The 72089-nt window shown below is 46.7% G+C and overlaps 3 non-coding genes across 3 annotated transcripts; all 3 read right to left on the reverse strand.

The window, feature by feature from the left end:
• Window positions 1-22773: 22773 nt before the first annotated feature.
• Window positions 22774-22888, reverse strand: LOC144504928 (U5 spliceosomal RNA). Its single transcript, XR_013499718.1, has one exon. It is a non-coding gene; the product is annotated as a U5 spliceosomal RNA (small nuclear RNA).
• A 25306-nt stretch (window positions 22889-48194) lies between these two features.
• On the reverse strand, window positions 48195-48309 carry LOC144504929 (U5 spliceosomal RNA). Its single transcript, XR_013499719.1, has one exon. It is a non-coding gene; the product is annotated as a U5 spliceosomal RNA (small nuclear RNA).
• Window positions 48310-63560: 15251 nt separating this feature from the next.
• Window positions 63561-63675, reverse strand: LOC144504930 (U5 spliceosomal RNA). Its single transcript, XR_013499720.1, has one exon. It is a non-coding gene; the product is annotated as a U5 spliceosomal RNA (small nuclear RNA).
• Window positions 63676-72089: the final 8414 nt, after the last annotated feature.

The following is a 72089-nucleotide window of genomic DNA, read 5'->3' on the forward strand; positions in this document are numbered from 1 at the left end:
ACCCTGCTCACTGCCCGACTCACTGCCTGGAGTCAGTGAGGTTATAGGATGGCAACTGGGAGGGAGGCAGTGAGTGTTCTGGAGCAGGGCAGCCAATGGGGCAATGAGCAGGGCCATGAGCAAATTGCAATCATGATCCCAGGATTTTTTACTGGTGTTTTGGGCTTCAATGTTCTGTGACAACCGAAATCCTTATACAGGGTGAAACCACCTCCGTAATGATACTGCACTTGTTTAAATATCTTTAGATTGCTCAGTATTATGGATGACACTATTCTTTAAAGCAGGCAGTGATGTTACAGGCACTGTGACTGCATGTTCAGTGAATGCGCCCCCTGCTGATGCGGTGGCAGCAAAGACAGCCAAAACTAAATGTATTAATCAGAATTACTTACCTGGCAGGGGTGAAACCGAGAAGGTGGTTTGTCCAAGACTTTGGTCATGGTTCTCTCTGCATTTGTGTGAGTGTTAATTGGGGGCTTTCAGCTGAGGTTTTTAGGCCTCTTGCCTTTTGGGTTTGGAAGATCTTCAGTGGTTGTTTGTTCAGTGTGAAGGGGCCTCAATGCCTAACATCTGGAACTTAAATAAGTGATGGCTGCAACCAATCGAGCCCCAAACTAGGGTGTACGTAACACTGTTAGGGTGGCAGTGAAAGTCAGTGAAGGATGTACACCCATTGACCGTGCCTTCTTCATTAAGAGAATCCTTCTTGATTCCTGTGGATTTGAAGCTGCTGATATCTACTATCTGCAGGACTTCCCCAGCACTTGATACCTTGGTGTGATTTGCAAGAACGCTGCTGCCTGCATCAAGTTCCTGAAACGTTTGAGGAGAAGCAGGACCTGTCACATCTGAGAATCCTCAAAACAGAGCCCCTCTTTACCCTGCTGTCTCAATGGTACCATGTGGTGACTGTGCACCTCTACAATCTCCATGTTCTGGTTGTAGATCTGCTGACCTTCCTTGTCAGGTACGTGAACAAGTTTGGCAATGGCCCTGAGGTCATGGATGCTTTCAGAATCTGGACCATCAAACATTAGGTCAAGGTGACACTCAAGACCAATGGTAAGGGAGTAATCCTCCACCATCCCTCCAGGTTTGTGATCAGGGGAAATCCTGGCTATATCATTTCTGCCGGCCAGCACAAAGTTGTCACTCCTGTGGAAAATCCAGCTGTGTGGCGGCCAACTGCAGTGCACTCACTGAATTGCAAGCAGGAAGGGCATCAGACTAAATGCTGCAACCTGTAAGGCTGAGCACACCAGCTCTACAAGACCTGCCCAAACAAGGCCTTACTTACGCACAGCGGCAGAAGCCAAGGATGGGCAGCCTGAATACTGCCAAGGAGACGTGCAAACCTCCAGCCAGCAAAGCCTCCATCCAACAGAATGGGACAAAGGAGGACAAAGTGGAAGACAAGGGGAAAGGAAAGAGTGAAGCAGCAGAGGACCAACAACATCATCACTCCCTGCACCTCCCACCTGTCAGTGGACCAGGCCAATGGAGATTGAATTCATCAGAGGTCCATTCGGCGGGGGTTTGACAGCTGGTAAGGAGGAGCAGGTAAGAAGGCAGAAAAGGACAAAGCCAGCTCCTAAGTGAGCAGCAAGAGACCATTCTCTTGCCACCAGGGGTAGCTACATCTTGGACGAGGATGAAAATGTATGGAAGAAGCAGCAAAGCTCTAGAGATTTGGAGGAGGAGACTCCCGGCTCCAGAGCATCGGAAACAACAAGGTGACCAGCGCACCCGACTCCAATCTCAAAGTCAGGAGACCAGCACATTCCAGCTCTGGGAAATCAGGAGCAGCAATGCCCCTGGTAGGGGATGAATGAGAGAGACTGTTCCAACAGAGGAAGTGACAACACCTGGATGGAACAATCTCAATGGGGGGGATTCAGAAGACCAGAATTTCTCAGAAGACTAAGGAAATTTGGCATGTCTGCCACGACTCTTGTCAACTTTTATAGATGCACCATAGAAAGCATTCTTTGTATGACAGCTTGGTATGGCTCCTAGAGTCATAGAGGTTTACAGCATGGAAACAGGCCCTTCGGCCCAACTTGTCCGTACCGCCCTTTTAAAAAAAAATCCCTAAGCTAATCCCAATTGCCCACATTTGGCCCATATCCCTCTATACCCATCGTACCCATGTAACTGTCTAAATGCTTCTTAAAAGATAAAATTGTACCCACCTCTACTACTACCTCTGGCAGCTTGTTCCAGACACTCACCACCCTCTGTGTGAAAAAATTGCCCCTCTGGACACTTTTCTATCTCTCCCCTCTCACCTTAAACCTATGCCCTCTAGTTTTAGACTCCCCTACCTTTGGGAAAAGATATTGACTATCTACCTTGTCTATGCCCCTCATTATTTTATAGACCTCTATAAGGTCACCCCTCAGCCTCCTACGCTCCAGAGAGAAAAGTCCCAGTCTATTCAGCCTCTCCTTATAACTCAAACCATCAAGTCCCAGTAGCATCCTAGTAAATTTTTTCTGCACTCTTTCTAGTTTAATAATATCCTTTCTATAATAGGGTGACCAGAATTGCATACAGTATTCCAAGTGTGGCCTCACCAATGTCCTGTTCTGCCCAAGACCGCAAGAAACTACAAAAGGTCGTGAATGTAGCCCAATCCATCACGCAAACCAGTCTCCCATCCATTGCTCTGCCTCGGAAAAGCAGGCAGTATAATTAAAGACCCCACACACCCTGGACATTCTCCCTGACACCTTCTTCTGTTGGGAAAAAGGTACAAAATTCTGAGGTCACATACCAACCGACACAAGAACAGCTTCTTCCCTGCTGCTGTCAGACTTTTGAATGGACCTACCTCACATTAAGTTGATCTTTCTCTGCACCCTAGCTATGACTGTAACACTACATTCGGCAATCTCTCATTTACTCCTCTATGAACGGTATGCTTTGTCTGTATAGTGCGCAAGAAACAATTCTTTTCATTGTATAGTAATACATGTCACAATAATAAATCAAATCAAATCAAATCAAAATGAGGACAGTTTCCTCAGCCCATCCAAAGTGAAACAATTTGCAGCAGGAGCTGACCAAAGGACTGGAACTGCCAAAGACTTCAGCTTTGGTAAGCGACAAAACATGTTAAAATGGGGATAAAGATCACTTCCATTAATATTAACATGCAAGGTGTGAAATCCACTATACGATGTGTTGTCATCTTGGATTGCCTTGCCAAGGTCAAAGACAGCCTGTTGTTTCTGCATGAATGTGTTATGCAGCTCCTCAGCTCCTCCAGGCAATGGTCACATTGGTGGTCCCAGGGGGCATTGATCTGGTCAGGGGGAAGTTATTCACACTCCTCCAGCCGGTGTATTCTGCTGCATGGGGCATTAACCATCTCTGAAGTTAATGAGGTGGGTGGATAGGCATCCCCTCATTGCAGACATACTGTACAAGAATGTCCCTGTCCAATAAATTAACATATATGCCCCATCCCAGAATGGCGAGCTGATGGCGACTGCTTCAACAGCTTCCATTGCTGCTGGCCACTTCCAGGCTGGTCATTCTGGGCAGCGACTTCAACTGCATCATTCACGTGACTGGATAATCCAGCAGCACCAAGAGCAGACTGGACGCCATATGGAAACGGTAAAAGATGCCAAGCTGCATGACATCTTCAGCAACCCTACAGATGGAGCACAGCATAGACTTACCTTGTCGTAGCCAGAGGGGTCTGCCCACTTCAGGATAGACTTCCTGTTTATGTCCTGAGCTTTCACAGTCAGAACCGCCAACGTCAAGCTGATGTTCTTCTCTGACCACTGCCTCCTACTGGCCAACTGTCACATACAGGAGGACCAGAGGCTTGGCAGGGGAACATGGAAGTGGAATGTGAAACTGTTGACCCTAGAATACATTGAGGAACCCCAAAGGGAAGAATACAAAGGTTTGAGACTGGTGAACACCCTCTTTGAGTCCCCATCATTCTGGTGGGAAGCGATCAAGAAGAAGAACATCAAGAAGGTTTTTTATCATCAAAGTTGTTCAGAAGGAGAGAGAGAGACACAGGGAAATGTCCTGACTCTGGAAAAGCATTCAGAACCTGCTCTGCCTGCAGTCCCGGGGGGTCGAAGTCAAGGAGGATCTCCAAGAGCTGAAGGGTCACCAAGTCTCGCATTTTGCCTTGGAGGCCTTCAAGGTAATCTTCCAGTCCAGTATCCGCTATGTGGAGCAGGATGAGGTGTGCTGCTGAGGATGAGATGTGTTCCAAAAGATACACAGAGAGAGAGACCTCTGTGATCAGCAGACTGATGGAAGAAGACTGTTCAGTAAAGTCATTTCAGTCCGACATTTGAGAATCAGCAAATCCTTTTATGCCGGACCATATGATGTGATGACTACAGACAGCACAGCTTCCCAGTCCTTCCTGTTGTCCATCATGAGGTCTTAGAGGACAGTAGGCAGGAGAGTATGGGCAAACCGCTAACTCTGAATGAGTTGACTAAGGCCCAAGTCCTGCAAGAAGTGTAAAAGTCCCAGAGCTGATGGCATACTAGCTGAGTTGTATTTGGCTCTGTGTGGCTGGATCGGCCCAGACCTACTGAAAATGCATGAGAGTATGCTTCTGGCCAGGAGCATGTCAGAATTCATGAGAAAAGGCATCATTACTCTCATCTACAAACAGAAGGTGGAAAGGGATCAAATTAGAAATTGATGACACATTTCACCTTTGACTGTGGACTAGAAAATTTTCACTAAGGTTATTGCCAATTGGGTCAGGTTTGCTCTGGAGATGATGATCCACCCTGACCAGACCTGTGCTGTACCCGGCAGGAAGATCTCTGATAACCCCACGCTACTCAGGGATTCAATTGCCTACAGGACAGGCAAGTGGACACCTGCCTCATCAGCCTGGACCAGGAGAAGGTGTTTGACAGAATATTGCACACCTTCATGATGGATGCCATATCCAAAATGGGGTTTGGGGAGGGAATCTGCAATTGGATCAAACTATTCTACACAAACATCAGTAGCAGTTTCAATCAATGGGTGGGAATCAGAAAGCTTTCCAATTACATCTGGAGTTAGGCAGGGCTGCTCTCTCTCCCCTGTCAAGTTCATGTGTTGTATAGAACTCTGTGCTGAATCCATCAGGAAGGATTCGGCCAAAAGAAGTGTGACATAGAAACATAGAATACAGGAGCAGGAGAACACCATTCTGCCTTTCGAGCCTGCATCGCCATTCATTATGATCATGGCTGATCATCCAATTCAATAGCCTGATCCTGCCATTTCGAAACAGACCCATTCATTCTTACTCTTTGTTTCCTATATGCCAAACCCGTTTTCTATGCTTCTCAATACACTACCTCCAATCCCGTGCGCTTTAATATTATGCACTCATCTCTTTGTCAAAATCCTTCTTGAGGTTAAAATAAACCACATCCACTGGCTCCTCCTCACCAACTTTACTGGTTACATCCTTGAAGAATTCCAGTAGGTTTGTCAAGCATGATCTCCCTTTTATAAATCTATGCTGACTTTGTCTGATTCTGTCACTGTTTCCAAGTGTTTTGCTATACAACCATTGATAATGGATTCTAGAATTTTTCCCACCACCGACGTCAGGTTTACTGCTCTCTAACTTTGTTTTCTCTCTACCTCCCTGTTAAAATAGTTGGGTAACATTAGTCACCCTCCAATCTGTAGGAACTGTTCCAGTGTCTATAGAATTTTGGAAGATGACAGAAATGCATCCACTATTTCTAGGGCCAATTCCTCAGGTACTCTGGGATGTAGATTATCAGGCCCTGGGGACTTATCGGCCTTCAACCCCATCAGTTTCTCCAACATTATTTCTCTACTAATACTGATCTCCTTCAGTTCCTTCCTCTCACCAAATCCTGTGTTCCCCAACATTTCTAGAATCTTATTGTCCTCCTTTGTGAAGACAGAACCGAAGTATGTATTCAGTTGGTCAGCCATTTCTTTGTTCCCCATTATAAATTCCCCTGTTTCTGACTGTAAGGGACCTACAATTATCTGCACCAATCTTTTTCTCCTCACCTACCTACAGAATCCTATACATCTCAAAAAATCATCTCTCATTATTCTAAACTCCAATGAGAAAAGGCCCACCCTATTCAACCCCTCTTCATAAGAAAAACCCTCCATACCCGGGATCAATCTACTGAACCTTAACAGACTGCTTCCAATGCCAGTACATCTTTCCTCAGATAAAGAGACACAAACTATTCACAGTATTCCAGGTGTGGTCTAACTGGTGGCTTGTACAGTTTTAGCAAGACATCCCTATTTTATACTCCATTCCCTTTGAAATAAAGACCAACATTATTCTTGATATTAAGAGTATAAATTCCATATCGGGCCTACAGCCTGAGGACAAAACATTTCAAATTGAAAATTACAGAAATGCAGCATGTTCCACTCTGAAATGCCTCAATATTATTTCAATACTCTCGATATTCATAATTTATATTCCACGTCAGGCGCACAGTTGGAGGGATTCTACACCATTTACATCTCTTTATTACACTATGGTTGAAAGGCCTTAGATGGCAACCTTTCCCATTGCTCCTCTGTAGCGTTTTCCTCAAGCTTTAGCACATCCTTCAGCCCATAGTCCTGGACCTTGGAATGTGCCAGTCTGCAACACTTTTAGAAATAAATGAATGGATTACTTTTATTTAAAGCTTTTTGTCAAGGTTCATCGCAAGCAGGTCTGTGGTGCACAACCCTGTGCTGTATGGGCTATCTCCAGAATGCAATGCAAAGGGCATCTAGCTGTTGTGCCCACAGAGCTGCTAGGGATGATCATCAAGAAAAAGTTTTAAAAATAAGTAATCCATTCATTTCTTTCCAAAAGTAATTTCAGTCCCACTATCATCAGCCAGACCCTTGAAAGTAACAGTAACAGAAACCACTTAAAGTTGTGTGAATAGACATTGGGAAATTGACTGTAGAGAGCCCAAGCTGTCAATCAAACAATGTTTCCCCTAGTGTGCAGCTCCACACCTTGTTTGCAAAGGCCGATTCCAGAAGGAGGTGGACAACATTCTCTTCCCCACCATAGACACCTCGAGGGCAATGTGTGAAGGGGGGTGAGATACCAGGCTACACACCTGGATCTAATGGGGAGTTTCTTTCTCATCAACAGCCAAGGTATGTCTTGGTGCTTGTTTGAATGTTCTGGGGAAGAGGTATCCCGCTAAATAGCTTTGACAGGGAACCATCCGACAGGATTGACCATCACTTTTCCCATAGCGTCTCTAGTATGATAGAATCGTAGAATCCCTACAGTGCTGAAAGAGGCCATTCAGCCCATTGAGTTTGCAGCAACTGTTCGAAAGGGCATCCCACCTATACCCTCTGCAATTCCCTGTAACTCCACGTAATTATCATGGCTAATACACGCAGGCCAATGCCTGACAGACCTGTGATAAAAGATGTATTTTGTGATAAATGTTTCCATGAAGGAGTAGGACATGCCTATCAATGTAATAGAACCAGCCAAGTATTTAGGTATGCACTTGTGAGGCCAAGGCTTACAAGGCTATGGACCATGTGCCAAAAATGGGATTAGGATAGTTGGGTGGTTTGCCTTTGACCATACAGACTCGATGGGCCGAAGGGCCTTTTTCTGTGTTGTAGACCGCTTTGACTCTATGAGGTCCGAAGTGCCAGATGTGGCTTGTGACAGGAACAAGCATGCAATCTTTGAGGCAATCTGTAAATCAGAGGTCAGGAATTCCAGAATCAGGAATTGTCTGCCATTTTTAAAGAGTAATCTCAGTTCAGTGAAAATACAGCCTGTCACTTTTACTTTTACTTTTCACTCCACAGCTGCTGTCAGACCTAATCAGTATTTGACCATATTCCTTTTTATTTCGGATTACCAAGCTGTACCTTGCTTTCCTCTTCCTCCAGAAGTTACTGTCGCTCACTACACGGGACTTTAAAGAATTCGTTTCTTTAGCATTTCACGGACATTTGCATTTTAAAAAACCACTTGGCAAGAACAGAGAGTTTGAGAGGAGCAATGATAGCCTAAAGAATCCTGAAGAAGCAATGATAACCTCCTGAGCAGCAGAGGGTGCACAATCTGCAGCTTCTCTGAGATGAGGTCACATAGGCCCCGCCCCCTTATGTACATAACTTCAATAGTGCGCGAAAGGTTTTCGTCTTTCTGGAGAAATTAACGTTGTTTGGTTAACGTTCCGTTTATTAAAATCCATGGCAATTAAATTGATCTTTATCTGGCATTTGTCGAGTGTCACTGTGTTTACTCAGTGTGATGTTAAAGAGCTACCTGTGCCGTGGGGTAGAGGGTAGGTTGGTTATTTCGTCAGTACACTCTGATTTCTCTTGATCCTATAAATATTTTAGTGTCACAAGTAGGCTTGCAATGAAGTTACTGTAGAGAGAAATAATAGAGTTTTACACAATTTTTTGATGCCCTGCTTTCAGTAGGGCTCATTCTTAAACTAATAATAGATTTTCGTCTCAAATCTCTGCGTGTCTCAGGTGTCCTTTTTTCTGTAGTTTGCTCGCACGACCTTTTCTGCGCATGTGAGCTTGTCCCGGGTATTCACGTTTCCTTCCAGTCCAAAAATGTGCACGTTAGGTGCATTGGACATGGTTTATTAGTTCCCTTAGTATCAAGGGGATTAGCAGCGATATGAGGGGTTGCAGGAATATGGCCTAGGTGGGATTGTTGTCGGTACGGACAGACTCGGGCAGAATGGCCTCCTTCTGCACTATACGGATTCTGTGATTCTACTGCACCCTTGTGGATGTTGCTGTCCTTTATGCAATGCCTTTTGACTAATATCAAGCCCAAGATGGGGTGCAATGCCTTATCAGCTTGGATCTTGTTTGTCTCCTTTGTGGAGACCATGAATTGAATTCACACAAAATACTGCGGGATGCTGGAATCTGAAACAAAAACAGAAAATCTCAGCAGGTCTGACAGCATCTGTGGAGAGAGCCAACGTTTCGTGTCTAGATGGCCCATCGTCTGAGCAAAGAGAATCAACAGAGATTTATATTATGGGGGGGGGGACAAAGTGAAGGTAAATGAGGATATAGAAGGTGTTAAAAGTAAGTGATCAGAATGCATGAATGGCAGAACAGAGGTACGGATAGTTAAGGGACTGCCTGGGGATTGTGCAGTTCCCCTGAAAGTGGGAGGAGGGGGTGGGGGAAGGAGAGGTGGAGAAAGAAGGATGATAAAATGAATGAGATGAGACGAAATGATATAAATTAACTGGAAATGGGGTAAAGATGGAGGAGAGAGTTCATGCTCTGAAGCTGTTCAACTCAATGTTCAGTCCAGAAGGCTGTAAAGTGCCCAATCGAAAGATGAGGTGCTGTTCCTCCAGTTTGCGTTAGGGTTTGCTAGAACATTGCAAAAGGCCAAGGGTGGACAGAAGAGCAGGGTGGTGTGTTGAAGTGGCAAGCGATAGGAAGGTCTGGGTCCTGCGTGCGGATGGACCAAAGGTGTTCAGCAAAGCGTTTGGTCTCTCCGATGTACAGTAGACCACATTGGGAGCAGCGAATGCAATAGACCGGATTGAAGGAGGTGCAAGTGAAGCACTGCTTCACCTGAAAGGGGTGTTTAGGACCTGAGATGGTAAGAAGGGAGGAGGTAAAGGGGCAGGTGTTGCACCCTCTACAATTGCATAGGAAGGTGCCGTGGGCAGGGGGTCAGGTGTTGGTGTGATGGAGGAGTGGAGTAAGGTGTCCCAGAGAGAATGGCCCCTGCAGAATGCTGACAGTGGAGGGTGAGGGGAAGATGTGCTGAGTCCTTCATTGTTCCTGAGAATTTGGCCTGTCTGGTTCTGTTTTTTCCCATTATGCTTTTAGGGCAGGCCACCCTTGGCCAAAGCTTATAAGACATTCAAAACTATATTTTAAAATTACAATATTTGTTAAAAATTCACTACTATTGATTATATTGTGTAAGCAATACCTTCATATATGTATCAGGCACATCATGATACATTTAGTATATATAAGGCACCTTATGGTCTCTATTTTAGACTAATCTACTTTGTTTTAAAAGCCCCTTAATAAATAAGGGTTTCAGCAACCTCTGCTACAGGACTGGACAAGAAGAGAGAGAATGGAGTCAAGATAGGAGGAAATGAGTTCAGTGGGGCAGGAACAGGCTGACACGATGGGCCTACCAGAGCAGTCCTATTTGTTGATTTGGGGAAGGAAGTAGAAGCGGGATGTCCGGGGTTGGGAGATTATGAGGTTGGAGCTGTGGAGGGAAGATCTCCAGAGGTGATGAGGTCATTGACAGTCCTGGAAACAGTGGCTTCATGTTCAGTGGTCAGGCCGTGATCCAGGGGGAGGTAGGAGGAAGTAGTTGGCGCTCAGTCTCTGCGAGGTAGAAATCCTTATGCCAGACAACAATGGCACCGTCCTTGTCAGCGAGTTTGATGACAAGATCAGGGTTGGTCCTAAGAGAGCGAATTGCAGCAAGTTTGGAAGGAAACAAGTTAGAGTGGTTGAGAGGAGTAGAGAAATTGAGACGGTCAATGTCATGCCAAAGTTCTTGATGAAAAAATCCAAAGCAGGTAAGAGGCCAGAGGGAGAGTCCAGGTGGAGGGGGAATGCTGGAGGTGGGTGAAAGGAACTGCTGAACAGAGGAATGACTCCTGCCCAAAGGAATGAGCACGGAGACTAAGGCGGCGGAAGAAGAATTCAGCATCATGTCGAGCCCAAAATTTGTTTAGGTGAAGACGTAAGAGTGTGAAGCAGAGTCCTTTGCTGAGTATAGCACGCTCAGCCTCAGAGAGGAGAAGGTCAGAGGGTAAGGTGAATAATCGGCAAGGGCTGGGGTTGGAGGGATGAGATCCGAGGATGGAAGGAGGTGGAGGGTCCTGGATGGGTGTTGGTGTCGATGAGTTGTTGAAGCTTGTGTTCCTTAACACCTAAAAGGAAGAGAAAAAATTTCTTGTTAATCTGTCGGATGAGATGAAGAATGAAGTGAAACTGGGGACAAGGAGAGAAAGAGTGAGTCGGTGCTGCTGGAGAGAGATTTCAAGGGTGTGCATATGGCGGCGCAAGGCACTGAGCGTGGATCTCAGGATGCGGAGAGAACAGTAGTTGTATGTCCTGGAGATACCTGTAATCTTGGTGGATTCGAAAGATGAGGGGTGGAACTTCATTTGGAATCCACGTCGGGTGAGTCGGAGATGAAGACAGTCACTGAGGAAGGAAATATGGCTGTGAAAACGAGTTTTGATTAACACCTTGAATTGGATTAATTTGGTTTTTGGAACAAGCAAGGAATAGATTTGAGGCTGCCAGGTCCACTCTGAGCTTTGGCTTTGTAACTTTAAGGATGGAATAAAAAAGGTTTCGTCCTTTAAAGATTTCCATGGAAGGGAACACTCTCCGGTTTTAATTATTTTTTGTTGCCCTGCTTTTAGTAGGGCTCCTTCTTAAATAAATAGCAGGTTTTAATAACCTTGTGGACGTTCCATGCAAAGTCTTTTGGCTAAAATCAAGTCCAAGATGCAGCGCAATACCTTATCTTAGCTTGGATCTCGTTTGTCATTCTTGTGGGGGCCGTGAATTGGATCCAAGTTTTTCAATTTGGTTTCTGGATCAAGCTATGAATGAACTAGATTTGCTTGGTCCACTCTGGAGTAAAATCTTTTTTCACCTTCTACTAAAGATTTCCGTGGGGAGGTACAATTGGAGTTTCAATCAATTTTTTGCTGCCCTTTCAGTAGGGCTCCTTCTTAAATTTCTGGTGGACTTTGCTCTCTATGTAACACAGTGATCCAAGGTTGAAATGTTTTGTCGTATTTTGCTTAAAGTAATAATTTGTGTAAAAATGGAATTGGGACAAATGGTTCCCTTTCTCTATTGTGAGATTTCTACCAATTATTTAAAACTGGCATACTGTGCATGTAACTTGTTTTTCGATGATCTCTACAAACGCCAAGTCTCACTCTTGTTCCTTCACTGTCACTGGGTCAAAATCCTGGAACTCTTTCCCTAACAGCACTGTGGATGTTCCAACACCACAGGGACTGCAGCAGTTCAAGAAGGCGGCTCACCCCCAACTTCTCAAAGGCAATTAGGAATGGGCAATAAAAATGCTGGTCTAACCAATGACCCCCATATCCTGTAAATTAAAAATAAGCTCTGCACTGATGTTCTGTCTGTGATTTTGCAGCAAATAGCCTGGACTGCATTGGGCAGGTCTTGGCCTTCAGTCAGAGAACTGGCGGGGACTCCCATCAGTTCCATGGGAAAGCCCAATGAAAATCAAGCTTCCTTTAGGTATTTTTTTTATTCATTCGTGGGACATGGGCGCCGCTGGCTGAACAGCATTTATTACCCATCCCAAGTTGCCCTTGAGAAGGTGGTGGTGAGCTGCCTTCTTGAATTGCTGCAGTCCATGTTCTGTGGGTTGACCCACAATGCCATTAGGGAGGGAATTCCAGGATTTTGACCCAGCGACTGCAAAGGAACATTTCCAAGTCAGGATGGTGAGTGGCTTGGAGGGGAACTTGCAGGTGGTGGTTTCCCCATTTATCCTCCTAGATGGAGTGGTCGTGGGTTTGGAAGGTGCTGTCGAAGCATCTTTGGTGAATTGCTGCAATTGCTGCAAAATATACACTGCTGCTACTGAGCGTTGGTGCTGGATGGATTGAATGTTTGTAGATGTGGTGCCAATGGGTTGCTTTGTCCTGGATGGTGTCAAGCTTCTTGAGTGTTGTTGGAGCTGCACAAGAAGAAAAATTTACATTTTTTTAAGCATATCTTCACACACGTACTTTTTTCCCTTTGGGGAATAGTGGGGAAGTGATGGAAGGATTCCCGAGCCAATTATCAACCTGTTGAATTGCATTATGAACATTCCTTCCATGACCACCAAGACCTAGCATAAAAGCGAAATACTGGAGATACTGGAATCTGAAACAAAAACAGAAAATGATGAAAAATCTCAGCTGTTCTGACAGCATCTGTGGAGAGAGAATAGAGCCAACGTTTCAAGTCAGGATGACCCTTCGTCAGAGCCCAAGCATTGGACCTGATCCTGGAGCTTCTGGTTTAGAGGTAGGTACGCTACCACTGCACCACAAGACCTTAAGTGACATACAGAGACAAACATCAACCGCTGTGGCTTGGTGTCATGCTTTAAATGCTCCTGTGAAATATCTTGGGAAGTTTACTTACAATAAAGGTTCTATACAAATATAAGTTGTTGTTAGAGGCCATTAAGCCAGTGAAAGACATCATTTGTGTATTTTTGTGGGTTTGATTTACTTTCTGGGGGGTTTCAGCAAAGGCCTAATTGTTTTGCCTAACAAAGGGAACATAAATAGGTGAAAACTGCAACCAGTAGAGCACCAAATCAGGGGGCATGTAACATACTTAGGGTCTGGCTATGTTTCTGCGGAATGCTCTAAGCTGTTGGGTCATATGCTCAAAGTCTTATGCCGTCTGTGACTGCATGTTACAGTCTGACAGATTACATACTGGAGCATGGAGCCACCGCTTGAAATGATGAATGAAGAATGACCACAATTTCAGACCATCCCGCCATTTTCTCCAGAGTCTGGAACCAAAGTAAAACCCAGCCAGAAGTAATACTTAAAGCAGATCTTCTTAAGCAGTCAAAACCCCAGCAAACTATGCACCCTTACATCGAAAAGAATTAATGCTCATGAAAAAAATTCTGAATGCAACCAGTACTAAACAATAAACTGAACGTATATTTAAGATGCGTATAATGTGGGTACTATACTATTCTTTTTTCACAAATATATTTATTCATTACAATTGTGAAGCCGCATGACAGTCCAATTCAGATATGACAGTATGTAAAGTGCATTACAGGTGAATTTGGTTAGATACTGTACATGGTGTCCCAGGTATCTGACTCCATTTACAATGCAGATTTTATATACAGTAGCAATCTATTAAACATACCTAGCAGGGGTGAGACAAGGTCCTCCTTGGACATGAGTAAGCTTGTGTATTTTTGTGGGTTTCATTTACTTTTTGGGGGATTTCAGCAAAGGCCTAATCGTTTTGCCTAACAAAGGGAACATAAATAGGTGAAAACTGCAACCAGCAGAGCAGCAAATCAGGGGGCATGTAACACACTTAGGATCTGACCATGTTTCTGTGGTATGCTCTAAGCAGTTGGATCATGCCATACCATCTATCCCTTGTGGAAAAGTTTAAGGAAAAAGGCACCTTTGACCACAAGTCCATTAAGGCAGTGATCCGTACATAACCTCCTCGAGGCCCTCTGCTAAAAGGAGATGGATCCTGCCGATGGTTCCCTGTAAGAAGTTTAACAACACCAGGTTAAAGTCCAACAGGTTTATTTGGTAGCAAAAGCCACACAAGCTTTCGAGGCTCTGAGCCCCTTCTTCAGGTGAGTGGGAATTCTGTTCACAAACAGAACTTATAAGACACAGACTCAATTTACATGAATAATGGTTGGAATGCGAATACTTACAACTAATCCAGTCTTTAAGAAACAAAACAATGGGAGTGGAGAGAGCATCAAGACAGGCTAAAAAGATGTGTATTGTCTCCAGACAAGACAGCCAGTGAAACTCTGCAGGTCCACGCAACTGTGGGAGTTACAAATAGTGTGACATAAATTCTGATTCTAGGATCGCATGATAAAGACTCAGGAGGAAAAAAGCAGAAATATTTATGTGAAATAGTGTGACATAAACCCAATATCCCGGTTGAGGCCGTCCTTGTGTGTGCGGAACCTGGCTATCAGTTTCTGCTCCGCGACTCTGCGCTGAGCAGACTGTCAAAGTCATTTGACAAAATACCTTATCACTCAAATCTTTCAAAAAGTACCAAGACCCAGCTTGGCTGGTGGTGGTCCTTCCTGCACACCCCAAGTCTCACCTCATCCTCATGTTGCCCTCAAGGTGACTGTGGTGGGGAAGAGACCATTGCCCACCTCCTTGTGGAATGTGCCTTTACAAAGAAGGTCTGAAGAGAGATGAGGTGGCATTTGTCATGGTTCATCCTGAGCAGCTCGGTGACACAGGACTCTGTGCTCTATGGGCTGTTCCCAGGAACACACACAGGAACAAACATCATCTGCTGCTGAAGAATCATCAACTCTTTGGTCTGCCCGAAACTTGTTTGTCTTCCAGTGCAAGGAGTTGTCCCCAAACAAGTGTTGCAGACTGGCCCATTCCAGGGTCCAGAACTGTGTGCTGAGGCATGCACTAAAGCTTGGGACAGCTGCCGCAGACACAATGGGGAAATATTGCTGCCTAAGACATTTCAGCCATAGTGCACCAAGGAGCGGGAAAGTATATAGAGCCCCCTCAGGCTGTTTGAATCACAACCAGGAGCAGCAACATCTGAGACGGAGATCGGGTTCAACTCTGACACCAGCCCAGTGCAATGGCTACAAAATGCCCCAAATGTCACTCAGTTGACGTTACGGGCCCAACGCAGACTGCCAGCCCTGCAACCCTGAAACAGATTATCACACAACAGGTATACAGAGGCATATGCAGCAACTTGAACCTGTTACAGAAAATACTCTGGACATTTGAGACTGATGAATTTACTTCCTTTAAAATAGGTTTGAAAATTGCATCAATCAATGTGAGAAGCATTAAAGATACTTTGCAATGTGTAGCCAACCTAACCTACTTGGCCAACGTCAAAACTGTTCCTGCAGGAGTGTGGGATACCCATACCTCAGCAGTTACAAACACTGGTCGAGTTTGTGGTCCCATGGCCCGTATATCTGGTCAGGAGGAAACGATTGTTATTCTTCCGGCCTGAGATTCTGCTGCGGGGCGGCAACGTCACCATCTCTGAAGTTAAGGAGGTGGTGGTATTGTGCATCATTGAAGCAGACGTCATATACAAAAATGCTCCCCTCAGATTGATTAAAATGTATGTCCCAGTCATAAAGAGTGAGTGGCTGGCAGTCCTTCAGTAGCTCACACTGCTGCTGGCCACTTCCAAGCCGGTTATTCCAGGTGATTACTTCAGCTGCATCATCGATGCGGCTGGACAATCCGACATGGCCGGCAGAAAACTAAACGTCACATCCAGACTCGTGATGGAAACGGTAAAGGATGCCAAGCTGCATGACTTATTCAGCAATCCTGCAGACAGAGCGCAGCATAGATATGCATGGCTGCAGCCAGGCGGGCCCATCTGCTCCAGGGTGGACTTCCTATTTTGTGTCCCATGTGCTCATGGTCAGGTCCACCAACGTCAAGCCACTGTTACATAGATGATTTGGAGTTGGGGACCAAGTGCCGTGTGTCAAAGTTTGCAGATGACACTAAGATGAGTGGTAGAGCAAAGTGTGCAGAGGACACTGACATCTGCAAAGGGATATAGATAGTTTAAGTGAATGGGCAAGGGTGTGGCAGGAACTTCTTCACCCAAAGGTTTGTGAATCTGTGGAATTCCCTGCCCAGTGAAGCAGTTGAGGCTACCTCATTGGATGTTTTTAAGGCAAGGATAGATAAATTTTTGAACAGTAAAGGAATTAAGGGTTATGGTGAGCAGGTGGGTAAGTGGAGCTGAGTTCATGAAAAGATCAGCCATGATCTTATTGAACGGTGGAGCAGGCTCGAGGGGCCAATTGGCCTACCCCTTCTCCTAGTACTTATGTACTTATGTTCTTATTCTCTGACCACTGCCTCCTACTGGCCAACTGTCACCTACAGAAAAACCAGAAGGTGGGCAAGGCGACATAAGAACATAAGAAGATAAGAACTAGGAACAGGAGTAGGCCATCTGGCCCCTCGAGCCTGCTCCGCCATTCAACAAGATCATGGCTGATCTTTTTGTGGACTCAGCTCCACTTACCCGCCCGCTCACCATGAGCCTTAATTCCTTTACTGTTCAAAAATGTGTCTATCCTTGCCTTAAAAACATTCAATGAGGTAGCCTCAACTACTTCACTGGGCAGGGAATTCCACAGATTCACAATACTTTGTGTGAAGAAGTTCCTCCTCAACTCAGTCCTAAATCTATTCCCCCTTATTTTGAGTCCATGCCCCCTAGTTCTAGTTTCACCTGCCAGTGGAAACAACTTCCCTGCTTCTATCTTACCTATTCCCTTCATAATCTTATATATTTCTGTAAGATCTCCCCTCATTCTTCTGAATTCCAATGAATATAGTCCCAATGTACTCAGTCTCTCCTCATAAGCCGACTCTCTCAACTTTAGAATCAACCTAGTGAATCTCCTCTGCACCCCCTCCAGTGCCAGTCTATCCTTTCTCAAGTAAGGAGAATAAAACTGTGCACAGTACTCCAGGCGTGGCCTCACCAGCACCTTATACAGCTGCAACATAACCTCACTGTTTTTAAACTCCATCCCTCTAGCAAAGAAGGACAAAATTCCATTTGCCTTCTTAATTACCTGCTGCACCTGCAAACCAACTCCTTGAGATTCATGCACAAGGACGCCCAGGTCCCTCTGCACAGTAGCATGCCGCAATTTTCTACCACTTAAATAATAGTCCATTTTGCTGTTATTCCTACCAAAATGGATGACCTCACATTTACCAACATTGTACTCCATCTACCAGACCCTTGCCCACTCAGACTATCTATATCCCTTTGCAGACTTTCAGCATCCTCTGCACACTTTGTTCTGCCACTCATCTTAGTGTCATCTGCGAATTTTGACACACTACACTTGGCTCCCAACTCCAAATCATCTATGTAAATCGTAAACGATTGCGGTCCCAACACTGATCCCTGACGCACACCACGAGTCATGGATCGCAAACCAGAAAAACACCCATTTACCCCCACTCATTGCTTTCTGTTAGTTAACCAATCCTCTATACATGCTAATACATTACCTGTAACACCGTGCACCTTTATCTTATGTAGCAGTCTTTGGTGCGGCACCTTGTCAAATGCCTTCTGGAAATCCAGATACACCATATCCAAAGGTTCCCCATTGTCCACTTTTGTCTACCTCCTTTTTTAAACAGTGGCGTCACATTTGCTGTTTTCCAATCTGCGGGAACCACCCCAGAGTCCAGCGAATTTTGGTAAATTACCACTAGTGCATTTGCTATTTCCCCCGCCATCTCTTTTAGCACCCAGGGATACATTCCATCAAGACCAGGAGACTTGTCTACCTTTAGCTCCATTAACTTGCCCAACACTACCTCTTTCATGATAATGATAGTTTCTAGGTCTTCACCTGCCATAGCCTTCCTGTCATCAATTTTTGGCATGTTATTTGTGTCTTCCACTGTGAAGACCAACACAAAATACCTGTTCAATGACTCAGCATTGAAGCATGGAAGCTGGATGTAAAACTGTTGACCCTAGAGAACTTTGAGGAATCCAAAAGAGATTACAAAAGTTGCAGAACCAGGAAATCCCTGTTTGAGACTCCATCGCTCTTGTAGGAAGCAATAAGGGGAAACATCAAGAGGTTTTTCATCCTCAAGGGTGTTCAGAAGGTGAGAGAGAGACGGAGGGAAATATCCCGACTCTAGAAAAGCATGCAGAATCTGCTCCTGCTGCAGTCCATGAGAGTCGATGCCAAGGAGGATCTCCAGGAGCTAAAGAGCCAGAAAGCCTTGCCCTTTGTCTCGGAGACCTTCAAGATCATCTTCCAATCGAGAGCCCGTTCCATGATGAATTGTGTTCACGTATCTTCTTCCAAAAGGTTCACAGAGAGACCTCTGTGATCAGCAGCCTGTAAAGTCATCACAATCTGACATTCTGAGGATCTACAAATCCTTCTATGCTGGACTGTATGATATGAAGCTCACAGAAAGTACAGCTTCCCAGTTCTTCCTGTCGTCTATCATGGAGGCTTTAGACAATATCGAGTGGGAGAGCCTGGACAAACTACTAATATTGGATGAGCTGACTAAGGCCCTTGAGTCCTTCAAGAAGAGTAAAAGTCCCGGAGTTGATGGTGTACTAGCTGAGTTGTATTTGGCTCTGTGGGGCTGGATCGGCCCAGACCTGCTGGAAGTGTACGAGAGTATGTTTCTGGCCGGGAGCATGTCAGAATCTTTTGATTTGATTTGATTTATTATTGTCACATGTATTAACAAGTATTGTTTCTTGCGTGCTATATAGACAAAGCATACCGTTCATAGAGAAGGAAATGAGAGAGTGCAGAATGTAGTGTTACAGTCATAGCTAGGGTGTAGAGAAAGATCAACTTAATACAAGGTAAACCCATTCAAACGAGGAAAGGCAACATTCCCCTCATCTACAAGCAGAAGGGGGGAAGGGAAGAAATTAGAAATTGGCAACACATTTCACTGTTGAATGTGGACTACAAAATTCTAGCCAAGGTCACCGCCAACAAGTATGCTCTGGAGTCGGTGATCCACCCTGACCAGAACTGTGCAGTACTCGACAGGAAGATCACTGATAGCTTCATACTACTCAGGATACAATTGCCTATGTGCGGGACAGCAGGGTGAGCACTTACCCCATCAGCTGAATCAGGAGAAGGAGCCCGAGGCAACACAGTGGCACAGAAGTTAGCACTGCTGCCTCACAGCGCCAGAGACCCAGGTTCAATTCCCGGCTTGGGTCATTGTCTGTGTGGAGTTTGCACATTCTCCCCGTGTCTGCGTGGGTTTCCTTCGGGTGCTCCGGTTTCCTCCCACAGTCCAATGATTGTGTGGGTCAGGTGGATTGGTCATGCTAAATTGCCCCTTAGTGGCAGGGGGATTAGCAGGGTAAATGCATGTGGTTATGGGGATAGGGCCTGGGTGGGATTGTGGTCAGTGCAGACTCGATGGGCCGAATGTCTCCTTCTGCACTGTAGGATTCTATGATTCTATGAAAGTATATTGCACACCTACAAGATGGATGTGCTCTGCAAAATGGGGTTTGGGACGGGAATCCAAAGATGTGCGGGTTAGGTTGATTGACTATGCTAAAAAAATTGCCCTTAGTGTCTTGAGATGTGTAGGTTAGAGAGATTAGTGAGTAAATATGTAGGGATGTGGGGGTAGGGCCTGGGTGGGATTGTGGTCGGTGCAGACTCGATGGGCCGAATGGCCTCTTTCTGTACTGTCGGGTTTCTATGATTTCTAATCCACAATTGGATCCAGCGCTCTACACAAATATCAATAGTGCAGTTTCAGGTGCCGCTAATTGCCCTTCAGAAGTTAGGGGTGAAACACCTTTTTGAACCATTGCAGTCCCTATGATGTTGGAACATCCACAGTGCTGTTAGTGCCCAGTGAAGGAACAAGAGTGAGACTTGGTGTTGGAGAGATCATGAAGAAACTGTATGCCAGTTTTAAAATAATTGATAGAAATCTTAAGGCAGAGAGAGGGAACCATTTGGCCCATCATACCAGTTGTAATCAATACAAGTATCTGACCAATTCCAGCTTTTCACAAGTTATTACATTAGGCAAAATGCGACAAAACATTTCAACCTAGGATCATTGCATTATATAAAAGAAAGCAACATCCACAAGATCATGGGTGGCAAGGCGGCATGTTTTCCCTGTGTCTGCATGGGTTTCCTCCAGGTGCTATGGTTTCCTCCCACAGTCCAAAGATGTGCGGATTAGGCTGATTGGCGATGCTAAATTGTTCCTAAATGTCAAGGGGCTAGCAGGGTAGATACATGGGGTTACGGGGCTTGGGTGGGATTACTGTCAGGGCATGCTCGATGGGCCAAATGGCCTCCTCCTGTACTCTACAGATTCTATGATTCTAAGATATCAGCAAAATCTGTTTTGTATTCAAGGAGTCCTAGTAAAAGTAGTGTAACAAAAAATTGATTAAAACTGCCCTTAAAATTATAAAGTTATGCTTGAAATAGGCCAGAAAACCCAAATCCATTCCTTCCTTGCCCCAGGGCTTGATTTTAGCCAAAATACATTACATAAATGACAGCAGTGTAGCACAATCTATTATTGATTCAAGAAGTAGTACTACTAAAAGCAGGGCAACGAAAAATTAATTAAAACTCTGATTGTTCTTCTCCACAGGGTAACCCAATGCAGTCCAGGCTATTTGCTGCAACATCACAGATCAGTACAGAGCATGTTTTTAATTTACAGGATATGGGTGTCACTGGCTAAACCAGCATTTTTATTGCCCATCCCTAATTGCCCTTGTGAAGTTGGGTGTGAACCACCTTCTTGAACCGCTGCAGTCCCTGTGGTGTTGGAACATCGTGTGGGGATGCCGGTGTTGGACTGGGGTAAGCACAGTAAGAAGTCTCACAACACCAGGTTAGAGTCCAACAGGTTTATTTGGTACGCGAGCCACAGGCTTTCGGAGCGCTGCTCCTAAGGAAGCTAAGGAGCAGCGCTCCAGCATGGTCGGTGCAGGCTTGGAGGGCCGAAGGGCCTGTTCCTGTGCTGTAATTTTCTTTGTTCTTTTTCTTTGCAAGCTTGTGGCTCGTGCTACCAAATAAACCAGTTGGACTTTAACCTGGTGTTGTGAGACTTCTTACTGTGTGGGAACATCCACAGCGCTGTTAGGGAGGGAGTTCCAGGATTTTGACGCAGCGACAGTGAAGGAACAAGAGTGAAACTTGGTGTTTGCAGAGATCATGAAGAAAAATACTTGCAGAGTATGCCAGTTTTAAAATAATTAATAGAAATCTTAAGGCAGAGAGAGGGGCTGAGCTGCCTTCTTGAACTGCTGCAGTCCCTGTGGTGTTGGAACAGTAAGAGTTTTAACAACACCAGGTTAAAGTCCAACAGGTTTACTTGGTAGCAAATACCATTAGTTTTCGGAGCGCTGCTCCTTCGTCATTGTTGGAACACCCACAGTGCTGTTAGGGACGGTGCTCCAGGATTTTGACCCAGCGACAGTGAGGCTTGTTTATTGCAGAGATCATGAGGTTAAAAACAATACTTGCAGAGTATGCCAGTTTAAAAATAATTGAATCAATAAAATCTTACAGCAGAGAAAGAGAACCATTTGGCCCAACGTATCAGTTGTAATAAATACAAATATCTTGACCAATTCCAGCTTTTCACAAGTTATTTATTACATTGGGCAAAATGCGACAAAGCGCTGCGGCATATAAACGAGAACAACGTCCACAAAACATCAGCAAAATCTATTAGGATTCAAGAAGTCCTACTACATAAAAATGGGGCAGCAAAATATTGATTAAAAGCCTTAAAGTTACAAAGCTTTGCTAGGAAGGTATCAGGAAAACCCAAAAACATCCAATTCACGGTACAACGAAAAACGAACGCGAATCAAGCTGATAAGACATAGAAAAGACATGGGCACCCACAAGCTAACATCTGTTATTAATTCAAGAAGGAGCCCTACTAAACGCAGGATGACAAAAAATTAAGACTCTGAGCGTTTCTCTCCACGGAAATCTTTAGTAAAAGGTTTTTATTCCAATTCAATCAAATCAAGCCCAATTCAGAGTCTCAACAAGTTGAGACATTCCTGATCCAAGCTGACAAGACAGGGCTCTCACCTCCTGTCTTGGGCTTGATCTACATGATTCAAGTTGATTGGAGTAAGCATAGCTCCTCCTCCAAGGCTTGATCTTATTTGCATCTTAGCCAAAATGCTGCTTTTAAAAATTACTTCAAATGAAGCTGAAATGTAACCTAATGACTTCAACCAAGCACAGCATGTCGATGCCACACTTGATCTTAACCAAAAGGCCGAATGTAGGCAAAGGTACTTGATATAAAAATGCAAATTGCTTTGTCCAATCAACGAGTCAAGCTGATAAGACGTAGGAAAGACATGGGCACCCACAAGCTAAAATCTGTTATTAATTCAAGAAGGAGCCCTGCTAAACGCAGGGCAACAAAAAATTAATTAAAACTCTGAGTGTTCCTCTCCACGGAAATCTTTAGTAAAAGGCGAAAGATTTATACGATCTGAAGAGAAACCAGAGTATACTAAGGAATGTAGCAATCTGACCCTCTGCCCACTGCACACGTAGCTCTTTAATATCGCACTGAGTGAACACACTAACAATTAACATCGACACTGGAAAAAGACCAGTTCAAACATATATTTCCTAGAAACAATGATCTAAAACCATTAATATCCTATAAAAAGAGGAATAACTATTGAGCTGTGGCACTATGTTTCAGTTATGCAGATGAGTGAGTGGCGCCTGGCTGACAGCTTCTCACGGAAGGACGAGTTGCGGCTGTGGCCGCTGTGTTACTCGGGTCGTTACCAAATCACTGTTTAAATTGCAAACTCCCGTGAAAAGTGAGGGAGAGAAAAAACCTGATGTTTGGCGTAGTGAGAGACAGCAACTTCTGGGTGAAGAGGAGAGTTCGGTTGGGAATGTGAAATTAAATAGAAAGTGATAGGAATTCTGAGTAGGTGTGCATGCGAGAAACAGGATTAAAGTTTCCTGTCTGTACAATACAGAAATCCACAAGTTGCTGTCAGTGATTCTACCCTTCTTCAGAGACTGTGTAAGGAATAATCATTAAGACAACATATATTGGAAGGAATAATTATTAGGACAAGTAGGAGATAATAATTAACATAGAAGAGATAATCACTACTTAAGAAGTTCTCATATATCATCACATATCTTATTAAGCATACACCTGTACCCTTTTAAGTGCACAATACCTTACCAGGTCAGTACACATGGATACTCTCATAAATGAACATAAAGGCTGAAAGAAGTCAAGCAAACACACAGAAGCTGAAAGTAATTTCTTAAATAAACGTGAGAAAGTCAGACAACGGGAAAAAAGACTTGGCATAGCAGGATGCCCTACAATGGTTGAACAAACAACAACCTTGGCTGATTAGACAATAAACTTCAGATAAGAAGGCAAGATGTAACCATGATGATATCATAGCACATTCATTAGTGACCAATCAGAAAGAAGGCAGATAACGTAGGTCTAGTAAACCATAGTGGCTAACGAAAAGTGGCCTTGGGGTCTGCAACAAAAAAACCTTGACTGTAAGATAAGAATGATGAAATATGAAGCTAAATGTGTATAAAAAAGACTGTCAGAGCACTGGTTTTTTGGATTCATCTGGAAATCCCGGCTTTATTGAAATGTATTAGCTAATAAAGCCTTGCTGCCTGGAAGATCAAGACTCAGACTCTCTATTCTGATTGATGAACTCTTCTTGCCGTCCACGGGGAACCACGGCAAGTGGTGCATTGTTGATGTAGAGAAAAGTTCACCAGAACTTTCACTTTTATGGTGCCAGTCTGGTAAATTGCCGTGAAAATGTTGCAGAGTTGTAAAGTTCCAATGACCTTTCGTCACAAGATACACCTGCAATCTCTCTGTTTTCTTCCCTCTTTTAAAATGGTTCAATTTAGTTCATACTATCTATCCTCATTCTTCCTACCAAATGCATCATTTCTCAATGTACTCAAAATGCTTTGATAAATCTCGGAATGTCCCTCAGAAATTTGTACTGGAGCCTCATAATTTCACAACATTTATAGTTGACTGCCGTTTCAGGTTGTCAGCAAACTTGGAAATACAAGCTTAAATTATGCCGATCGGAACACACGAGCAGGGGTAGGCCAGTCAGCCCCTTGACTCCCACTTTGCCCTTGGCACATGTGATGCCACTGACATCATCATTGGCGTGATGTTGGTGGATCAGATTGTGAATGCTCAGGACATAAATCTATCCTGGAGCAGCAGAACAGCCTGACTGTGACCAGTTAAATCACCCGGTGAGAGCACACCTCCCACTTGCTCACCCAGCTCACTGCCCGACTCACTGCCTGGGGTCAGTGAGGTTATAGGTTGGCAACTGGGAGGGAGGCAGTGAGTGTTCTGGAGCAGGGCAGCCAATGGGGCAACGAGCAGGGCCATGAGCAAATTGCAATCATGATCCCAGGATTTTTAACAGGTGTTTTGGAATTCAATATTCTGTGACAATGAAATCCTTAATCAGGGTGAAACCACGTCTGTAATGATGCTGCATTTGTTTAAATATCTTTAGATTGCTCAGTATTATGGATGACACTATTCTTTGAAGCAGGCAGTGATGTTACAGGCACTGCGACTGCATTTTCAGTGAATGCGCCCCCTGCTGATGCGGTGGCAGCAAAGACAACCAAAACCAAATGTATTAATCAGAGTTACTTACCTGGCAGGGATGAAACCATGATCGAGATCATGGTTCTCTCTGCATTTGTGTGAGTGTTGATTGGGGGATCTCAGCTGAGGTTTCCGGGCCTCTTGCCCTTTGGGTTTGGAAGATCTTCAGTGGTTGTTTGTTCGCCTTGTAGGGGCCTCAATGGCTAACATCTGGAACTTAAATAAGTAATGGCTGCAACCAATCAAGCCCCAAACTAGAGGGCACGTAACACCGTTAGGGTAGCAGTGAAAGTCAGTGAAGGATGTACCGTGCCTTCTTCATTAAGAGAATCCTTCTTGATTCCTGTGGATTTGAAGCTGCTGATATCTACTGTCTACAGGACTTCCCCAGCACTCAATACTTTGATGTGACTTGCAAGAATTCTGCATGAAGTTCCTGAAAGTGTTTGAGGAGAAGCAGGACCTGTCACATCTGAGAATCCTCAAAACAGAGCCCCTCTTTACCCTGCTGCCTCAATTATACCATGTGGTGACTGTGCACCTCTACAATCTCCATGTTTTGGTCATAGGTCTGCTGATCTTCCTTGCCAGGTACATCAACAAGTTTGGCAACTGCTCTGAGGTCATGGACGCTTTCAGAATCTGGGCCATCAATCATTAGTCAAGGTGACACTCAAGACCGATGGTAAGGGGGTAATCCTCCACCCTCTCTCCAGGTTTGTGATCAGGGGAAATCCTGGCTATGGCGGGGTGACATGGTGGCACAAGGGGTGGTATGGTGGCACAATGGTTAGCACTGCTGCCTCACAGCGCCAGGGACCTGGGTTCATGTCTGGCCTCGGATGACTGTCTGTGTGGAATTTGCACATTCTCCCCGTGTCTGCATGGGTTTCCTCTGGGTGCTCCGGCTTCCTCCCACAGTCAAAGATGTGCGGGTTAGGTTGATAGGCCATGATAAATTGTCCCTTGGTATCAGGGGGATTAGGAGGGTAAATATGTGGGGTTATAGTGATAGCACCTGGGTGGGATGGTTGTCAGTGTAGGCTCGATGGGCCAGATGGTCTCCTTCTGCACTGTAGATTCTATGATTCTATGATCATTTATGCAGGCCAGCACAAAGTTGTCACTCCTGTGGAAAATCCGGCCATGTGGCCATGTCGTGCTCTCACCTGTGAGAATTGCAAGCAGTCTAGGTGCTGCAACCTGTCTGACAGAGCAGACTAGCTCTACAAGACCTGCCTCAAATACGGCCTTACTTACGCACAAGCGGCGGAAGCCAAGGATGGCCAATCTGAGTACCGCCAAGGAGACAGCCAGCAAAGCCTCCATCCTACAGAATGGGACAAAGGAGGACAAAGCGGAAGACAAGGGGAAAGGAAAGAGGGAGGCAGCAGAAGGCCAAATAGCATCATCACTACCTACACATCCCACCTGTCAGTGGACCGAGCCAATGGAGGAGAATCCATCAGAGGGCCAGCTGGCAGGGAATTGGCAGCTGGTGAGGTGGAGCAGGAAGGAGACAGAAAAGGACAAAGTCAGCTCCTAAGTGAGCAGCAAGAGACCATGCCCATCTGACTCAGATGACAGGGACGAGGATGAAAATGTACAGAAGAAGCAGCAAAACTCTAGGGAGTTGGAGGGGGAGACTCCTGGCTCCAGAGCATCGGAAACAACAAGTGAGCAGCGCACCCAACTCCAAATCTAAAGTCAGGAGACCAGCATATCCCAGCTCCTGGAGGGGAATGGATGGGAGAGACTGTTCCAATGGAGGAAGTGACAACACCTGGATGGAACAATCTCAATGGGGTGGGGGGGGGTGGGGGGGGGGGTGTAATTCAGGACAGTTTCTTCAGCTCATCCAAAGTGAATCAATTTGCAGCAGAAGCTGACCAAAGGACTGGAACTGCCAGACATCAGGTCTGGTAAGCTGCAAAACGTGTTAAAATGGGGGTAAAGATCATTTCCATTAATATTAACATGCGTGGTGTGAAATCCACTATACAATATGTTGTCACCTTGGATTGCCTTGCCAAGGTCAACGCCAACCCACTGTTTCTGCAAGAATGTGTGATGCAGCGCCTCAGCTCCTCCAGGCAATGGTCACATTGGTTTTTGATTTGATTTGATTTGATTTATTATTGCCACATGTATGAGCATACAGTGAAAAGTATTGTTTCTTGCGTGCTATACAGACAAAGCATACTGTTCATAGAGAAGGAAACGAGAGAGTGCAGAATATAGTGTTACACTCATAGCTAGGGTGCAGAGAAAGATCAACTTAATGCAAGGTAAGTCCATTCAAAAGTCTGATGGCAGCAGGGAAGAAGCTGTTCTTGAGTCGGTTAGCACGTTGCCTCAGACTTTTGTATCTTTTTCCCGACGGAAGAAGGTGGAAGAGAGTATGCCCGGGGTGTGTGGGGTCCTTAATTATGCTGGCTGCTTTGTCGAGGCAGCAGGCGGCACGGTAGCACAGTGGTTAGCACGGCTGCTTCACAGCTCCAGGGACCGGGGTTCAATTCCCGGCTTGGGTCACTGTGTGGAGTTTGCACATTCTCCTTGTGTCTGCGTGGGTTTCCTCCGGGTGCTCCAGTTTCCTCTCACAGTCCAAAGATGTGCGGGTTAGGTTGATTGGCCATGCTAAAATTGCCCCTTAGTGTCCTGAGATGCGTAGGTTAGAGGGATTAGCGGGTAAATATGTAGGGATATGGGGGTAGAGCCTGGGTGAGATTGTGGTCGGTGCAGACTCGATGGGCCAGATGGCCTCTTTCTGCACTGTAGGGTTTCTATGATTCTAAGTGTAGACAGAGTCAATGGATGGGAGGCTGGTGTGCGTGATGGATTGGGCTACATTCACGACCTTTTGTAGTTCCTTGTGGTCTTGGGCAGAGCAGGAGCCATACCAAGCTGTGATACAACCTGAAAGAATGTTTTCTATGGTGCATCTGTAAAAGTTGGTGAGAGTCATAGCTGACATGCCAAATTTTCTTAGTCTTCTGAGAAAGTAAAGGCATTGATGGGCTTTCTTAACCATAGTGTAGGCACTGCCCAGAATGACCAGCACAGGTGTTCAGGATGATCGTGGAGGAGGTGTTGTTGCCTATCCTTACTGATTGTGGTCTGTGAGGTGGTCCCAGGGGGCATTAATTTGGTCAGGAGGAAATGATTCATGCTCCTTAAGCCTGGGTATTCTGCTGCAGGGGGCATTTAACCATCTCTGAAGTTAAGGAGGTGGTGCATAGCCATCTCCTCATTGCAAATGTACAGTACAAGAATGCCCCTGTCCAGTTAATTAGTGTATATGCTCCATCCCAGAATACCGAGCCACTGATAACTGCTTCAACAGCTTCCATTGCTGCAAGCCACTTCCAGGCTGGTCATTCTGGGCAGTGACTTCAACTGCATCATTGATGTGACTGGATAATCCAGCAGCACCAAGAGCAGACTGGACGCCACATCCAGACTCCCTGATGGAAACAGTAAAAGATGCCAAGTTACACGACATTTTCAGCAACCCTGCAGATGGAACACAGCAAAGATTTCCCTGATCGTAGCCAGACAGGTCTGCCCGCTCCAGCGATAGACTTCCTGTTTATGTCCCAAGCTTTCACAGTCAGATCTGCCAACGTCAAGCCGATGTTCTTCTCTGTCCACTTCTTTCTACTGGCCAACTGTCACATAGACCAGCGACTTGGCAGGGGAACATGGAAGTGGAATGTGAAACTGTTGACCCTAGAGAACATTGAGGGACCCAAAAGGGATTTCAAAGGTTTGAGATTGATGAACCCCCTCTTTGAGTCCCCATCGCGCTGGTGGGAAGTGATCAAGGAGAAGAGATTTTCATCCTCAAAGGTGTTCAGAAGGTGAGAGAGAGAAGGGGAAAATGGCAATCTGGTCTGTCTGCAGTCCATGGGGGTCGAAGTCAATGAGGATCTCCAAGAGCTGAAGGGCCAGCAAGCCTTGCATTTTGCCCCAGAGACCTCCATGGTAATCTTCCAGTCCAGAATCCGCTCTGTGGAGCAGAATGAGATGTGATCGCATTTCTTCTTCCAAAAGGTACACAGAGAGGACTCCTCCAAATGTCAGACTGAAATGGCTTTTCTGAACAGTCTTGATGGAAGAAGACTGTTCAGAAAAGTCATTTCAGTCTGACATTTGGAGGATCAGCAAATCCTTTTATGCCGAACTGTATGATGTGAAGAACACAGACAGCACAGCCTCCAAGCCCTTCTTGTTGTCTATCACAGAGGTCTTACAGGACAGCGGGCAGGAGAGCTTGGGGAAAACCACTAACTCTGAATGAGTTGACTAAGGCCCTTGAGTCCTTCAAGAAGCGTAAAACTGCCAGAGCTGGTGGTGTACTAGCTGAATTGTATTTGGCTCTGTGTGGCTGGATTGGCCCAGACCTGCTGGAAGGGTAGGAGAGTATGTTTCTGGCCAAGAGCATGTCAGAATCCATGAGGAAAGGCAACATTACCCATATCTACAAATGGAAGGTGGAAAGGAAAGAAATTAGAAATTGATGACGCATTTCACCTTTGATGTGGACTATAAAATTTTAGCCACGGTCATTGCTAATCGGGTCAGGTCTGCTCTGGATACGATGATCCATCCTGATCAGACCTGCTCTGTACCTAATCAGGGATCCAATTGCCTATGTGCAGGACATGGGTGTGGACACCTGTCTCATCAGCCTGGACCAGGAGAAGATGTTTGATAGAATATTGCACATCTTCATGATGGATGTGCTCTCCAAAATGGGGTTTGGGGAGGGAATATGCAATTGGATCAAACTAAACAACACAAACATCAATAGCACAGTTTCAATCAATGGGTGGGAATCAGAACACTTTCCAATAAAATCTGGAGTTAAGCAGAGCTGCTCTCTCTCCCCTGTCCTGTTCATATGTGGAGATGCCGGCGATGGACAGGGGTAAGCACAGTAAGAAGTCTCACAACACCAGGTTAAAGTCCAACAGGTTTATTTGGCAGCACAAGCTTTCAGAGCGCTGCTCCTTCATCAGGTGAGTGAGGACTTGTGTTCACAAACAGGGCATATACAGACACAAACTCAATTTACAACGTAATGGTTGGAATGCGAGTCTTTACAGGTAATCAAGTCTTAAAGGTACAGAGAATGTGAGTGGAGAGAGGGCCAAGCACAGGTTAAAGAGATGTGTATTGTCTCCAGCCAGGACAGTTAGAGAGATTTTGCAAGCCCAGGCAAGTCGTGGGGGGTTACAGATGGTGTGACATGAACCCAAGATCCCAGCTTAGGCCGTCCTCATGTGTGCGGAACTTGCCTATCAGTTTCTGCTCAGCGATTCTGCGTTGTCGTGTGTCGTGAAGGCCGCCTTGGAGAACGCTTACCTGAAGATCAGAGGCGGAATGCCCGTGACTGCTAAAGTGTTCCCTGACTGGAAGGGAACACTCCTGCCTGGTGATTGTTGAGCAGTGTTCATTCATCCATTGTCATAGCGTCTGCATGGTCTCCCCAATGTACCATGCCTCGGGACATCCTTTCCTGTAGCATATCAGTTAGACAACGTTGGCCGAGCCGTGAGAGTATGTACTATGTACCTGGTGAATGGTGTTCTCACATGAGGTGATGGCATGTGTGTCGATGATCCGGTACGTCTTGCAGAGTTGCTGTGGCAGGGATGTATGATGTTGTGGTCACTGTTCGCCTGAAGGCTGTGTAGTTTGCTGCGGACAATGGTCTGTTTGAGGTTGTGCGGTTGTTTGAAGGCAAGAAGTGGGGCTGTGGGGATAGCCTTGGCGAGATGTTCATCTTCATCGATGACATGTTGAAGGCTCCGGAGAAAATGTTGTAGGTTCTCTGCTCCGGGAAGTACTGGATGACGAAGAGTATTCTGTCCGCTGTGTCCCGTGTTTGTCTTCTGAGGAGGTCAGTGCGGTTTTTTGCTGTGGCACGTCGGAACTGTCGATCGATGAGTCGAGCGCCATATCCTTTTCTTATGAGGGCATCTTTCAGCGTCTATAGGTGACAGTTGAGATCCTCCTCATCTGAACAGATCCTGTGTATATGGAGGGCTTGTCCATAGGGGATGACTTCTTTAATGTATTTAGGGTGGAAGCTGGAGAAGTGGAGCATTGTAAGGTTATCCGTGGGCTTGCGGTACAGTGAAGTGCTGAGGTGACCGTCCTTAATAGAGATGCGTGTGTCCAAGAATGCAACCGACTCCGGAGAGTAGTCCATGGTAAGTCTGATGGTGGGATGGAACTTGTTTGATGTCATCATATAGTTGTTTCAATGATTGTCCGCCATGAGTCCAAAGGAAGAAAATGTCATCGATGTATCCAGTGTATAGCCTCAGTTGAAGGTCCTGTGCGGTGAAGAGATCTTGTTAGAACCTGTGCATAAAGATGTTGGCATATTGAGGTGCAAATTTGGTCCCCCATGGATGTTCCCCATGCGTCTGGATGAAGAACTGGTGGTTGAAGGTGAAGATGTTGTGGTCCAGGATGAAGCGGATAAGTTGTAGAATTGCATCTGGAGATTGGCAGTTGTCGGCGTTGAGTACTCAACGCAACAGACACCTACAGACGCTGAAATACACAACAGACACCTCCAGACGCTGAAAGATGCCCTCATAAGAACAGGATATGGCGCTCGACTCATCGATCGACAGTTCCGATGTGCCAAAGGGAAAAACCGCACCAACCTCCTCAGAAGACAAACACGGGACACGGTGGACAGAGTACCCTTCGTCGTCCAGTACTTCCCCGAAGCGGAGAACACACGACATCTTCTCCAGAGCCTTCAACATGTCATCGATGAAGACAAACATCTCGCCAAGGCCATCCCCACACCCCCACTTCTTGCCTTCAAACAACCGCACAACCTCAAACAGACCATTGTTAACAGCAAACTACCCAGCCTTCAGGAGAACAGTGACCACAACACCACACAACCCTGCCACAGCAACCTCTGCAAGATGCGCCGGATCATCGACACGGATGTCATCATCTCACGTGAGAACACCATCCACCAGGTACACGGTACATACTCTTGCAACTCGGCCAACATTGTCTACCTGATACGCTGCGGAAAGGATGTCCTGAGGCATGGTACATTCGGGAAACCATGCAGACGCTACGACAACGGATGAATGAACACTGCTCAACAATCACCAGGCAGAAGTCTTCCCTTTCAGTCGGGGAACACTTCAGCAGTCACGGGCATTCAGCCTCTGATCTTCGGGTAAGCGTTCTCCAAGGCGGCCTTCACAACACACGACAAAGCAGAATCGCTGAGTAGAAACTGATAGCCAAGTTCCGCACACATGGGATCTTGGGTTCATGTCACACTATCTGTAACCCCCACGACTTGCCTGGGCTTGCAAAATCTCTCTAACTGTCCTGGCTGGAGACAATACACATCTCTTTAACCTGTGTTTAACCCTCTCTCCACTCACATTGTGCTGCTAAATAAACCTGTTGGACTGTAACCTGATGTTGTGAGACTTCGTACAGTTCATATGTTGCATAGAACCCTGTGCTGAATCCTTCAGGAAGGATTCGGCCAGAGGAAGTGTGACAGAGGGGTGGCACGGTGGCACAGTGGTCAGCACTGTTGCCTTACAGCGCCAGGGACCTGGGTTCAATTCTGGCCTTGGGTCACTGTCTGTGTGGAGTTTGCACATTGTCCCTGTGTGTGCTTGGGTTTCCTCTGGGTGCTCCGGTTTCCTCCCACAGTCCAAAGGTTAGGTTGATTGGCCATGCTAAATTGACCCTTGTGTCAGGGAGATTAGCTGGGTAAATGTGTGGGGTGACAGGAATAGAGATCTGGGTGGGATTGTGGTTGGTGCAGACTCGATGGGCTGAATGGCCTCCTTCTGCACTGTAGGGTTCTATAAAGAAAAAGAGAAACATAGAAAATAGGAGCAGGAGGAGGTGATTCGGCCCATCATTCATTATGATCATGGCTGATCATCCAACTCAGTAGCCTGATTCTGCCTTCCCCCCATATCCTTCCTCAGATACAGAGGCCAAAGCTCCACTCAATATTCTAAATCACACTGAAGGATGTCGGCATCCTCCTCACAGCTCACCTTCCCATCCAGCTTTGTGTCATCTGCAACTTTGGAGACATTGTATTTAGTTCCATTTAGTTACATTTAATATATATTGTGAATCGCTGGGTCCCAGCACTAATCCCTGTGATACCCCAGTAGTCACTGCCTGCCATTTCAAAACAGACCCGTTCATTCTTACTCTTTTTTCCTGTATGCGAACCCTTTTTCTATGCATCTCAATACACTACCCCCAATCCCATGTGCTTTAATTTTATGCACTCATCTCTTATGTGGGACTTTGTCAAAAGCCTTTTTAAAGTCCAAATAAACCATACCCACTGGCTCCCCGTCATCAACTTTACTAGTTACATACTTGAAGAATTCCAGTAGGTTTGTCAAACATGATTTCCCTTTCATAAATCCATGCTGACTGTCTGATTCTGCCACTGTCTCCAAGTGTTTTGCTATGAAGTCTTTGATAATGGATTCTAGAATTCTCCCCACTACTGACATCAGGCTTACTGCTCTCTAATTCCCTGTTTTCTCTCTACCTCCCTTTTTAAATAGTCAGAATCTGTAGGAACTGTTCCAGGGTCTATAGAATCTTGGAAGATGTCAACAATGCATCTACTATTTCTCGGGCCAATTCCTTAAGTGCTCTGGAATGTAGATTATCAGGCCGTGGGGACTTATCGGCCTTCAAATCCATCAGTTTCCCCAACACTATTTCTCTGCTAATACTGATCTCCTTCAGATGCTCCTTCTCACCAAATCCTGTGTTCCCTAACATTTCTTGTATCTTATCTGTGTCCTTCTTTGTGAAAACAGAACCAAAGTATGCATTCAGTTTGTCAGCCATTCCTTTGTTCCCCATTATAAATTCCCCTCTTTCTGACTGTAAGGGACCTACAATTGTCTGCACCAATCTTTTTCTCCTCACCTACCTAAAGAATCCTATACGTCTCAAAACGTCATCTCTCATTATTCTAAACTCCAATGAGTAAAGCCCAATCTACTCAACCTCTCCTCATAAGAAAATCCCTCCATTCCCACGATCAACCAACTGAACCTTATCTAGACTGCCTCCAATGCCAGTACATCTTTCCTCAGATAAGATAAACCATTCACAGTATTCCAGGTGTGGTCTAACTAGTGCCTTGCACAGTTTTAGCAAGACATCCCTATTTTGTACTCCATTCCCTTTGAAACAAAGACCAACATTATTCTTGATATTTAGAGTGTGCATTCCACATCAGGCCTAAAGTAGACATTGGGCCGCTCCAAAATGACGCTGGTAATCTAGTGATGGGAGACAAGGAAATAGCTGAGGAACTTAATAAGTACTTTGCGTCAGTCTTCACAGTAGAAGACATGAGTAATATCCCAACAATTCAGGAAAGTCAGGGGGCAGAGTTGAATATGGTTGCCATCACAAAGGAGAAAGTGCTAGAGAAACTAAAAGGTCTGAAAATTGATAAATCTCCGGGCCCAGATGGGCTACATCCTAGAGTTCTAAAGGAGATAGCTGAAGAAATAGTGGAGGCGTTAGTTATGATCTTTCAAAAGTCACTGGAGTCAGGGAAAGTCCCAGAGGATTGGAAAATCGCTGTTGTAACCCCACTGTTCAAGAAGGGAACAAGAAAAAAGATGGAAAATTATAGGCCAATTAGCCTAACCTCAGTTGTTGGCAAAAATCTAGAACCCATCGTTAAGGATGAGATTTCTAAATTCTTGGAAGTGCAGGGTCGGATTAGGACAAGTCAGTATGGATTTAGTAAGGGGAGGTCGTGCCTGACAAACCTGTTAGAGTTCTTTGAAGAGATAACAAATAGGTTAGACCAAGGAGAGCCAATGGATGTTATCTATCTTGACTTCCAAAAGGCCTTTGACAAGGTGCCTCACGGGAGACTGCTGAGTAAAATAAGGGCCCATGGTATTCGAGGCAAGGTACTAACATGGATTGACGATTGGCTGTCAGACAGAAGGCAGAGAGTTGGGATAAAAGGTTCTTTCTCAGAATGGCAACCGGTGACAAGTGGTGTCCCGCAGGGTTCAGTGTTGGGGCCACAGCTGTTCTCTTTATATATTAACGATCTAGATGACGGGACTGGGGGCATTCTGGCCAAGTTTGCCGATGATACAAAGATAGGTGGAGGGGCAGGTAGTATTGAGGAGGTGGGGAGGCTGCAGAAAGATTTAGACAGTTTAGGAGAGTGGTCCAAGAAGTGGCTGATGAAATTCAACGTCGGCAAGTGCGAGGTCGTACACTTTGGAAAAAAGAATAGAGGCATGGACTATTTTCTAAACGGTGACAAAATTCATAATGCTAAAGTGCAAAGGGACTTGGGAGTTCTAGTCCAGGATTCTCTAAAGGTAAACTTGCAGGTTGAGTCCGTAATTAAGAAGGCAAATGTAATGTTGTCATTTATCTCAAGAGGCTTGGAATACAAAAGCAGGGATGTACTTCTGAGGCTTTATAAAGCACTGGTTAGGCCCCATTTGGAGTACTGTGAGCAATTTTGGGCCCCACACCTCAGGAAGGACATACTGGCACTGGAGCGGGTCCAGCGGAGATTCACACGGATGATCCCAGGAATGGTAGGCCTGACATACGATGAACGTCTGAGGATCGTGGGATTGTATTCGTTGGAGTTTAGGAGGTTGAGGGGAGATCTGATAGAAACTTACAAGATAATGAACGGCTTAGATAGGATGGATGTAGGGAAGTTGTTTCCATTAACAGGGGAGACTAGGACGCGGGGGCACAGCCTTAGAATAAAAGGGAGTCACTTTAGAACAGAGATGAGGAGAAATTTCTTCAGCCAGAGAGTGGTGGGTCTGTGGAATTCATTGCCATAGAGGGCTGTGGAGGCCGAGACGTTGAGCGTCTTCAAGACAGAAATTGATAAATTCTTGATTTCTCGAGGAATTAAGGGCTATGGGGAGAGAGCGGGTAAATGGAATTGAAATCAACCATGATTGAATGGTGGAGTGGACTCGATGGGCCGAATGGCCTTACTTCCGCTCCTATGTCTTATGGTCTTATGGTCTTACAGCCTGAGGACAAAACATTTCAAATTGAAAATTACAGAAAGGGCAATAGAATTCAACTTTCCTCTATGCAACATGTTCCACTCTGAGATGCCTCAATGCAGTTTCAATACTCTTGATACTCACAATTTATATTCTATGTCAGGTGCACAGTTAGAGGGATTCTACACAGTTTACATCTCTTTATTACACTACAATTGAAAGGCCTTCGACGGCAACCTTTTCCCTTTGTTCCTCTGCAGTGTTTTCTTCAAGCTTTAGCACATCCTTCAGCCCATAGTCCTGGACCTTGGAATGTGCCAGTCTGCAACACTTTTGGAAATAAATGAATGGATTACTTTTATTTAAAGCTTTTTGTCAAAGTTCATCGCAAGCAGTTCTGTGGTGCAGAACCCTGAGCTATACCGGCTGTCTCTAGAATGCAATGGACATCTAGCTGTGGTACCCACAGAGCTTCTAGGGATGATCCTTGAGAAAAAGTTTTAAAAATAAGTAATCCATTCATTTCTTTCCAAAAGTAATTTCAGTACAAGGTGATAAAAGTATCATCATCCAAACCTTTTAAAGTAACAGTGACAGAAACCACTTAAAATTGTGTGAATAGACATTGGGAAATTGACTGTCGAGAGCCCAAGCTGTTAATCAAGCAATGTTTCCCCTAGTGTGCAGCTCCACACCCTGTTTGCAAAGACAGATTCCAGAAGGAAGTGGACAACATTCTCTTTCCCACCATAGACACCTCGAGGGCAACATGTGGAGGGGGGTGAGATACCAGGGTACTCACTTGGATCTAATGGGGAGTTCCTTTCTCATCAACAGCCAAGCTGTTTGAATGTTCTGGCAGAGAGGTGTCCTGCCAAATAAATTTGACAGGGAACCATCTGACAGGATCGACCATCACTTTTCCCACAGGGCTTCTATTATGAAAGAATCATAGAATCCCCACAGTGCAGAAAAAGGTCATTCAGCCCATCAGGTCTGCACCAATTGTTCGAAAGAGCACCCACCCATGCCCTCAGCCTGTCTCTGTAAGCCCGTGTAATTACCATGGCTAATATATGCAGATCACTGCCTAACAGACTTGTGATTAAAGATGTAATTTTGTCATAAATTTTTCCACGATGGAGTAGGACATGCATATCAATGTAATAGAACCAGCCAAGTATTTAGATGTGCACTTGTGATGCCAAGGCATACAAGGCTATGGATCATGTGCCAAATATGGGATTAGGCTAGTTGGGCAGTTTGTCTTTGACTGGCAGACTCAATGGACCAAAGGACCTTTTTCTGTGCTGTAGATGTTTGGACTCTTTGACTCAATGAGGTCTGAAGTGCCAGATGTGGGCTTGTTTCAGGAACAATGCAATCTTTAAGGCAATCAGTAAATGAGACAGTTCAGGAATTCCGGAATCAGAATTGTCTGCTATTTTTAAAGAGTAATCTCAGTGCAGTGAAAATACAGCCTGATATTTAGAGTGTGCATCCACATCAGGCCTACAGCCTGAGGACAAAACATTTCAAATTGAAAATTAGAGAATGTGCAATAGAATTCAACTTTCCTCTACACAACTTGTTAAACTCTGAAGTGCCTCAATACAATTTCAATATTCTTGATATTCACAGTTTATATTCCATGTCAGGTGTACAGTTGGAGGAATTCTACACCGTTTACAGCTTCTCATTACACTACTGCTGAAAGGCCTTAGGTGGCAACCTTTCCCCACTGGTTTTGGCAACCTTTCCCCATAGATGCTGCTAGACCTAATCAGTATTTGACCCATATTCTTTTTTATTTCAGAATTCTGCTGTACCTTGCTTTCCTCTTCCTCCAGAAGTTACTGTCGCCCACTACACGAGACTTTAAGGACTTCTTTCCCCTCACATTTCACGGAAATTTGCATTTTAAGAAACCACTTGGCAAGCAGAGTTTGAGAGGAGCAATGATAACCTCCTGATATGATAACCTCCACTCACATTGTCTGTATCTTTAAGACCTGGTTGGCTGAAGAGATTCGCATTCTAATCAGTATTCTGTAACTTGAATTTGTGTCTCTGTATGCCCTGTTTGAGAGCAGATATCCACTCCACCTGACGAAGGAGCAGCGCTCCGAAAGTTAATGGCATTTGCTACCAAATAAACCTGTTGGACTTTAACCTGGTGTTGTTAAAACTCTTACTGTATTTACCTCCTGAGCAGCAGAGGGCGCACAATCTGCAGCTTCTTTGTCTCTGGGATACAGTCAGATAGGCCCCGCCCCCTTATCTACATAACTAGAATGTTGAGGGGAAAGGCGAATGGGGTTTCCTCTTTCTGGAGACATTACTGTTTTTTAGTTAATTTTCCGTTTATTAAAATCCATGCTCGTTCTCTGGCATTGTTGTTGAGTGTCACTGTGTTTACTCAGTGTGATATTAAAGAGCTACGTGTGCCGTGGGATAGAGGGTAGTTTAACATTTCCGTCAGTACACTCTGGTTTCTCTTGATCCTATAATATTTTAGTGTCACAAGTAGGCTTGCAATGAAGTTACTGTATTGAGAAACATTAAGAGTTTTACACAATTTTTTGATGCCCTGCTTTTAGTAGGGCTCATTCTTAAACTAAGAACAGATGATATTTCTATGCAGTGGGCTGCATTATGTTGTGCTTCCAAGAATCTCAATTCAAACTGTGGAGTTTAGTTTGCACGTTTTCCTGATGTCTATGTGGGTTTTAATCATAGTCCAAAGAGGAGGCAAATAATTGTCCAATGGTAAATTGTCTCTTAGAGATCATACATTTGAGAAGGCCATTTGGCCCACTGAGTCTGCACCGACCACAATCCCACCCATCCCAATCCCCATAATCCCATGTATTTACCCAAACTAGTCCCCCTGACACTAAAGGCAATTTATCAAAGCCAATCAACCTAATTCACACATCTTTGGAGAGTGAGAGGAAAGAGGAGCACCCAGAGGAAACCCACGCAGACACAGGGGGAACATGCAATCTTTCTCTATAATGAAGTTACTGTAGAGAGAAACATTGAGTTTTACACAATTTTTGTGCTAATTGTTTAGTGCAGCGGGCCGGGAGATTTGAGCGGCGGCCGATTTGTGGGATTCGCGCTGGGTGTCTGGGCCTCTTCACATCTTGCAGCCTAAGTTTTTTTGGCATTGACGGATCCACTCTGAAAATCAGCGTAACGGACATATGCATGTGTTTACATACCTTTCCATCTGAATAGTGGGCCTGCGACTGGAATCTCCATCCCCAATAGAGTCTCCCCCCTCACTGGCATGATGTCACTCTGGTGGGGTTTACAACAATTCATCAGGCGAATGAGGCTGCGGGAGTTCTTCCACAAACCCCAAGAGGCCAACAGCGAACACAATGAGACAGCCAATGAACCAGAACAGCCGACAGAGAGATCCGAAGAGGAAAGAGTCGAATTGGACCTCTCCGGAAGGCCGCTGCCCTCAACTTGACATGTATGCCCAAGCCACCAGGAGGTGCGTCAACACCAAATTCATCAGCCGCACTCACAAGACAACCCCGAACATCACCCAAGCACAACGCAATGCCATCCGCGCTCTCAAGACCAACCGCAACATTGTCATCAAACCAGCAGACAAAGGAGGGGCCATCGTCATACTGAACAGAACGGATTACTGCAAAGAAGTGTACCGACAACTGAACAACGAGGAACACTACAGACAGTTACCCGCAGATCCGACCAAAGAACACACCTGTCAACTCAACACTCTGATCACGACCTTTGATCCGGACCTTCAGAACACCCTCCGTGCTCTCATCCCATGTACTCCCCGCGTTGAAGATCTCTACTGTCTCCCGACGATACACAAGGCAAACACACCCGGCCGTCCCATCGTATCGGGCAATGGGACCCTGTGCGAGAACCTCTCCGGCTATGTCGAGGGCATCCTGAAACCCATTGTACAAAGAACCCCCAGCTTTTGTTGCGACACTACGGACTTCCTACAGAAACTCAGCACACATGGAGCAGTTGAACCAGGAGCACTCCTCGTCACAATGGATGTCTCAGCACTCTACACCAGCATCCCTCACGATGATAGCATTGCTGCAACTGCCTCAGTACTCAACGCCGACAACTGCCAGTTTCTGGATGCAATTTTACAATTCATCCGCTTCATCCTGGACCACAATGTCTGCACCTTCAACAACCAGTTCTTCATCCAGACACACGGAACAGCCATGGGGACCAAGTTCGCACCTCAATATGCCAACATCTTCGTGCACAGGTTCGAACAAGACGTCTTCACCGCACAGGACCTTCAACCAATGCTATACACTAGATACATCGATTACATTTTCTTCCTTTGGACCCATGGTGAACAATCACTGAAACAATATATGATGACATCAACAAGTTCCATCCCACCATCAGACTCACCATGGACTACTCTCTGGAATCAGTTGCATTCTTGGACACACGCATCTCCATTAAGGACGGTCACCTCAGCACCTCACTGTACCACAAGCCCACGGATAACCTCACAATGCTCCACTTCTCCGGCTTCCACCCTAAACATGTTAAAGAAGCCATCCCCTACGGACAAGCCCTCCGTATACACAGGATCTGCTTGGATGAGGAGGATCGCAACAGACACCTCCAGACGCTGAAAGATGCCCTCATAAGAACAGGGTATGGTGCTCGACTCATCGAACGACAGTTCCGGCGCACCACAGTGAAAAACCGCACTGACCTCCTCAGAGGACAAACACGGGACACGGTGAACAGAGTACCCTTCGTCGTCCAGTACTTCCCCGGAGCGGAGAAGGTACGACATCTCCTCCGGAGCCTTCAACATGTCATTGATGAAGATGAACATCTCGCCAAGGCCATCCCCACACCCCCACTTCTTGCCTTCAAACAACCGCACAACCTCAAACAGATCATTGTCCGCAGCAAACTACCCAGCCTTCAGGAGAACAGTGACCATGACACCACACAACCCTGTCACAGCAACCGCTGCAAGACGTGCTGGATCATCGACACGGATGCCATCATCTCACGTAAGAACACCATCCACCAGGTACACGGTACATACTCCTGCAACTCGGCCAACATTGTCTACCTGATACACTGCAGGAAAGGATGTCCCGAGGCATGGTGCATTGGGGAAACCATGCAGACGCTACGACAACGGATGAATGAACACCGCTCGACAATCACCAGACAAGACTGTTCTCTTCCTGTTGGGGAGCACTTCAGCAGTCACGGGCATTCGGCCTCTGATATTCAGGTAAGCATTCTCCAAGGCGGCCTTCACGACACACGACAGCGCAGAGTCGCTGAGCAGAGACTGATAGCCAGGTTCCGCACACATGAGGACGGCCTCAACCGGGATCTTGGGTTCATATCACACTATCTGTAACCCCCACAACTTGCCTGGACTTGCAAAGTCTCACTGGCTGTCCTGTCTGGAGACAATACACATCTCTTTAACCTGTGCTAATGTTCTCTCCACTCACATTGTCTGTACTTTAAGACTTGATTAGCTGTAAAGACTCGCATTCCAATCATTATTCATTATTCTGTAAATTGAGTTTGTGTCTTTATATGCCCTGTTTGCTGTTTATGAGCAGATCTTCCACTCACCTGATGAAGGAGCAGCCCTCCGAAAGCTAGTGGCGTTTGCTACCAAATAAACCTGTTGGACTTTAACCTGGTGTTGTTAGACTCCTTACGGGGTTTACAACTGCAGGATAAAAGCCAGGAACTGGTGTAGCAGGAGTAAGGAGGTAAGTCTGATGGGGCTGCCGCCCCCAGAGTGCAGGGGAGGTTGGAGGCAGGGCCTGGAAATGTGCTGCTTGCTGTGGGGAAGTCACTGGAGAGCTTCAGGTGGTGTCCCCAGGAATGTTCGATGTAGTTTGGGTGAGTGGGAAAATCAATGGCAGATGCAGTATAATTTGGATAAATGTGAGGTTATTCACTTTGGAAGCAAAAACAAGAAGGCAGATTACTACCTGAATGACTGTAAATTGGGAGAGGGGAGTGTGCAGCAGGACCAGTCACTGAACGTAAGCATGCATGTGTACAGGCAGTAAAGAAGGCAAAAAAGTATGTTGGCCTCCAAAGCGAAAGGTTTCAAGTACAGGAGCAGGGATGTGTTGTTGCAATTATACAGGTGAGGCCACACCTCGAATATTGTGTGCACTTTTGGTCTCCTTTTCTGAGGAAGAATGTTCTTGCTGTCGAGGGAGTGCAGCAAAGGTTTACCAGGCTGATTCCGGGGATGGCAGGACTGATGTATGAGGAGAGGTTGACTAGGTTAGAACTGTTTTCACTGGAGTTCAGACGAATGAGGGGGGATCTCACAGAGACTTATAAAATTCTAACAGGATGCAGGGAGGATGTTCCTGATGGTGAGGAAATCCAGAACCAGGGGTTTAGGACGGAGATGAGGAAACATTTCTTCACCCAAAGAGTGGTGAACCTGTGGAATTCATTACCACAGGAAGTAGTTGATGCCAAAACATTGAATGTATTCAAGAGGCAGCTGGATATAACACTTGGGGTAAATGGGATCAAAGGATGTGGGGAGAAAGCAGGATTAGGCTATTGAGTTGGACGATCAGCCATGATCATAATGATTGGTGGAGCAGGCCAAATGGCCTCCTCCTGCTCCTATCTTCTACATTTCTACCTGTGGGGTGGGGTGGGGTGGGACCCTTAATGGAGTGCTGGTCAAGCTGCTTTCTGCACCCAGTGGGTTGTTCCATTGGGGTGGGGTCCTTAACAGAGTGCTGATCAGGCTGCTCTCTGCAGCCACTGGGCTGTTCCATTGGGGTGGGGTCCTTAACGGATTGCTGGTCAGGCTGCGCTTTGCAGCCACTGGGCTATGATTTTGTTCTGGCTGTGAGGTGTGGTGAGGGACTGGACTGAGTGCTGGGGTTTTAGGGAGTGGAGGGAAGTGCACCATGCACTGCTTGAGGGCTAATCAGTTCAGGCAGCTGGTGCTCCAAGCAGGGGTGCTCATGTTAACATAGACACTCATGCTGCATATACTCTGTAGCGATTGGGAACCCATTCACAGTGGCACAGTGGTTTGCACTGCTGCCTCACAGCTCCAGGAACCTGGGTTCGATTCCAGGCTTGGGTCACTGTCTGTGCAGAGTCTGCATGTTCTCCCCGTGTCTGCTTGGGGTTCCTCCGGGTGCTCCAGTTTCCTCCCACAGTCCAAAGATGTGCAGGTTAGGTGATTTGGCCATGCTAAATTGCCACTTAGTATCCCGGGAGAAGGTACTGAGGGAACTGAAAGGTCTGTAGGTGGATAAATAACCTGAACCGGATGGACTACACCCCAGGGTTCTAAAAGAGATAGCTAAGGAAATTGTGAAAGCATTGGTGGTGATCTTTCAGGAATTACTGGAAGCAGGGAGGATACCAGAGGACTGGAAAGTAGCAAATGTAACACCGCTGTTTAAGAAGGGAGGGAGGCAGCAGATGGGAAATTATAGGCCGGTTAGCCTGACTTTGTTCATCTTCTTGACTTCGGCAAGATTTTAGAGTCCATTGTAAAAATGAGATAGCAAAATACTTGGAAGTGCATGACAAAGTAGGACTGAGTCAGCACAGCTTTGTCAAGGAGAGGTCATGTCTGACAAATCTGTTAGAGCTTTTTTGAGGAGGTAACAAGGAAGTTAGATAAAGGAGAGCCAGTGGACGTGATTTATTTAGATTTCCAAAAGACCTTTGACGAGGTGCCACATAGGAGACTGTTAAATAAGTTAAGTGCCCATGGTGTTAAGGGTAAGATCCTGGCATGGATAGAGGATTGGTTGACTGGCAAAAGGCAGAGAGCAGAGATAAAGGGGTCTTTCTCAGGATGGCAGCTGGTGACTAGTGGTGTGCCTCAGGGGTCAGTGCTGGGACCACAACGTTTCACAATATACATTAACAATTTGGAGGAAGGAACTGAAGGCACTGTTGCTAAGGTTGCAGATGATACAAAGATATGTAGGGGGACAAGTAGTATTGAGGAAGCAGGGGGGCTGCAGAAGGGCTTGGGCTGGTTAGGAGAGTGGACAAAGAAGTGGCAGATGGAATACAATGTGGAAAAGTGTGAGGTTATGCACTTTGGAAGGAAGAATGGAGGCAAAGATTATTTTCTAAATGGGAAAATGCTTAGGAAATCAGAAACACAAAGGGATTTGGGAGTCATTGTTCAAGGTTCTCTTAAGGTTAACATGTAGGTTCAGTTGGCAGTTAGGAAGGCAAATGCAATGTTAACATTCATGTTGAGAGGGCTATAATACAAGAGCACGGATGTACTTCTGAGGCTGTATAAGGCTCAGGTCAGACTCCATTTAGAGTATCCTGAGCAGTTTTGGGCCCCATATCTAAGGAAGGATGTGCTGGCCTTGGAAAGGGTCCAGAGGAGGCTCACAAGAATGATCCCTGGAATGAAGAGCAATCTTCATTCTTGTATGAGGAACAGTTGAGGACTCTGGGTCTGTGCTCGTTAGAGTTTAGAAGGATGAGGGGGGATCTTATTGAAACTTACAGGATACTGCGAGGCCTGGATAGAGTGAATGTGGAGAGGTTGTTTCTAGTAAAAACTAGAACAAGAAGGCACAACCTGAGGCTAAAGGGATGATCCTTTAAAACAGAAATGAGGAGATATTTCTTCAGCCAGAGAGTGGTGAATCTGTGGAACTCTTTGCCGTAGAAGGCTGTGGAGACTAGGTCATTGAGTGACTTTAAGACAGAGATAGATAGGTTCTTGATTGATAAGGGGATCAGGGGTTAGGGGGAAAAGGCAGGAGAATGGGGATGAGAAAAAAAATCAGCTATGATTGAATGGCGGAGCAGACTCAATGGACCGAGTGGCCTAATTCTGCTCCTATGTCTTATGGTCTTATGGGATTAGTGGGGTAAATATGTGGGATCACAGGGATAGGGCCTGGGTGGGATTGTTGTCGGTGCAGACTCGACAGGCCGAATGGCCTCCTCCTGCACTGTAGGATTTCTATGCTTCAATGATCTTGTGATAATTAGGAGTCTGTCCCTGCCCTTTGTCCCTAACCTGCAACACATGCCTGGAAGGGAATGCTGTAGTTGCACTCATGGCAATGACTCAAGGGGCGCAATGGCCATGCCCACACACCAACCTGCATGCTCTCCCTGCTGGCCATGTTCATGATGCCAACGGCAGGCAAACTAATCAGGTGATGCCTGGCATCACAAATTGTGTCGTGTTGCCAGCATCCACAAGCTGGAGTACTTGGAGTACAGGGGGGTGGAGGGGGTGCTGCTAGGGTAGTTGCAAGCAATGACATGAATCTACACATCTCTCTCTCTCTCTCTAACCCCCACTGTGCAGAATGGATCTTGGGCTAATTGACTTAGAGCTGGCCATCATGGTGGCAACTGAGGAGGAGGAGACGGCTCAGGAAGTGGAAGGCGTGTGGAGGCCACCCCATGGGCAGCCAGTGGCAGGCCCTCAGGAAGTAGGGCAGAGGGCTGCCGCTGAAGGCCAGAAGGTGGGAGAGCAGTCTCCTGAAAGGCTGGCCAGGAGAAGGAAGATGCGGAGGCCTAGGCTGTACTGGACCAGGACATAATTTGAGGGCCTCTTGGAGGCCATGTGCCGTCGCCGGCTCCACTTATCTAAGGACCCAATCTGGCACCTGTGTGAGGTGCTCGCACACCTGGCACCTGAGGGTGACAGCGGCCCTTAACTTCTACGCAACAGAATCATTTCAGGCACCCTGTGGCGACCTCTGCAGAATATCCCAGCCCTCTGTCCACAGATGTGTTCACCAGGTCACAGATGCCTTGTATACCCGGGCAGGCCAATACATCAATTTTGATGTTGGACAGGGTCAGTAGGAGGCCCAGGCTGCAGGCTTCGCCACCATTGCAGGGATGCCCCATGTCCAGGAGGCAATGGATAGGATACGCATCACCCTGGGGTCCCCGCTAGGTGAGGGGCAACCATTTATTAACAGAAAGGGGTTCCCCTCCCTCAACGTCCAGATAGTCTGTGATGATCATCATGCAGGTCTGTGCATGCCACCCAGGGAGTGTCCGTGACAGCTTTGTGCTGAGGCAGTCGGTCATGATTCGATGATTCGATGACCCCTGGGCTCTTTGAAGACCAGCCCAGGCTGCCAGGATCGTGGGGGACCAGGGCTACCTGCTGAGGTCATGGCTGATGATGCCAGTGTGGCGGCCCAAGACCGAGGCGGAGACCTGTTATAATGAGGCCCATGCTGCCACCCGGTCTATAGTAGAGCAGTGCATAGGCCTGCTGAAAATGCAGTTCCGCTGCCTGGACCACTCTGAGGGTGCCCTGCAGTATGACCAGGTGTGTGCCTCACAGATTATAATTGTGTGCTGCATCCTGCACAACATCGCGCAGCAGCAGGGAGACCAGCTGCAGGAGGATGAGGAGGATTGGCGAACTGGATGTCCTGCCATATGAGGAGCCAGAGAATGGACGTTATGTGGCGATGGCAGGTGTCCAGCAGGACAGGGCAGTGAGGGAGGCCCTGATAGCAGCCGCTTCACGTAGCTGCTCCGAATACACTTCCACCACATCCCAGGAGCCACTGCAGCCGCCACCCCCCCACAACCCCAAAATGGCCCCTCAACCCACATGACCTTTCTCCTTCCCCAGCCTCTCAGCCCACCGCTCCTCCCCGACATTGAGAAACATCACAACAAGTTAATGTGCCTGGGCTGGCATTGGTAACGAGTCATTCGTGAAGGCTGAAGGATGATGATGACGACTCGCTGTTGTGACACTGGGATCCTGCACCTAGTGCCACTCAAGCCTGACTCCTACCTGTTCTCTGAATGCACATTGCCAGCTGGGCTTACATAGCAGTAAGAGTTGGGAACACAATGGGTCGGGTGTGCCACTGGGGGGTGGGGGGGTGTTGGGGGGACATAACAGGGGGTGGTGTTTGATTAAGAGTCCAGTGGATGCTGGGAAAAGTAGGGCAGGCAGTCTGTAACATTTGGCTGAGGGACTGGTATCGCACAGCAGTGTATGCTTCGAAGCGTGGGATTAGCTCACTGACAGCAATGGGACAGACTCAGCTCTGTCGGGGTGGAATCAGAGACAGATTAGTCACAGCTGTGAGATGAAAATACGATTTTATTGTGCTCTTATCATTTCCCAAAACTAAACCCTGACTACTGGTGACCTTCACCCGTGCCCTCTTAGTGAAAGTGCAACTTTCGAATCTTGTGTGGCCTACTGCTTCGTCAAGGTGCTCACCCAGGATACACATTGGAGGTGGAGCAGTCCAGCTGTGATCCATGCCCCATTTCCTGTGATGCCCTTGGCGTGCATCCCCTAGGGGCTGAGACCTGGAGGGCCCCGACTGACTTGCGGATAATACTGATTGTTTCTGTGCCACCCTGTTCAGTAAGAAATCTCACAACACCAGGTTAAAGTCCAACAGGTTTATTTGGTAGCACAAGCCACTAGCTTTCGGAGCACTGCTCCTTCATCAGGTGAGTGGGGTTTCAGTTCACAAACAGGGCATATAAAGACACAAACTCAATTTACAAAATAATGGTTGGAGTGTGAGTCTTTGCAGGTAATCAAGTCTTAAAGGTACAATGTGAACGGAGAGAGGGTTAAGCACGGGTTAAAGAGATGTGTATTGTCTCCAGCCAGGAGTTAGTGAGATTTTGCAAGCTCAGGCAAGTTGTGGGGGTTAAAGATAATGTGACATGAACCCAAGATCCTGGTTGAGGCCACCCTCATGTGTGCGGAACTTGGCTATCAGCATCTGCTCAGTGTTCCTAGACTCGCATTCCAACCATTATTTTGTAAATTGAGTTTGTGCCTTTATATGCCCTGTTTGTGAACAGAATTCCCACTCACCTGATGAAGGACCAGTGCTCTGAAAGCTAAAAATCTCCTAAAAAGATATGCTCAGAATGGACCAGACAAACCCAAGAACCAAATGAGTTAAACTCACGACTCCCATAACAGAGAGCCGCAAGCTTTCATTCTGAGATGGATCTATTTCCAGGTACATCACATAGCGCTCACGTTGTTATTTGCTCTGTTTTTCACGTCAAACAAAGCCCTACTTAAAGCAGGGCAACAAAAAATTAATTAAAACTCTGAGTGTTCCTCTCCACGGAAATCTTTAGTAAAAGGCGAAAGATTTATACGATCTGAAGAGAAACCAGAGTGTACTAACAATTACGCTAATCCGACCCTCTGCCCACTGCACACCTACCTCTTTAACATCGCACTGAGTGAACACACTAACAATTAACATCGACACTGGAAATGATCATTTACACTTATTTATATATATATATATATATTAACAGAAACAATAATCCAAAACCATTAATATCCTATAAAACGAGGAATAACTATTGAGCTGTGGCACTATGTTTCAGTTATGCAGATGAGTGAGTGGCGCCTGGCTGACAGCTTCCAACGGAAGGACGAGTTGCGGCTGTGGCCGCTGTGTTACTCGGGTCGTTACCAAATCACTGTTTAAATTGCAAACTCCCGTGAAAAGTGAAGGAGAGGAAACCCGATGTTTGGTGTAGTGAGAGACAGCAACTTCTGGGTGAAGAGGAGAGTTCGGTTGGGAATGTGAAATTAAATAGAAAGTGATAGGAATTCTGAGTAGGTGTGCATGCCAAAAACAGGATTAAAGTTTCCTGTCTGTACAATACAGAAATCCACAAGTTGCTGTCAGTGATTCTACCCTTCTTCAGAGAGTGGTGCATTGTTGATGTAGAGAAAAGTTCACCAGAACTTTCACTTTTATGGTGCCAGTCTGGTAAATTGCCTTGAAAATGTTGTGATGTGGAGATGCCGGCGTTGGACTGGGGTAAATACAGTAAGAAGTTTAACAACACCAGGTTAAAGTCCAACAGGTTTATTTGGTAGCAAAAGCCACACAAGCTTTCGGAGCTACAAGCCCCTTCTTCAGGTGAGTGGGAATTCTGTTCACAAACAGGGCATATAAAGACACAGACTCAATTTACATGAATAATGGTTGGAATGCGAATACTTACAGCTAATCAAGTCTTTAAGATACAAACAACGTGAGTGGAGAGAGCATCAAGACAGGCTAAAAAGATGTGTATTGGCTCCAGACAAGACAGCCAGTGAAACTCACGTTGTTTGTATCTTAAAGACTTGATTAGCTGTAAGTATTCGCATTTCAACCATTATTCATGTAAATTGAGTCTGTGTCTTTATATGCCCTGTTTGTGAACAGAATTCCCACTCACCTGAAGAAGGGGCTTGGAGCTCCGAAAGCTTGTGTGGCTTTTGCTACCAAATAAACCTGTTGGACTTTAACCTGGTGTTGTTAAACTTCTTATTGAAAATGTTGCACAGAGTTGTAAAGTTCCAATGACCTTTCGTCACAAGATACATCTGCAATCTCTCTGTTTTATTCCCTCTTTTAAAATGGTTCAATTTAGTTCATACTACCTATCCTCATTCTTCCTTCCAAATGCATCATTTCTCAATGTACTCAAAATGCTTTGATAAATCTCGGAATGTCCCTCAGAAATTTGTACTGGAGCCTCATAATTTCATAACATTTATAGTTGACTGCCGTTTCAGGTTGTCAGCAAACTTGGAAATATGAACTTAAATTATGCCGATAGGAACAAAGGAGCAGGGGTAGGCCAGTCAGCCCCTTGACTCCCACTTTGCCCTCGGCACATTTGCGATGCCACTGATGTCATCATTGGCTTGATGTTGGTGGATCAGATTGTGAATGCTCGGGACATAAATCTATCCTGGAGCAGCAGAACAGCCTGACTGTGACCAGTTAAATCACCCGGTGAGAGCACGCCTCCCACTTGCTCACCCTGCTCACTGCCCAACTCACTGCCTGGAGTCAGTGAGGTTATAGGATAGCAACTGGGAGGGAGGCAGTGAATGTTCTGGAGCAGGGTAGCCAATGGGGCAACGAGCAGGGCTGTGAGCAAATTGCAATCATGATCCCAGGATTTTTAACAGGTGTTTTGGGTTTCAATATTCTGTGACAACCGAAATCCTTAATCAGGGTGAAACCACGTCTGTAATGATGCTGCACTTGTTTAAATATCTTTACATTGCTCAGTATTATGGATGACACTATTCTTTGAGTAAGGAGCCTAACAACACCAGGTTAAAGTCCAACAGGTTTATCTGGTAGCAAACGCCACTAGCTTTCGGAGTGCTGCTCCTTCATCAGGTGAGTGGGAGATCTGCCATGGGAGATGTGCCCAATCCACATCATGACTATTCTTTGAAGCAGGCAGTCATGTCACAGGCATTGCAACTGCATGTTCAGTGAATGCGCCCCCTGCTGATGCGGTGGCAACAAAGCAGCCAAAACCAAATGTATTAATCAGAGTTACTTACCTGGCAGGGGTGAAACCATGATCAAGAAGGTGGTTTGTCCAGGATTTTGATCATGGTTCTCTCTGCATTTGTGTGAGTATGATTTCTGTGGGTTTCATTTCTTTTATCGGGGGGATTCAAAGGACAAAGAAAAGTACAGCAGGGGAACGGGCCCTTTGGCCCTCCAAGCCTATGCCCAGCCTGGTGCCCTAACTAAACAAAACCCTCTGCCCTTACTTGATTCATATCCCTCTATTCCCTCCATATTCATGTACCATCAGATGCCTCTAAAGTGTTGCTAATGCACCTGCTTCCACCACCTCCTCTGGCAGCGCATTCCAGCCACCCACCACTCTCTGTGTGAAATACTTCCTCCACACACCTCCTTTAAACTTTCCCCCTCTCACCTTGAACCTGGGCCCCCCTTGTAATTGACACTTCCATCCTGGGAAAAAGAATCTTACTATCCACTCTCACTATGCCTCTCATAATTTTGTAGACCTCTAGCGGGTCTCCCCTCAGCCTCCTTCTTTCCAGTGAAAACTATCCCAGTTTATTCAACCTCTTCTCATAGCCAACGTCCTCAAGACCAGCAACATCTGGGTGAACCTTCTTTGCACTCTCTCCAAAGCTTTCATGTCCGTTTGCTAGTGTGGCAAATAGAACTGCACACAATACTCCAAATGCCACCTAACCAAGGTTTTATATAGCTGCAACATGATTTGCCAACTCTTGCACTTTATGCCCTGGCCGATGAAGGCAAGCATGCCATATGCCTTCTTAATCACCTTGGCCACCTGTGTTGCCATTTTTAGGGAACTGTGGACCTGCACGCCCAGATCCTTCTGTATCATATAAATCATAGAAATCATAGAAACCATGCAGTACAGAAAGAGGCCATTCGACCCATCGAGTCTGCACCGACCACAATCCCACCCAGGCCCTACCCCAATATCCCTACATATTTTACCCACTAATCCCTCTAGTCTACGCATCCCAGGACACCAAGGGGCAATTTTAGCATGGCCAATCAACCTAACCCGCACATCTTTGGACTGTGGGAGGAAACCGGAGCACCCGGAGGAAACCCACGCAGACACGAGGAGAATGTGCAAACTCCACACAGACAGTGAGCCAAGCCGGGAATCGAACCCAGGTCCCTGGAGCTGTGAAGCAGCAGTGCTAACCACTGTGCTACCGTGCCGCCCCGTATGTTAATGTTCCTAAGGGTTGTTCTGTATAATGTTCTGTGTGTTAATGTTCCTAAGGGTTCTGCCATTTACAGTATAATTCATACCTAAATTTGACCCTCCAAAATGCATCACCTCGCATTTGTCTGGATTAAACTCCATCTGGGCATTCGGCCTCTGATCTTCGGGTAAGCATTCTCCAAGGCGGCCTTCATGACACATGACAGCGTAGAGTCGCTGAGCAGAGACTGATAGCCAGGTTCCGCACACATGAGGACAGCCTCAACCGGAATCTTGGGTTCATGTCACACTATCTGTAACCCCCACGACTTGCCTGGACTTGCAAAATCTCACTAACTGTCATGTCTGGAGACAATACACATCTCTTTAACCTGTGCTTAATGCTCTCTCCACTCACATTGTCTGTACCTTTAAGACTTGATTAGCTGTAAAGACTCGCATTCCAATCATTATTCTGTAAATTGAGTTTGTGTCTTTATATGTCCTGTTTGCTGTTTATGAGCAGATCTCCCACTCACCTGACGAAGGAGCAGCGCTCCGAAAACTAGTGTCATTTGCTACCAAATAAACCTGTTGGACTTTAACCTGGTGTTGTGAGACTTCTTACTGTGTTTACCCCAGTCCAATGCCAGCATCTCCACATCATGGCCACACTGTTCATCCAGATGGCCCAGAAATGCCCTGGTGTGAGGAACGGTGGAATCAGAAGGTCTAGGGACATTCAGAGTCTCCTGGGTGGAAGGCCCGGGTATGGGATCTTGCCCTCCCTCCTCCCTCAGGGTGCCCAGAGCCCCCCAGGAACACTCCAGGGTATTTAGCTGGACTGAGCTCCAGAAGCTCCAGTGTCATGTGGCTCTGCCAGTCCTGGAGGCCAGATGCATCTGCCCCATGGTCTGTGATCCCTCAGCTCTGGCCCTCTGAGACTGGGCCAAGCTCTGGAGCCCCTCCGCTACAGCATTCTGTGAGTGAGCCAGGCTCTGAAGCCCCTCAGCATTAGCCCTCTGGGACTGGGCTAAGTTGCCGAGGCTCACAGACACAGCCTGCTGTGCCTGCAGAATCCCAGCAAGAGTCTCAGCCATGGCCACCAGTGTCTCCAACACGCTCCTGACACCCGTGGCCATGGATCGATGTGTCTCCTGGATGCCAGCGACAACCTTGGTTGGCCATGGCCCACTGTGAATCCAGGATAGCCTGGACCCTGCCACCCATGAGGCAAGAACCCTGAGTCAGACTATCCACTGTGGACACAACCCTTGCAGTGTTGGCCTGGTCTGCACACTGTGCTGGCGACAGCACTCTGTTTGACTCCCCTAAGCAGCCTTGCAGTTGCAGCATGGTGGCTGACAGCCCAACCACAACTCCCCGGCTTTTCTGATAAATCTCCACCAGCTTCGGGATGAACGAACCCTGAGGCCTGGCATCTGGCTTGGGGCCAACTGAATCCTCGCCTCCAGTAGTCTTCCATGTGCCCGAGCCCTCGGATGTGTGCAACTCCACCCAATGTGCATCAGCGGCTGTGATGTGCTCACCAGTAAGTTACCCAGAAGCCTCAGCACTAACATGACTATGTTGGTGGGCTGTGTGGATGACTGTGACAAATCACTGGTGATATCCTTGGAGGAATCTTCAGGGCTTCCCTCTGAGGTGTCATCTGAGCTGTCCTGGGTATTTGGTTGGGGAGCTGCGGGGGGTGCCAACACCCAAAGGACCTGGTTCCTCAGGGTCCAGGACGGTAAAAAGAAACACACATTAGGGGAGGGGAGGGAAAGTGGTTCACGTAGCATAGCACTTCTTCAAAGAAGACTTCGGAAGAGGGTTAAGCTGATATTCACTTCCATGCCGGACGCCGACCTGGCTGTTGGTTACCATTCTAGGTGTGGAGTCTCCCCCTGCCAACTCCAGGGTACACTGCTCGCAGAGCGTCAGCAGCCGTGGCTCAAGAACACTGCCACCAGTCTTTGCCCTCTCATGGCAGTTGTGTACATTTTTCTCCTGTGGGGACATAAGGGAGATTGAAAGCATGGGTGTATGGAAGGGCTTGGGGTGCAATGTGTGTCTGAGTTGGGGAGCTTGTGTTCGGGGAAATGGGTCACCACTGGGAGGTGCTGCTTGGGGGAAGTGCACGAGGGTTGGATGCAGTTCTTGGGGTGGGGGTTTGGGGGGTTGTTGCTGGATGCCCTTGAGGTGTCTGGTGATGGTTTGACATTGTTAATACAGCACATGGATGTGCGGGTTTCAGAATGGGATGCCAACTCACCCTTGCTGCCCGAAGAAGGTCGCTCAGTTTCTTGTGGCACTGCTCTCCAGACTGAGGTGTCATGGTCCTGGCTTTAACTGCGGATGCCACCGCCTCCCACAATGCTTTTGCTGCACAAGCCCTTCCGTGATGGTCCTGAGTGGGGAACAGCAGCTGGCACCTCTCCTCCACCGCGTCCAGCAGGCGGCCTGTTCAGTTTCTGTAAATCTCAGGGTAGATTACTTTGGGGCCATCTTCCTGGCGTAACTGGCTGTGTATCCATCATTTCAGCTTATATACAGTTCTAGCCTGTTTTTTTTTCAAAAATATACTTTATTCATTAAAAAACTCTCAAATAAGACATTGCAAACGACAGATCCAAAAGTTACAAACAGTGCAAAAAATGAATCATTTTTACAGTACAATACAGTGCTTATTTACAAAACATTACATTCATTACATTTCATTGCTTAAAAACTATATACATACATCAGAGTTTACTGTGTGCTGTTATTTTTCAGATTGGCACACAGTTACGCAGGCCGAGGGTATTCTGCAGTTACCCGGCCCTCGATCTGCTTCGGTTAAGACGCTTTACACGGTGGCCTTTCCCCATTGTGCCTTTGCGGCAGCTGCCCCAAGCTTGAGCGCGTCCCTGAGCATGTAGTCCTGGACCTTGGAATGTGCCAGTCTGCAATACTCGGTCGAGGACAATTCTTTCAGCTGGAAGATCAGCAAGTTTCGGGCAGACCAAAGCGCTTCCTTCACCGAGTTGATGACCCTCCAGCAGCAGTTAATATTTGTCTCGGTGTGCGTCCCCGGAAACAGCCCGTAGAGCACAGAGTCCTGTGTCACCGAGCTGCTCGGGACGAACCGCGACAAATTCCACTGCATCTCACTCCAGACCTTCTTTGCAAAGGCACATTCCACAAGGAGGTGTGCCACCGTCTCATCACCCCCGCAGCCGCTTCGAGGGCAGCGTGCGGTGAGGTTGAGACCTCGGGCGTGCATGAAGGATCTGACGGGGAATGCCCTTCTCACCACCAGCCAAGCCAGATCTTGGTGCTTGTTTGTGAGTTCTGGTGATGAGGCATTCTGCCAAATGACATTGACAGTCCGCTCAGGGAACCATCCGACAGGATCCGCCATCTCCTTTTCTCTCAGGGCCTCAAGGACATTACATGCTGACCACTGCTTGATAGCCATGTGGTCAAAGGTGTGGTTCCGGAAGAATTTCTCCACGAAGGACAGGTGCTGCGGCACGGTCCAACTACTTGGAGTGATCCGTGGCAGTGTGGCCAGACCCATCCTCCACAACACTCGGGACAGGTAGAACCTCAAAAAATAGTGGCATTTGTTGTTACTTGTACCGAGGATCTATACACAGCTTGATGCAGCCGCAGACAAAGGTGGCCATCAGGATGAGGGCGGCGTTGGTAACGTTTTTCCCTCCGTTCTCTGGAGATTTGTGCATCGCCTCCCTCCGGACACGATCCATCTTTGATCTCCAGATAAATTTGAAGATGGCCTGGGTCACTGCTGCTGTGCAGGATTTGGGGATTGGCCAGACCTGTGCCACGTACAACAACACAGACAGTACCTCGCATTGGATCACAAGCTTTTTCCCAGTGATAGAGAGGGAGCGTTGCTCCCACAATCCCAATTTTTGTCTGGCTTTGGTGATGCGCTCCTCCCAGTTTTTGGCACATGCCCTTGCCGCTCCAAACCATATCCCCTGCACCTTGAGGTATTCTGCCCTGACGATGAAGGGGACAAAGGATCTGTCAGCCCAGTTCCCAAAGAACATAGCCTCGCTCTTACCCTGGTTGACTTTGGCCCCCGAGGCCAGCTCGAACTGCTCACAGATTTGAAGGAGCCTGCGAACAGACGAGGGTTCGAGCAGAAGACAGCCACATCGTCCATGTACAGGGAGGATTTGACTTGCATCCCTCCGCTGCCTGGGATTGTAACCCCTTTGATGCCTGGGTCGCTTCTGAGGGCCTCGGCAAAGGGTTCAATGCAACACACAAAAAGGACGGAGGAGAGAGGGCAGCCCTGCCTGACTCCAGACCTGATCTGAAACATATCTGATTCCCATCCGTTGATTGAAACTGCGCTACTGATGTCTGTGTAGAGCAGTTGGATCCAATTGCGGATTCCTTCCCCAAAGCCCATTTTGGAGAGCACATCCATCATGTAGCTGTGCGATATTTTGTCAAACGCCTTCTCCTGGTCTAGACTGATGAGGCGGGTGTCCACCTGCCTGTCCTGCACGTAGGGGATCATATCCCTGAGTAGCATGAGGCTATCAGAGATCTTCCTGCCTGGCACAGCACAGGTTTGATCAGGATGGATCACTGACCCCAGAGCAGACTTGACCCGCTTGGCGATGACCTTGGCCAGAATTTTATAATCCACGTTCAATAGTGAAATGGGTCGCCAATTTCTAATTTCTTCCCTTTCCCCCTTCTGCTTGTAGACGAGGGTAATGATGCCTTTCCTCATGGATTCTGACATGCTGCCTTCCAGAAGCATACTCTCGTATTCAGTTCTAGCCTGTTAGGGGAGTCCATGTGCAGTTAGTTTGGACCAGTGATGGACCTGTTAGTTACAATTTCTTGTGAGAAATGTACTGGCAACCTGCTTTCAATAGAGGGTGAGCCATCTTCAAAGGTGCTGATTGGGTTAAGTCAACAAGGTACTGTGATCAGGGGGGGAGGGGGTGCAACGCTCAATGCTCTCACTCAACAAGGGGGAACACTTGCAGGCAGGGATTGTTCATGACAGCACAGCGCTATTTGTGTGCAAGGCAGCAATGAGGCCAGTGCTGTGTGTGTGAGCGGGGTTGATGGGGTGGCCAGCGATGTTCGGGTCACTGGAGGATGGGAAGGCCAGCAATGTCCGGGTCACTGGGGGATGGGGAGGCCAGCGATGTCCGTGGTGCCAGGGGGGTTGGGAGGGGGGTTGGGTGTGGAGGGGTGAGAGGCCAGCAATGTCCATTGAGGGGGAGTGGCTAGCGGTATCCGTGGGGGGACTGAGAGGCCAGCGATAAGGCCAGCAATGTCCGTGGGGCTTGAGGCCACCGATTTCAATGCTGGGAGGACTTGTTTAACGATCTCCCAGGGATGTGCACATGCGCGGTGGCCCACTCCACGCGCAGATTTCAGCCTCTTTGGTGGGAATAAGCCCCACCCCTGGATTTCTGGAGTGATTCGCACTAGTGCCCTCTGCAGTGCAGGTGTGGGAGATTCATTTTGAAAACCCCGCTGAAAAAAACAAGTATGATTTACTCTAGTTTTCATGTGAATTCGACACTTAGGATTTTTTTTGGAGAATCCCAGCCCAAGTCTCACTCTTGTTCCTTAGCTGTCACTGTGTCAAAATCCTGGAACTCCCTCCCTAACAGCACTGGGTGTTCCAACATCACAGGGACGGCAGTAGTTCGAGAAAGTGGTTCACCCCTATCATCTCAAGGGCAATTAGCAGGCAATAAGCGAGACCTGAAACTGCACTACTGATATTTATCTAGAGCAGTTGGATCCAATTGTGGATTCCCTCCTCAAACCCCATTTTCGAGAGCACATCCGTCATGCAGATGTGCAATATGCTTTCAAAGGCCTTCTCCTGATCCAGGTTGATGAGGTAGGCATTCACCCCGCTGTCTTGCACATAGGCAATCATATCTCAGAGTAGTGCAAAGCTATCAGAGATCTTCCTGCTGGGTACAGCACAGGAATGGTCAGGGTGAATTGCTGACTTTAGAGCATACTTGACCCAGCTGGCAATGACCTCGGCGAGAATTTTATAGTCCATGTTCAACAATGTAATGGATTGTCAATTTCTTCTCTTTCCCCCTTCTGCATCAATGATGCAGCTGAAGTCACCATCCGGAATGACCAGCTTGGAAGTGGCCAGCAGCAGTGTGAACTACTGAAGGACTGCCAGCCACTCACTCTTTAGGGCCGGGGTATACATGTTAATCAATCTGAGGGGAGAGTTTTTGTAAGTGACGTCTGCTACAAGGAGGCACAATGCCACCACCTCCTTAACTTCAGAGATGGTGAAGTTGCCGCCTTGCAGCAGAATTTCAGGCTGGAAGAATGACAATCATTTCCTCCTGACCAGATGGATGGCCCATGGGACCACAAGCTCGACCAGCATCTGTAGCTGCTGAAGTATGGGTATCCCACACTCCTGCTGGAACAGCAGGTCGGCTTTGATGTTTCGCCAAGTAGGTTAGGTTGGCCACACGTTGCAAAGTATCTTTAATGCTTCTCACGTTGATTGATGCAATTTTCAAACCCATTTTAAAGGATGTAGATTTACCAGTCTCAAATGTCCAGAGTCTTTTCCATGGCAGGTTCAAGTTGCTGCATATGTCCCTATATCTGTTGTGTCATAAGCTGTTTCAGGGTTGAAGGGCTGAGGAAGCAGTCCCGGTCTGCGTCGGGCCCATAACGTCAACTGGGTGACATTTGGGGTGTTTTGTAGCCGTTGCACTTAGGGTGGCATGGTGACATAGTGGTTAGCATGTTGCCTCACAGCGCCAGGGACCCAGATTCGATTCCCAGCTTGGGTCACTGTCTGTGCGGAGTCTGCACGTCCTCCCCATGTCTGTGTAGGTTTCCTCCAGGTGCACTGTTTTCTCTCACAGTCCGAAAGACGTGCTGATTCGATGCATTGGCCATGCTGCACATATCCCTGCATACCTGTTGTATGATTAACTGATAATCAGATAATCAGCCATGGATATCTAAGGAAATAAAGGAGGGTATCAAATTAAAAGAAAATGCATACAAAGTGGCAAAGATTAGTGGGAAACTAGAGGATTGGGAAATCTTTAAAGGTCAACAGAAAGCCATGAAAAAAGCTATGAAGAAAAGTAAGATGGATTATGAGTGTAAACTAGCTTGGAATATAAAAACCGATAGCAAAATCTCCATAAAAGAAAACAAGTAGCTAAACTAAACATTGGTCCTTTAGAGGATGAGAAGGGGGATTTAATAACTGAAAATAAGGAAATGGCTGAGGCATTGAACAGGTATTTTGTGTCGGCCTTCACAGATGAAGACACAAATAACATGCCAAAAATGGATGACAAGAAGGCTATGGCAGGTAAGGACCTAGAAATGATCATTATTACTAAAGAGGTAGTTAATGGGGCTAAAGGTAGACAAGTCTCCTGGTCCTGATGGAATGCATCCTAGGGTACTAAAAGAGATGGCGGGGGAAATAGCAAATGCACTCATGGTAATTTATCAAAACTCTGGGGTGGTTCCCGCAGATTGGAAAACAGCAAATGTGACGCCACTGTTTAAAAAAAGGGGTAGACAAAAGGTGGGTAACTATAGGCCAGTTAGCTTAACTTCTGTAGTAGGGAAAATGCTTGAATCTATCATCAAGAAAGAAATAGTGAGACATCTGGATATAAATTGTCCCATTGGGAAGGTGCAGCATGGGTTCATGGAGGGAAGGTCATGTTTGACTAATTTGGTGGAATTCTTTGAGGACATTACGTGCTCAGTGGACAATGGGGAACCTGTGGATGTGGTGTATCTGGATTTCCAAAAGGCATTTGACAAGGTGCTGCACCAAAGGCTACTGCATAAGATAAAGGTGCAAAGAGTCATGCTAATGTATTAGCATGGATAGAGGATGGTTAACTAACAGAAAGCAAAGAGTGGGGCTATATGGGTGTTTTTCTGGTTGGCGATCAGTGACTAGTGGTGTGCCTCAAGGATCAGTGTTGGGGACATCCTTGTTTATGATTTACATAGATGATTTGGAGTTGGGGACCAAGTGTAGTGGCAAAGCTTGCAGATGACACTAAGATGAGTGTTGGAGCAAAGTGTGCAGAGGACACTGATGTCTGCAAAGGGATATAGATAGTTTAAATGAGTGAGCAAGGGTCTGGCAGATGGAGTACAATGTTGGTAAATGTGAGGTCATCCATTTTGGTAGGAATAACAGCAAAATGCACTATTATTTAAATGGTAAACAATTGCAGAGAGACCTGGCTGTCCTTGTGCAAGAATCACAAAACGTTGGTATGCAGGTGCAGCATGAAATTAAGAAGGCAAATGGAACTTTGTCCTCCATTGCCAGAGGGATGGAGTTTAAAAACAGTGAGGTTATGTTGCAGCTTTATAAGGTGCTGGTGAGGCCACACCTGGAGTACTGTGTACAGTTTTGGTCTCCTTACTTGAGAAAGGATATATTGGCACTGGAGGGGGTGCAGAGGAGATTCACTCGGTTGATTCTAAAGTTGGGAGGGTTGGCTTATGAGGAGAGACTGAATACACTGGCACTATACTCATTGGAATTCAGAAGAATGAGGGGAGATCTGACAGAAATATATAAGATTATGAAGGGAATAGATAATATAGAAGCAGGGAAGTTGTGTCCACTGGCAGGTGAAACTAGAACTAGGGGGCATGGACTCAAAATAAGGGGGAGTAGATTTAGGACTGAGTTGAGGAGGGACTTCTTCACCCAAAGGTTTGTGAATCTGTGCAATTCCTTGCCCAGTGAAGCAGTTGAGGCTACCTCATTGAATGTTTTTAAGGCAAGGATGGATACATTTTTGAACAATAAAGAAATTAAGAGTTATGGTGAGTGGGCAGGTAAGTGGAGCTGAGCCCATCAGTCATGATCTTATTGAATGGCAGAGCAGGCTCGAGGGGCCAGATGGCCTACTCCTGCTCCTAGTTCTTATGTTCTTGTGTTCAAGGGGGCTCAATATAATTTCCAGCCCCTTGGTGCACTGTGGCTGAATTGTCTTACACAGCAACATTTCCCCATTGTGTCTCTGCGGCAGCTGCCCCAAGCTTCAGTGCATTCCTCAGCACGTAGTCCTGGACCTTGGAATGTGCCAGTCTGCAACACTTGTTTGAGGACAACTTCTTGCACTGGAGACCAACACGTTTCGGGCAGACCAAAGAGCGTCTTTCACCGACGATCTTTGATGATTCTCCAGCAGCAGATGATGTTTGTCCCGGTGTGTGTTCCCGGGAACAGCCCATAGAGCACAGAGTCCTGTGTCACGGAGCTGCTGAGGATGAACCATGACAATTACCACCTCCTCTCTCTTCAGACCCATTTTGTAAAGGCACAAGGAGGTGGGCAATGGCCTCTTCCCCACACAGTCACCTCAAGGGCAACGTAAGGATGAGGTGAGGCTTCGAGTGTGCAGGAAAGATCTGACGTGTGAGCCTTTCTCACCACCAGCCAAGCTGGGTCTTGGTGCTTGTTTGAAAGTTCTGAGTGATGAGGCATTTTGTCAAATGACTTTGACAGTCTGCTCAGGGAACCATCAGCAGGATCCATCTCCTTTTAGCAGAGGGCCTCGAGGACGTTACGTACAGATCACTTAATGGACATGTGGTCAAAGGTGCCTTTTCCTTAACTTTTCCACAAGGGATAGGTGGTATGGCATGAACCAACCCCTTAGAGCATACCGCAGAAACGTGGCCAGATCCTAACATTCCCCCGACTTGGTGTTATACTGGTTGCAGTTTTCATCTATTTATGTTTCCTTTGTTAGGCACAATGCTGAAGCCTTTGCTGAAACCCCCCAAAAAGTAAATGAAACCCAGAAAAAGACACAAACTTACCCATGTCCAAGGAGAACCTTGTCTCACCCCTGCTAGGTATGTTTAATAGATTGCTACTGGAGATAAAATCTGCATTGCAAATGGAGTCAGATACCTGGGACACCATGCACTGTATCTAACCAAATTCACGTAATGCACTTACATGTGGCGTTGGAACACCCACAGTGCTGGTAGGGAGTGGGTTCCAGGATTTTGACCCGGCGATAGTGAAGAAACTCGAGTGAGACTTGCTGTTTGCAGAGGTCATGAAGAAAAATATAACTAACTGAGTATGCCAGTTTTAAAATAATTGATAAAAATCTTAAAGCAGAGAAAGGGGACCATTTGGCCCATCATACCAGTTGTAATAAATACCAATATCTGACCAATTTCAGCTTTTCACAAGTTGTTACATTAGACAAAATGTGACGAAACATTCCAACCTCGGATCACTGCATTACATAAGTCATAAAGTCATAGAGGTTTACAGCAAGGAAACAGGCCCTTTGGCCCAACTTGTCCATGCTGTCCAGTTTTTAGCATTAAGTCCCAATTGCCCACACTTGGTCCATGTCCCTCTATATCAGTCTTACCCATGCAACTGTCTAAATGCTTTTTTAAAAATAAAATTGTACCCGCCTCTACTACTACCTCTGGCAGCGTGTTCCAGACACCCACCACCCTCTGTGTGAAAAAATTGCCCCTCTGGACCGTTTTGTAACTCTCCCCTTAAATCTATGCCCTCTAGTTTTAAACTCCCCTACCTTTGGGAAAATATGTTGACTACCTACCTTATCTATGCCCCTCATTATTTTATAGACCTCTCAGATCACCCCTAAGCCTCCTACACTCCAGGGAAAAAAGGTCCCAGTTTATCCAACCTCTCCTTACAACTCAAAGCATGAAGTCCCAGTAGCATCCTAGTAAATCTTTTCTGCACTCTTTCTAGTTTAATAATATCCTTTCTATATTTTTTTTTATACTTTTCCAATTCAATCAAATCAAATTCAGAGTCTCAACAAGTTGAGACATTTCCGATCCAGGCTGACAAGACAGGGCAGGCGACCAAACCACCCTGTCCTGGGCCCGATCTACATGAGCCAAGCTGATTGGAGAAGGGGGAGGTTCCTCCTCCAAGACTTGGGCTCATTTGCATCTTAGCCAAAAGGCCGAGATGCCGCTTTTAAAAATTGCTTCATATGAAACATATGAAGCCTCAGCGTAACCTAATGACCTCAACCAAGTGCAGCATCCTCTCCATGCTACACTTGATCTTAGCCAAAAGGCCGAGAAGCGATATATTAGGATGACCAGAGCTGTACACAGTATTCCAAGTGTGGTTTTATCAATGTCTTGCACAATTTTAACAAGGCGTCCCAACTCCTATATTCAATGTTCTGACCAATGAAACCAAGCATGCCAAATACCATCTTCACCACACTGTCCACCTGTGACTCCACTTTCAAGGAGCCATGAACCTACACCCCTAGATCTCTTTGTTCTATAACTCTCCTCAATGCCCTCCCATTAACTGAATAAGTCCTGCCCTGGTTTCCTCTATCAAAATGCATCACCTCGCATTGGTCTAAATTAAACTCGATCTGCCATTTTAACTTTTGGTCCAGACCTATCATTCTCTATAGCTATCTTCAAACTAATGGAATTATGGTCACTGGTCCCAAAGTGATCCCTCACTAACACTTCTGTTACCTGCCCTTCCTTATTTCCCAAGAGGAGGTCAAGTTTTACCCTCTCTCTAGTCGGGCCTCCACATAAAAGAGAGCAACGTCCACAAGAATATCAACATAACCCGTTATGCATTCAAGAGGAGTTCTACTAAAAATAGTGCAGTAAAAAAAATCATTAAATATCTCCTAAAAAGATATGCTCAGAATGGACCAGACAAACCCAAGAACCAAATGAGTTAAACTCACAACTCCCATAACAGAGAGCCACAAGCTTTCATTCTGAGATGGATCTGTTTCTAGGTACATCACATAACGCTCACGTTGTTATTTGCTCTGTTTTTCACGTCAAATGAAGCCCTACTTAAAGCAGGGCAACAAAAAATTAATTAAAACTCTGAGTGTTCCTCTCCACGGAAATCTTTAGTAAAAGGCGAAAGATTTATACGATCTGAAGAGAAACCAGAGTGTACTAACAATTACGCTAATCCGACCCTCTGCCCACTGCACACCTACCTCTTTAACATCGCACGGAGTGAACACACTAACAATTAACATCAACACTGGAAATTATCATTTACACTTATTTATATATATATATATATATTAACAGAAACAATAATCCAAAACCATTAATATCCTATAAAACGAGGAATAACTATTGAGCTGTGGCACTATGTTTCAGTTATGCAGATGAGTGAGTGGCGCCTGGCTGACAGCTTCTCACGGAAGGACAAGTTGCGGCTGTGGCCGCTGTGTTACTCGGGTCGTTACCAAATCACTGTTTAAATTGCAAACTCCCGTGAAAAGTGAGGGAGAGGGAACCCGATGTTTGGTGTAGTGAGAGACAGCAACTTCTGGGTGAAGAGGAGAGTTCGGTTGGGAATGTGAAATTAAATAGAAAGTGATAGGAATTCTGAGTAGGTGTGCATGCCAAAAACAGGATTAAAGTTTCCTGTCTGTACAATACAGAAATCCACAAATTGCTGTCAGTGATTCTACTCTTCTCCAGAGAGTGGTGCTTTGTTGATGTAGAGAAAAGTTCACCAGAACTTTCACTTTTATGGTGCCAGTCTGGTAATTTTTTAAAAATACTTTTCCAATTCAATCAAATCAAATCCAATTCAGAGTCTCAACAAGTTGAGACATTTCCGATCCAAGCTGACAAGACAGCTTCACACCTGTCTTGAGCCTGATCTCCATGAGCCAAGCTGATTGGAGGAGGGGGAGGTTCCTCCTCCAAGGCTTGATGGCATTTGCATCTTAGCCAAAAGGCCGAGATGCCACTTTAAAAAATTGCTTCATATGAAACATATGAAGCTTAAATGCAAACCAATGACCTCGACCAAGTGCAGCATCCAATCCATACTACACTTGATCTAAGCCAAAAGGCCAGTCTGGTAAATTGCATTGAAAATGTTGCACAGAGTTGTAATGTTCCAATGACCTTTCGTCACAAGATACACCTGCAATCTCTCTGTTTTATTCCCTCTTTTAAAATGGTTCAATTTAGTTCATACTATCTATCCTCATTCTTCCTACCAAATGCATCATTTCTCAATGTACTCAAATTGCTTTGATAAATCTCGGAATGTCCCTCAGAAATTTGTACTGGAGCCTCATAATTTCACAACATTTATAGTTGACTGCCATTTCAGGTTGTCAGCAAACTTGGAGATACAATTATGCCGATAGGAACAAAGGAGCAGGGGTAGGCCAGTCAGCCCCTTGACTCCCACTTTGCCCTCGGCACATGTGTGATGCCACTGACGTCATCATTGGCTTGATGTTGGTGGATCAGATTGTGAATGCTCGGGACATAAATCTATCCTGGAGCAGCAGAACAGCCTGACTGTGACCAGTTAAATCACCCGGTGAGAGCACGCCTCCCACTTGCTCACCCTGCTCACTGCCCGACTCACTGCCTGGAGTCAGTGAGGTTATAGGATGGCAATTGGGAGGGAGGCAGTGAGTGTTCTGGAGCAGGGTAGCCAATGGGGCAACAAGCAGGGCCGTGAGCAAATTGCAATCATGGAATATCCCTAGGGCTAGGGGTTTGGATGGAGAGGAGTTTGTTAGGTGTGTCCAGGAGAGTTTCCTGACACAGTATGTGGATAAGCCTACTAGAGGAGAGGCTGTACTTGATCTGGTGCTGGCTAATGAACCTGGACAGGTGGAGGATCTCTCGGTGGGTGAGCATCTTGGGGATAGCGATCATAATTCTATCTCCTTCACGATAGCATTGGAAAGAGATAGGATCAGGCAGGCTAGGAAAGTGTTTCTCTGGAGTAAAGGGAAATACAGTGTCATCAGGGAGGAAATTAGACGGGTAAATTGGAAGGAGGCATTCTTGGGGAAAAGTACCGAAGGAAAGTGGAGGATTTTCAAGGAATGTTTGTCTGGAGCTCTGCATGACAACGTTCCGATGAGACAGGGGGGTGTTGGTAGGGTACGGGAACCGTGGTGCACGAAGGTTGTGATGAACCTGGTGAATAAGAAAAGAGAGGCGTACAGAAGGTTCAGAGAGCTAGGAGGTGTTAAGGATTTAGAGGAGTATACGGGATGTAGGAAGGAGCTTAAGAAGGAAATTAGGAGAGCGAGAAGGGGTCATGAGAAGGCCTTGGCGGGTAAGATTAAGGAGAATCCCAAGGCTTTCTACAAATATGTCAAGAGTAAAAGGATGAGATGTGAAGGCATAGGACCCTTAAAAGGTGAAGGGGGAAAAGTTTGTGTGGAACCGTTAGAAATGGCGGAGCTGCTTAATGAATACTTTACCTCGGTATTCACGGTGGAAAGGGATCTGGGTGGTTGTACTGCTGGTTTGCGGTGGACAGAAAGGATCGAGCATGTGGACATAAAGAAAGAGGATGTGTTGGAACTATTGAATGGCATCAAGGTTGGTAAGTCGCCGGGACCGGATGGGATGTACCCCAGGTTACTGTGGGAGGCGAGGGAGGAGATTGCGGAGCCTTTGGCGATGATCTTTGCATCGTCGATGGAGACGGGAGAGGTTCCGGAGGATTGGAGGATTGCAGATGTGGTCCCTATATTCAAGAAAGGGAACAGGGACAGCCCGGGAAATTACCGACCGGTGAGTCTAACCTCAGTGGTTGGTAAGTTGATGGAGAGGATCCTGAGAGACAGGATTTATGATCATCTAGAGAAGTTTAGTATGATCAAAAGTAGTCAGCACGGCTTTGTCAAGGGCAGGTCGTGCCTTACGAGCCTGGTTGAGTTCTTTGAAAATGTGACCAAACACATTGACGAAGGAAGAGCGGTGGATGTGGTCTATATGGACTTCAGCAAGGCGTTCGATAAGGTCCCCCATGCAAGACTTCTTGAGAAAGTGAGAGGGCATGGGATCCAAGGGGCTGTTGCCTTGTGGATCCAGAACTGGCTTGCCTGCAGAAGGCAGAGAGTGGCTGTGGAGGGGTCTTTCTCTGCATGGAGGTCAGTGACCAGTGGAGTGCCCCAGGGATCTGTTCTGGGACCCTTGCTGTTTGTCATTTTCATAAATGACCTGGATGAGGAAGTGGAGGGATGGGTTGGTAAGTTTGCTGACGACACCAAGGTAGGTGGTGTTGTGGATAGTTTGGAGGGATGTCAGAAGTTGCAGCGAGACATAGATAGAATGCAAGACTGGGCGGAGAAGTGGCAGATGGACTTCAACCCGGATAAGTGTGTGGTGATCCATTTTGGCAGATCCAATGGGATGAAGCAGCAGTATAATATGAAGGGTACCATTCTTAGCAGTGTAGAGGATCAGAAGGACCTTGGGGTCCGGGTCCATAGGACTCTTAAATCGGCCTCGCAAGTGGAGGATGCGGTCAAGAAGGCGTACGGCGTACTGGCCTTCATTAATCGAGGGATTGAGTTTAGGAGTCGGGAGATAATGCTGCAGCTTTATAGGACCCTGGTTAGACCCCACTTGGAGTACTGCGCGCAGTTCTGGTCACCTCATTACAGGAAAGATGTTGAAGCCATTGAAAGGGTGCAGAGGAGATTTACAAGGATGTTGCCTGGATTGGGGGGCATGCCTTATGAGGATAGGTTGAGGGAGCTTGGTCTCTTCTCCCTGGAGAGACGAAGGATGAGAGGTGACCTGATAGAGGTTTACAAGATGTTGAGAGGTCTGGATAGGGTAGACTCCCAGAGGCTATTTCCAAGGGCTGAAATGGTTGCTACGAGAGGACACAGGTTTAAGGTGCTGGGGGGTAGGTACAGAGGAGATGTCAGGGGTAAGTTTTTCACTCAGTGGGTGGTGGGTGAGTGGAATCGGCTGACGTCGGTGGTGGTGGAGGCAAACTCGTTGGGGTCTTTTAAGAGACTTCTGGATGAGTACATGGGATTTAATGGGATTGAGGGCTATAGATAGGCCTAGAGGTGGGGATGTGATCGGCGCAACTTGTGGGCCGAAGGGCCTGTTTGTGCTGTGGCTTTCTATGTTCTATGTTCTATGATCCCAGGATTTTTAACAGGTGTTTTGGGTTTCAATATTCTGTGACAACCGAAATCCTTAATCAGGATGAAACCACCTCTGTAATGATGCTGCACTTGCTTAAATATCTTTACATTGCTCAGTATTATGGATGACACTATTCTTTGAGTAAGGAGTCTAACAACACCAGGTCAAAGTCCAACAGGTTTATTTGGTAGCAAACGCCACTAGCTTTCGGAGTGCTGCTCCTTCATCAGGTGAGTGGGAGATCTGCCATGGGAGATGTGCCCAATCCACATCATGACTATTCTTTGAAGCAGGCAGTGATGTCACAGGCACTCCGACTGCATGTTCTGTGAATGCGCCCCCTGCTGATGCAGTGGTAACAAAGCAGCCAAAACCAAATTTATTAATCAGAGTTACTTACTTGGCAGGGATGAAACCATGATCGAGAAGGTGGTTTGTCCAGGATTTTGATCATGGTTCTCTCTGCATTTGTGTGAGTATGATTTCTGTGGGTTTCATTTCTTTTATCGGGGTGTTTCAAAGGACAAAGAAAAGTACAGCAGGGGAACAGGCCCTTTGGCCCTCCAAGCCTATGCCCAGCCTGATGCCCTAACTAAACAAAACCTTCTGCCCTTACTCGGTTCATATCCCTCTATTCCCTCCATATTCACGCACCATCAGATGCCTCTAAAGTGTTGCTAATGCACCTGCTTCCACCACCTCCTCTGGCAGTGCATTCCAGCCACCCACCACTCTCTGTGTGAAATACGTCCCCCACACACCTCCCTTAAACTTTCCCCCTCTCACCTTGAACCTGTGCCCCTCCCCCCCCCTTGTAATTGACACTTCCATCCTGGGAAAAAGAATCTTACTATCCACTCTCACTATGCCTCTCATAATTTTGTAGACCTCTGGCAGGACTCCCCTCAGCCTCCTTCTTTCCAGTGAAAACAATCCCAGTTTATTCAACCTCTTCTCATAGCCAACGTCCTCAAGACCAGCAACACCCGGGTGAACATTCTTTGCACTCTCTCCAAAGCTTTCATGTCCTTTTGCTAGTGTGGCAAATAGAACTGCACACAATACTCCAAATGCGGCCTAACCAAGGTTTTATGCAGTTACAACATGATTTGCCAACTCTTGTACTTTATGCCCTGGCCAATGAAGGCAAGCATGCTATATGCCTCCTTAATCACCTTGGCCACCTGTGTTGCCATTTTTAGGGAACTGTGGACCTGCACGCCCAGATCCTTCTGTATGTTAATGTTCCTAAGGGTTCTGCCATTTACAGTATAATTCATACCTAAATTTGACCCTCCAAAATGCATCACCTCACATTTGTCTGGATTAAACTCCATCTGGGCATTCGGCTTCTGATCTTCGGGTAAGCATTCTCCAAGGTGGCCTTCACGACACACAACAGCGTAGAGTCACTGAGCAGAGACTGATAGCCAAGTTCCGCACACATGAGGACAGCCTCAACCGGGATCTTGGGTTCATGTCACACTATCTGTAACCCCCACGACTTGCCTGGACTTGCAAAATCTCACTAACTGTCATGTCTGGAGACAATACACATCTCTTTGACCTGTGCTTAATGCTCTCTCCACTCACATTGTCTGTATTGAGGGAGCTCGGTCTTTTCTCCTTGGAGAGATGTAGGATGAGAGGAGACCTAATAGGTGTGGTGAACCATCGTTGGTTCCCACTAGGTAGTACTGAGCCAGGGTCTGTATATTTGTTGCTGTTGGGGTTAGGGTTGGGTTGTTCTACTTGTTACTGTTGGGGTTAGGGTTGGGCTGTTCTACCTGTATTATAGTTATTATGGTACATCCCAGTCGGGCTCCGCCTCCTGGGAGAGGTATAAAGGTCACTGCTCTGTCTGGGACCCCTCAGTCTGGGATCGTGTACTATATATGGTAGCTTCGTTGTAATAATAAATAAAAGCCTTTATTTCCTTGAGCATCTCAAGCCTCGTGAGTAATATCGCGCATCAATTTTATTTACTATTAATTGAACTCTCGTCGTTAAAAAAGAAAAGGAAAAAGGAAAACGATACAGAGAGTATGGAGCAAATGTTAAAACCCGAACGTCTTACACTGGACCCACGTGCGGCGGGCGCCTCTAACACCTTCGACCACTGGTTGAAATGTTTTGAGGACTACCTTGCAGCCTCCGCAGCGGTCACCACAGAAGACGACAGACTCCGGGTCCTCCACGCGAGGGTAAGTGACGCCGTATATCTCGCGATCCGTGCGGCCACCGACTACAAAGGGGCCCTTGAGCTTCTTAAGAAGCGCTACATTAAACCGCCAAACGAGATGCATGCTCGATACCTCTTAGCCACTCGACGACGGCAGCCCGGCGAAACGACGGAACAGTACGCGTGCGAGCTCCTACAGCTAGCCAGGGGCTGTAACTGCAAAGCAGTGTCGGCAGACCAGAACATGAATGACCTCGCTCGAGGTGCGTTTGTGGCGGGAATTGGATCATCTTATATCCGACTCAGACTGTTGGAGCAAGGTAATCTTGATCTCACTAAGTCAATAGAACTAGCGGATACGTTGGAGACGGCCTCCAAAAGCCTAGCGTTGTATCCCGAAGACCACGTGGAGACAGCGTGGCAGGAGCAGTCGCTGATCCCTCCTCGTCCCTCGGCTCCGAAAAGCTGCGGGATGGCGTGCCCACACTCGGGCCTGACAACGGCAGCAGCTCCAGGCGGCCCGCGGTGTTACTTCTCTGGGGGAGTGAAGCACACTCGGCAGCGATGTCCCGCTAAAGCGGTGTTGTGCTCCGCCTGCGGTAAGAAGGGGCACTATTCGAAGGTATGCCGATCCAAACTTACTTCCAGGAACAGCAGTGCGGCCTGCGACTCCCCGGAGCCCGGTTCTTCGTCGTCGGCATCGTCGAGGGTTTCGTCCACGTGCGAGGCCAGGACGCCGCCATTACAGACGACGGAGTCGCAAGAGACGCGCGACCACCAGGGGTCGCTGATTTTGGCGCCATCACCCACGTGCGACCTATGGGAGCAGCCATGTTGGTCGGCACCGACCGCGAACAACCAGCAGGGGTCATCTTCATCTATCTCAGCTGCCTGCAGTGGTGCTCACGAACCAACGGTGGCGTCGATCATTCTGGACCAGGCCAAGCCTCACAGACTCGACAAGTCTATGATGGACATTCAGGTAAACAAACGCTTGATTTATTGTCTGTTTGACAGCGGGAGCACTGAGAGTTTTATTCACCCAGACGCTGTGAAGCGGTGTGGCCTCCAGATCCAACCTGTCAAGCAGACGATTTCGATGGCATCAAGGTCCCGGTCTGTCACCGTGCTAGGGAGTTGCGTGGTAAATTTAACGGTGCAGGGCACGGTTTACGAGAGCTTCAAGCTCCTGGTGTTACCGCACCTTTGCGCGCCAATACTCCTCGGACTAAATTTCATGGTCCACTTGAAGAGTGTAACCCTACAGTACGGTGGGCCACTCCCTCTGCTTTCAGTGGGAGAACAGCAGCTTCCAAATTGCCCAACGCCTGTAGCCTCTCGACGCTGAAGATTACCACACCCTCCCTGTTCCAGAATCTTGTGCCAGGCTGCAAGCCCATCGCGAGTAAGAGTAGGCGTTACAGCGCTGAGGATCGGATCTTCATTCGATCTGAAGTTCAGCGGCTCCTCAAGGAAGGGATCATACAATCTAGCACTAGTCCCTGGAGAGCGCAGGTCGTGGTGGTCAAGAGTGGGAACAAACCCCGGATGGTCATTGACTATAGCCAGACCATTAATAGATACACGCAGCTGGATGCGTATCCCCTCCCGCGCATACCTGACATGGTCAACCAGATTGCGCAGTACCGGGTGTTCTCCACCATCGACCTAAAGTCTGCCTACCACCAACTCCCCATTCGCCCAGAGGACCGACAATACACAGCTTTTGAGGCGGATGGTCGCTTGTATCACTTTCTTAGGGTACCTTTTGGTGTCACCAATGGGGTCTCGGTCTTCCAGCGTGCTATGGATCGAATGGTGGACCATAACGGACTGCGGGCTACCTTCCCGTACCTGGATAACGTCACCATCTGCGGCCATGACCAGCAGGACCACGATACCAATCTCCTTAAGTTCCTATGCACTGCATCTCGCCTGAATCTGACCTACAACAGGGAGAAGTGTGTATTTCGTACGCGCCGCTTAGCCATCCTCGGATACGTGGTGGAAAACGGCGTCATTGGCCCTGATCCAGACCGTATACGTCCCCTCCTTGAACTTCCCCTGCCCACTAGCGCAAAAGCACTGAGAAGATGCTTAGGCTTCTTCTCTTACTACGCACAGTGGGTTCCCAATTACGCGGACAAAGCCCGTCCGCTCATTAAGTCTACCTCTTTTCCCCTAGCACCAGAGGCTCGATTGGCCTTTGATAAACTAAAAGCCGACATCGCGAAAGCC

This window comes from Mustelus asterias, chromosome 15 (genome assembly GCF_964213995.1).
Source record: "Mustelus asterias chromosome 15, sMusAst1.hap1.1, whole genome shotgun sequence".
In the NCBI taxonomy this organism is placed as follows: Eukaryota; Metazoa; Chordata; class Chondrichthyes; order Carcharhiniformes; family Triakidae; genus Mustelus; species Mustelus asterias.